The sequence below is a fragment of the Oncorhynchus tshawytscha genome, unplaced genomic scaffold (genome assembly GCF_018296145.1).
Source record: "Oncorhynchus tshawytscha isolate Ot180627B unplaced genomic scaffold, Otsh_v2.0 Un_contig_7502_pilon_pilon, whole genome shotgun sequence".
Lineage (NCBI taxonomy): Eukaryota > Metazoa > Chordata > Actinopteri > Salmoniformes > Salmonidae > Oncorhynchus > Oncorhynchus tshawytscha.
The window spans coordinates 1-62,500 of NW_024609483.1; the positions used below are offsets into that span (position 1 = coordinate 1).

General features: G+C 47.7%; 1 protein-coding gene across 1 annotated transcript; it reads left to right on the top strand.

The window, feature by feature from the left end:
* Positions 1 to 6,185: 6,185 nt before the first annotated feature.
* On the top strand, positions 6,186 to 42,549 carry LOC112241271 (CD82 antigen; the record flags this gene model as incomplete). The annotated part of the gene is given in 8 exon segments (XM_042315495.1): positions 6,186 to 6,255; positions 8,439 to 8,511; positions 23,076 to 23,200; positions 27,839 to 27,913; positions 33,629 to 33,727; positions 35,890 to 36,066; positions 36,809 to 36,892; positions 40,718 to 42,549. Coding segments are annotated over 8 exon segments (774 nt in total). The 3' UTR covers positions 40,796 to 42,549.
* Positions 42,550 to 62,500: the final 19,951 nt, after the last annotated feature.

Sequence of the window (62,500 nt, forward strand, 5' to 3'; positions counted from 1 at the left end):
CAGTCTGATGGAGGTTGTTTGTTGTGTGTTGCTGGTTGTACAGTCTGATGGAGGTTGTGTTGCTGGTTGTGCAGTGTGATGGTTGTTGGTTGTGTGTTGCTGGTTGTACAGTCTGATGCAGGTAGTGTTGCTGGTTGTACAGTCTGATGGAGGTTGTTTGTTGTGTGTTGCTGGTTGTACAGTCTGATGGAGGTTGTGTTGCTGGTTGTGCAGTGTGATGGTTGTTGGTTGTGTGTTGCTGGTTGTACAGTCTGATGCAGGTAGTGTTGCTGGTTGTACAGTCTGATGGAGGTTGTTTGTTGTGTGTTGCTGGTTGCTGGTTGTACAGTCTGATGGAGGTTGTTGGTTGTGTGTTGCTGGTTGTACAGTCTGATGGAGGTTGTGTTGCTGGTTGTACAGTCTGATGGAGGTTGTGTTGCTGGTTGTACTCTCTGATGGAGGTTGTTGGGGGTTGTGTTGCTGGTTGTACAGTCTGATGGAGGTTGTGTGTTGCTGGTTGTACAGTCTGATGGAGGTTGTTGGGGTTGTGTGTTGCTGGTTGTACAGTCTGATGGTGGTTGTGTTGCTGGTTGTACAGTGTGATACAGGTTGTGTTGCTGGTTGTACAGTCTGATGGAGGTTGTGTTGCTGGTTGTACAGTCTGATGGTGGTTGTGTTGCTGGTTGTACAGTGTGATACAGGTTGTGTTGCTGGTTGTACAGTCTGATGGAGGTTGCGTTGCTGGTTGCAGTGGTGTAAAGTACTTAGTAGTTTTGGATGTATCTGTACTTGACTATTTATATTTTTTGGCAACTTTTATTTCGCTGTATTCCTAAATAATGTACTTCTTTACTCCAAACATTTTTCCGTGACACCCAAAAAGTAGTCGTTACATTTGGACAGGAAAATGGTCCAATTCCCACACTTATCAAGAGAACATCCCTACTGCCTCTGATCTGGAGGACTCACTAAACAGAGAACATCCCTGGTCATCCCTACTGCCTCTGATCTGGTGGACTCACTAAACAGAGAACATCCCTGGTCATCCCTACTGCCTCTGATCTGGAGAACTCACTTAACAGAGAACATCCCTGGTCATCCATACTGCCTCTGATCTGGAGGACTCACTAAACAGAGAACATCCCTGGTCATCACTACTGCCTCTGATCTGGAGGACTCACTAAACAGAGAACATCCCTGATCATCCCTACTGCCTCTGATCTGGAGGACCCACTAAACAGAGAACATCCCTGGTCATCCCTACTGCCTCTGATCTGGTGGACTCACTAAACAGAGAACATCCCTGGTCATCCCTACTGCCTCTGATCTGGTGGACTCACTTAACAGAGAACATCCCTGGTCATCCCTACTGCCTCTGATCTGGAGGACTCACTAAACAGAGAACATCCCTGGTCATCCCTACTGCCTCTGATCTGGTGGACTCACTTAACAGAGAACATCCCTGGTCATCCCTACTGCCTCTGATCTGGTGGACTCACTAAACAGAGAACATCCCTGGTCATCCCTACTGCCTCTGATCTGGTGGACTCACTAAACAGAGAACATCCCTGGTCATCCCTACTGCCTCTGATCTGGAGGACTCACTAAACAGAGAACATCCCTGGTCATCCCTACTGCCTCTGATCTGGAGGACTCACTAAACAGAGAACATCCCTGGTCATCCCTACTAGCCTCTGATCTGGTGGACTCACTAAACAGAGAACATCCCTGGTCATCCATACTGCCTCTGATCTGGAAGACTCACTAAACAGAGAACATCCCTGGTCATCCCTACTGCCTCTGATCTGGAGGACTCACTAAACAGAGAACATCCCTGGTCATCCCTACTGCCTCTGATCTGGAGGACCCACTAAACAGAGAACATCCCTGGTCATCCCTACTGCCTCTGATCTGGTGGACTCACTAAACAGAGAACATCCCTGGTCATCCCTACTGCCTCTGATCTGGAGGACTCACTAAACAGAGAACATCCCTGGTCATCCCTACTGCCTCTGATCTGGAGGACTCACTAAACAGAGAACATCCCTGGTCATCCCTACTGCCTCTGATCTGGTGGACTCACTAAACAGAGAACATCCCTGGTCATCCCTACTGCCTCTGATCTGGAGGACTCACTAAACAGAGAACATCCCTGGTCATCCCTACTGCCTCTGATCTGGTGGACTCACTAAACAGAGAACATCCCTGGTCATCCCTACTGCCTCTGATCTGGTGGACTCACTAAACAGAGAACATCCCTGGTCATCCCTACTGCCTCTGATCTGGTGGACTCACTAAACAGAGAACATCCCTGGTCATCCCTACTGCCTCTGATCTGGTGGACTCACTAAACAGAGAACATCCCTGGTCATCCCTACTGCCTCTGATCTGGTGGACTCACTAAACAGAGAACACCCCTGGTCATCCCTACTGCCTCTGATCTGGAGGACTCACTAAACAGAGAACATCCCTGGTCATCCCTACTGCCTCTGATCTGGAGGACTCACTAAACAGAGAACATCCTGGTCATCCCTACTGCCTCTGATCTCAGGTGGACTCCTCAGCAGAAGAGCGCCTGTGGTCATCCCTTCTAGCCTCTGGAGGACTCACTAAACAGAGAACATCCCTGGTCATCCCTTCTAGCCTCTGATCTGGTGGACTCACTAAACAGAGAACATCCCTGGTCATCCCTACTGCCTCTGATCTGGTGGACTCACTAAACAGAGAACATCCCTGGTCATCCCTACTGCCTCTTATCTGGAGGACTCATTAAACAGAACATCCCTGGTCATCCCTACTAGCCTCTGATCTGGAGGACTCATTAAACAGAGAACATCCCTGGTCATCCCTACTGCCTCTGATCTGGAGGACTCACTAAACAGAGAACATCCCTGGTCATCCCTACTGCCTCTGATCTGGAGGACTCACTAAACAGAGAACATCCCTGGTCATCCCTACTGCCTCTGATCTGGAGGACTCACTAAACAGAGAACATCCCTGGTCATCCCTACTGCCTCTGATCTGGAGGACCCACTAAACAGAGAACATCCCTGGTCATCCCTACTGCCTCTGATCTGGAGGACTCACTAAACAGAGAACATCCCTGGTCATCCCTACTGCCTCTGATCTGGAGGACCCACTAAACAGAGAACATCCCTGGTCATCCCTACTGCCTCTGATCTGGTGGACTCACTAAACAGAGAACATCCCTGGTCATCCCTACTGCCTCTGATCTGGAGGACTCACTAAACAGAGAACATCCCTACTGCCTCTGATCTGGAGGACTCACTAAACAGAGAACATCCCTGGTCATCCCTACTGCCTCTGATCTGGAGGACTCACTAAACAGAGAACATCCCTACTGCCTCTGATCTGGTGGACTCACTAAACAGAGAACATCCCTGGTCATCCCTACTGCCTCTGATCTGGAGGACTCACTAAACAGAGAACATCCCTGGTCATCACTACAGCCTCTGATCTGGAGGACTCACTAAACAGAGAACATCCCCGGTCATCCTACTGCCTCTGATCTGGTGGACTCACTAAACAGAGAACATCCCTGGTCATCCCTACTGCCTCTGATCTGGAGGACTCACTAAACAGAGAACATCCCCTGGTCATCCCTACTGCCTCTGATCTGGAGGACTCACTAAACAGAGAACATCCCTGGTCATCCCTACTGCCTCTGATCTGGAGGACTCACTAAACAGAGAACATCCCTGGTCATCCCTACTGCCTCTGATCTGGAGGACTCACTAAACAGAGAACATCCCTGGTCATCTCTTCTGCCTCTGATCTGGAGGACTCACTAAACAGAGAACATCCCTGGTCATCCCTACTGCCTCTGATCTGGAGGACTCACTAAACAGAGAACATCCCTGGTCATCCCTACTGCCTCTGATCTGGAGGACTCACTAAACAGAAGAGAACATCCCTACTGCCTCTGATCTGGAGGACTCACTAAACAGAGAACATCCCTACTGCCTCTGATCTGGAGGACTCACTAAACAGAGAACATCCCTACTGCCTCTGATCTGGAGGACTCACTAAACAGAGAACATCCCTACTGCCTCTGATCTGGAGGACTCACTAAACAGAGAACATCCCTACTGCCTCTGATCTGGAGGACTCACTAAACAGAGAACATCATTGGTCATCCCTACTGCCTCTGATCTGGAGGACTCACTAAACAGAGAACATCCCTGGTCATCCCTACTGCCTCTGATCTGGAGGACTCACTAAACAGAGAACATCCCTGGTCATCCCTACTGCCTCTGATCTGGAGGACTCACTAAACAGAGAACATCCCTGGTCATCCCTACTAGCCTCTGATCTGGTGGACTCACTAAACAGAGAACATCCCTACTGCCTCTGATCTGGTGGACTCACTAAACAGAGAACATCCCTACTGCCTCTGATCTGGAGGACTCACTAAACAGAGAACATCCCTGGTCATCCCTTCTAGCCTCTGATCTGGAGGACTCACTAAACAGAGAACATCCTGGTCATCCCTACTGCCTCTGATCTGGAGGACTCACTAAACAGAGAACATCCCTGGTCATCCCTACTGCCTCTGATCTGGAGGACTCACTAAACAGAGAACATCCCTGGTCATCCCTACTGCCTCTGATCTGGAGGACTCACTAAACAGAGAACATCCTGGTCATCCCTACTGCCTCTGATCTGGAGGACTCACTAAACAGAGAACATCCCTGGTCATCCCTACTGCCTCTGATCTGGAGGACTCACTAAACAGAGAACATCCCTGGTCATCCCTACTGCCTCTGATCTGGTGGACTCACTAAACACAACTAAACATCGGTTTTATTTGTAAATTATGTTGGAGTCAGGAGCCCCTGACTGTCTGTACATTGTTTGTTTTTACTACAACAACATACGAATTTGAAATGATTTATACTTAAGTATATTTAAAACCAAATACTTTTCAGACTTTTACTCAAGTAGTATTTTACTGGGTGACTTTTACATTTTCTATTAAGGTATCTTTACTTTTACTCAAGTATGATACTTGGGTACTTTTTTTCCACCAATGGATGGTTGTCTATCGGTAATCCTATAGATCCAGGTCTCTATCATCTCAGCAGCTTAGCTGTCAGGTCAGGCATCTGTCTCCTATAGATCCAGGTCTCTATCATCTCAGCAGCTTAGCCAGCAGGTCAGGGGGTTCCAGGCATCTGTCTCCTATAGATCCAGGTCCCTATCATCTCAGCAGCTTAGCCAGCAGGTCAGGTCAGGCATCTGTCTCCTATAGATCCAGGTCTCTATCATCTCAGCAGCTTAGCCAGCAGGTCAGGTCAGGCATCTGTCTCCTATAGATCCAGGTCTCTATCATCTCAGCAGCTTAGCCAACAGGTCAGGTCAGGCATCTGTCTCCTAGAGATCCAGGTCTCTATCATCTCAGCAGCTTAGCCAACAGGTCAGGTCAGGCATCTGTCTCCTAGAGATCCAGGTCTCTATCATCTCAGCAGCTTAGCCAGCAGGTCAGGTCAGGCATCTGTCTCCTATAGATCCAGGTCTCTATCATCTCAGCAGCTTAGCCAGCAGGTCAGGTCAGGCATCTGTCTCCTAGAGGTCCAGGTCTCTATCCTCTCAGCAGCTTAGCCAGCAGGTCAGGTCAGGCATCTGTCTCCTATAGATCCAGGTCTCTATCATCTCAGCAGTTTAGCCAGCAGGTCAGGTCAGGCATCTGTCTCCTAGAGATCCAGATCTCTATCATCTCAGCAGCTTAGCCAACAGGTCAGGTCAGGCATCTGTCTCCTAGAGATCCAGATCTCTATCATCTCAGCAGCTTAACCAGCAGGTCAGGTCAGGCATCTGTCTCCTATAGATCCAGGTCCCTATCATCTCAGCAGCTTAGCCAGCAGGTCAGGGGTTTCCAGGCATCTGTCTCCTATAGATCCAGGTCCCTATCATCTCAGCAGCTTAGCCAGCAGGTCAGGGGGTTCCAGGCGTCTGTCACCACTTATACTGTAGGCCTCTCACACCAGCAAATCCAGACACACACACACACTATGTGGATCATGTCCCCTCTGTACTTTGATGGCATCGTGTTAAACTCTTCAGTCGACCACAGGGATGTCTGACCCGACCTGTGATTTTTATATTCATGATCGTATCATATTCATGCTTAAGTACTCTTCAAATAAAGTATGACTAAATATTTTGTATTCTGTTGTTCACAGAGTGATCACAATGGGGAAAGGCTGCATGAAGGCAATCAAGTACTTCCTGTTCCTCTTCAATGTCCTCTTCTTCGTAAGTATCTTCTTTCCCAGACACAGATCACATGCCTATACAGTGCAGGACCTCAGCCTCTCCTCTGAGTGGATGAAACCGTGACAATAACCGTCTGATCGATATGACATGACCGCCACGGCTCTATTACCCTGTTGGACCGGTTTGAGGTCGAGTCGGTGGGAGGGAATGTGAACTCATCAAACACACACCAACTACTCTGTCATCCTTTGTCCTCTGTTTCACTCTCTCATTCTCTGACATCATTCATTCTCTCATTCTCTGACATCATTCACTCTGCCCTCATTCTCTCTCACATCATTCACTCTCTGCATGCCCTCGCTCTCTTAGCTCTCTCTGTCATGCCCTCTATCTCTCTCTCTCATGCTCTCTCTCTGTCATGCCCCGCTCTCTGTCATGCCCTCGCTCTCTGTCATGCCCTCGCTCTCTGTCATGCCCTCATGCTCTCTGTCATGCGCTCTCTGTCATGCCCTCGCTCTCTGTCATGCCCTCGCTCTCTGTCATGCCCTCGCTCTCTGTCATGCCCTCGCTCTCTGTCATGCCCTCGCTCTCTGTCATGCCCTCGCTCTCTGTCATGCCCTCGCTCTCTGTCATGCCCTCTCTCTCTCTCTCTCTGTCATGCCCTCTCTCTCTCTCTCTCTCATGCTCTCTCTCTCTCTCATGCTCCCTCTCTCTCTCATGCCCCCTCTCTCCCTGGTTTCTTCATTAGAGAGCAGATTAAGTGATTGTGGCCTGGTTACCACGGAGATACTCATCCGCTCAGTCCCTGGCTCCCACAGCCCCCCCCCTCTCTCTACCATCCATCATTCCCATCTCTGAACAGAGTAAATTAAGTGTGATCCAGAGCTTAAGGCTTTTAAGTTACACTGTGAATGTATGGTGTGATCTCACTATTAACATGTAGAGACATGTAGAGAAACTAGAATGGAACAGGACTGATGTAGAGAAACTAGAATGTAACATCACTAACAGGACCGATGTAGAGAAACTAGAATGGAACAGGACTGATGTAGAGAAACTAGAATGGAACATCACTAACAGGACTGATGTAGAGAAACTAGAACGTAACATCACTACTAACAGGACTGATGTAGAGAAACTAGAATGGAACAGGACTGATGTAGAGGAACTAGAATGGAACAGGACCGATGTAGAGAAACTAGAATGGAACATCACTAACAGGACTGATGTAGAGAAACTAGAATGGAACAGGACTGATTTAGAGAAACTAGAATGGAACAGGACTGATGTAGAGAAACTAGAATGGAACAGGACTGATGTAGAGAAACCAGAATGGAACAGGACTGATGTAGAGAAACCAGGACTGATGTAGAGAAACTAGAATGGAACAGGACTGATGTAGAGAAACTAGAATGGAACAGGACTGATGTAGAGAAACTAGAATGGAACAGGACTGATTAGAGAAACTAGAATGGAACAGGACTGATGTAGAGAAACTAGAATGGAACAGGACTGATGTAGAGAAACTAGAATGGAACAGGACTGATGTAGAGAAACTAGAATGGAACAGGACTGATGTAGAGAAACTAGAATGGAACAGGACTGATGTAGAGAAACTAGAATGGAACATCACTAACAGGACTGATGTAGAGAAACTAGAACGCAACATCACTACTAACAGGACTGATGTAGAGAAACTAGAATGGAACAGGACTGATGTAGAGAAACTAGAATGGAACAGGACCGATGTAGAGAAACTAGAATGGAACAGGACTGATGTAGAGGAACTAGAATGTAACATCACTACTAACAGGACTGATGTAGAGAAACTAGAATGGAACAGGACTGATGTAGAGAAACTAGAATGGAACAGGACTGATGTAGAGAAACTAGAATGGAACAGGACTGATGTAGAGAAACTAGAATGGAACAGGACTGATTAGAGAAACTAGAATGGAACAGGACTGATTTAGAGAAACTAGAATGGAACAGGACTGATTTAGAGAAACTAGAATGGAACAGGACTGATTTAGAGAAACTAGAATGGAACAGGACTGATGTAGAGAAACTAGAATGGAACAGGACTGATTTAGAGAAACTAGAATGGAACAGGACTGATGTAGAGAAACATCACTACTAACAGGACTGATGTAGAGGAGTTTAGTCTTATTTACCATTGTGTATTGACTCTGTCTCTCTCACCCCACCCCCCCTCTCTGCAGCTGTTTGGCGCCCTCATCATGGGGTTCGGACTGTGGGTCCTTCTGGACAAGGAGAGCTTCATGGTCATCCTGCGTAAGTTTATCAAACTATACATACTAATGTGGCAGTCATTTCACCAGAGGAATGGTAGAATGACAGGTAATGTAGAGAAACTAGAATGGCAGGAGTCATTTCACCAGAGGAATGGTAGAAAGACAGTAAGGAGTCATTTCACCAGAGGAATGGTAGAAAGACGGTAATGTGGCAGTCATTTCACCAGAGGAATGGTAGAAAGACTGGTAATGTGGCAGTCATTTCACCAGAGGAATGGTAGAAAGACGGTAATGTGGCAGTCATTTCACCAGAGGAATGGTAGAAAGACGGTAATGTGGCAGTCATTTCACCAGAGGAATGGTAGAAAGACGGTAATGTGGCAGTCATTTCACCAGAGGAATGGTAGAAAGACTGTAATGTGGCAGTCATTTCACCAGAGGAATGGTAGAAAGACTGTAATGTGGCAGTCATTTCACCAGAGGAATGGTAGAAAGACAGTAATGTGGCAGTCATTTCACCAGAGGAATGGTAGAAAGACAGTAATGTGGCAGTCATTTCACCAGAGGAATGGTAGAAAGACGGTAATGTGGCAGTCATTTCACCAGAGGAATGGTAGAAAGACGGTAATGTGGCAGTCATTTCACCAGAGGAATGGTAGAAAGACGGTAATGTGGCAGTCATTTCACCAGAGGAATGGTAGAAAGATGGTAATGTGGCAGTCATTTCACCAGAGGAATGGTAGAAAGACGGTAATGTGGCAGTCATTTCACCAGAGGAATGGTAGAAAGACAGTAATGTGGCAGTCATTTCACCAGAGGAATGACAGTAATGTGGCAGTCATTTCACCAGAGGAATGACAGTAATGTGGCAGTCATTTCACCAGAGGAATCATACTAATGTTGCAGGCATTTCACCAGAGGAATGATAATGATAGCAATAGTTGATGCCCATCTATTCCTCTCTGTTTTATATTATAATGCAGCCGTGATGGCGAGCGGGGATGCAGACCCTGATGAGTCTTCTGTTACTTCTGTTACATTGTTTACTTTGCCTGCACTGCTCCATTGTTGATACAATGTATCATTTCATCTGTTATAACAAAGAGCACAGACCAGTCTGAGTTGACTTTATGTTGATACAATGTATCATCTGTTATAACCAAGAGCACAGACCAGTCTGAGTTGACTTTGCAAGTTCTTTATTATGAAGCCTAGATCAATGGGCCGGCAGGGTAGCCTAGTGGTTAGAGCGTTGGACTAGAAACCAGAAGGTTGCAAGTTCAACTCCCCGAGCTGACAAGGTACAGGCAGTTAACCCACTGTTCCTAGGCCGTCATTGTAAATAAGAATTTGTTCTTAACTGACTTGCCTAGTTAAATAAAGGTAAAATATATATATATTTTTACCTTTTATTTTATTTGATTTAATATATATATATAGGAAACTTAGGCAGGAAATGCCAACAACGAACAGTGAGCAATTGTATTCATGCATTAAAAAAAATTAAAAAATGAAAGAAAAGCATTTCAAGTTGGTGTGTCAAGTTAGTGTGGCAGAGTTGGAACAATTGTTGTTAACGAACAATAATGACAAACCTCCTGGCATCGACAACTTAGATGGAAAGCTACTGAGCATGGTAGCTGACTCTACAGCCACTCCTATCTGTCATATTTTTAATCTGAGCCTAAGAGGAAAGTCTTTGTCCTCAGGCCTGGAGGGAAGCCAAAGTCATTCCACTACCCAAGAGTGGTAAAGCCGCCTTTACTGGTTCTAACAGCAGACCTATAAGCTTGCTGCCAGCTCTTAACAAACTGTTGGAAAAAATGGTGTTTGATCAAGTACAATGCTATTTCTCTGTAAATAAATTAACAGAAGACTTTCAGCATGCTTATAGAGAAGGGCACTCAAGATGTACTGCACTGACACACAACATGACTGATGATTGGTTGAAAGAAATGGATAATTGGAAGATTGTGGGAGCTGCATTGTTTGATTTCAGTGCAGCTTTTGATATTATTGACCATAACCTGTTGTTGAATTACCGTGGATTCAGGGCTATCTATCTAGTAGAACTCAGGGGGTTTCTTTTAGTGGAAGCTTCTCTAATGTCAAACATTTTAAAGTTTGGTGTACCGCAGGGCGGCTCTCTAGGCCCTCTACCCTTTTTTTCTATATGACCCATATTACCAGAAGTAACCTTTTATTTCTTTCTACTGGGATTCGTGCGCATTTGATAAAATTTCACAAAACCATGTCGGGTCATTTTAAACTAATCCCGGGTTGCTAATTATTGGTTTGCAACCAAACAACGTCATGTTACCTAGCTAGCTAACAACCTGGTAACTTCACACTAGGTTTAGGCACATCTGATTGGTCCAGGAAGAAAGGAAAAGGGTTTGCTCCTCGTGAGATGTGATTCCAAGGTAGGATTCATATTGGCCTAATGGGAGACTAAACTATATAGGATTCATGTAGGCCTAATGGGAGACTAAACTATATAGGATTCATGTAGGCCTAATGGGAGACTAAACTATATAGGATTCATGTAGGCCTAATGGGAGACTAAACTATATAGGATTCATGTAGGCCTAATGGGAGACTAAACTATATAGGATTCATGTAGGCCTAATGGGAGACTGAACAGTGAAGAAGGTTTCATGCAGTGTTGTCCCCTGACTGACGCAATGACATACAGACTATTATGCATGTGTATTCCTTCCTGCCATTCCTCCAGACCAATCACAGCTCGGCCTTTGCAAATATGAGCCAATCAACCAATCTATGCAGCCTCATCATGGGGTTCGGACTGTGGGTCCTTCTGGACAAGGAGAGCTTCATGGTCATCCTGCGTAAGTTTATCAAACTACACATACTAATGTGGCAGTCATTTCACCAGAGGAATGACAGTAATGTGGCAGTCATTTCACTAGAGGAATGACAGTAATGTGGCAGTCATTTCACCAGAGGAATGATAAAGGCAGTAATGTGGCAGTCATTTCACCAGAGGAATGATAGTAATGTGGCAGTCATTTCACCAGAGGAATGATAGTAATGTGGCAGTCATTTCACCAGAGAAATGATAGTAATGTGGCAGTCATTTCACCAGAGGAATGATAGTAATGTGGCAGTCATTTCACCAGAGGAATGATAGTAATGTGGCAGTCATTTCACCAGAGGAATGATAGTAATGTGGCAGTCATTTCACCAGAGGAATGATAGTAATGTGGCAGTCATTTCACCAGAGGAATGATAGTAATGTGGCAGTCATTTCACCAGAGGAATGATAGTAATGTGGCAGTCATTTCACCAGAGGAATGATAGTAATGTGGCAGTCATTTCACCAGAGGAATGACAGTAATGTGGCAGTCATTTCACCAGAGGAATGACAGTAATGTGGCAGTCATTTCACCAGAGGAATGACAGTAATGTGGCAGTCATTTCACCAGAGGAATGATGGTAATGTGGCAGTCATTTCACCAGAGGAACAGGTAATGTGGCAGTCATTTCACCAGAGGAATGATAGTAATGGGCAGTCATTTCACCAGAGGAATGACAGTAATGGGGACCAGAGGAATGACAGTAATGTGGATCATTTCAGGGGGACGGGGGCGAACAGGATGCGAACAGGACGGGGGGGCGAACAGGATGCGGGGGGACGGGGCGGTAACAGGATGCGGGGACGGGGGCGAACAGGATGCGGGGGACAGGATGCGGGGGACGGGGCGAACAGGATGCGGGGACGGGGGGCGAACAGGATGCGGGGACGGGGGCGAACAGGATGCGGGGACGGGGGGACAGGGGGGGAACAGGATGCGGGGGATGCGGGGGGGGCGAACAGGATGCGGGGACGGGGGCGAAGCAGGATGCGGGGGGACGGGGCGAACAGGATGCGGGGACGGGGGCGAACAGGATGCGGGGACGGGGGCGAACAGGATGCGGGGCGGGGGACAGGATGCGGGGGGACGGGGCGGAACAGGATGCGGGGACGGGGGGCGAACAGGATGCGGGGACGGGGCGGAACAGGATGCGGGGACGGGGGGCGAACAGGATGCGGGGGACGGGGCGGGGAGCAGGATGCGGGGACGGGGGGACGGGGGGGCGGAACAGGATGCGGGGACGGGGGGCGAACAGGATGCGGGGACGCGGGGGCGAACAGGATGCGGGGACGGGGGGCGAACAGGATGCGGGGACGGGGGCGAACAGGATGCGGGGACGCGGGGCGGAACAGGATGCGGGGACGCGGGGGCGAACAGGATGCGGGGGACAAACAGGATGCGGGGACGGGGCGAACAGGATGCGGGGACGGGGCGAACAGGATGCGGGGACGGGGCGAACAGGATGCAAGGCCACGGATTTTTTTTTCTCCTTCCGTCGATATCGCGTACGAATTGGTATCGTGAGACTTGGCCTGGTCGTATATATTGTTTGTAAAATGTTGTTATCGTGACATCACTAGTGTGAGCTGTAGTAAGGGTCTATATGAAGGTCTTTATAGTGGCCTGTAGTGGTTTGAGCTGTAGTAAGGGTTTATACCAAGGTCTTTATAGTAGCATGTAGTGGTGTGAGCTGTAGTAAGGGTTTATACCAAGGTCTTTATAGTAGCATGTAGTGGTGTGAGCTGTAGTAAGGGTTTATACCAAGGTCTTTATAGTAGCATGTAGTGGTGTGAGCTGTAGTAAGGGTTTATACCAAGGTCTTTATAGTAGCATGTAGTGGTGTGAGCTGTAGTAAGGGTTTATACCTAAGTCTTTAGTGGCCTGAATCAGGAATTATGTGAGGATGAGTTGAAACAAAGCCCAACCAGCCTAACGATCATTCCAGAGCTGGTTGTCCCAAGTGGCACCCTATTCCCAACATATAGTGCACTACATTTGACTAAGTAGTTCCACTCCCTCCTCCCACCACCGTTCCCTCCTCCCACCACCGTGCCCTCCTCCCACCACCGTGCCCTCCTCCCACACCCTCCTCCCACCACCGTTCTCCCACCACCGTTCCCTCCTCCCACCACCGTTCCCTCCTCCCACCACCGTTCCCTCCCTCCCACCACCGTTCCCTCCTCCCACCACCGTTCCCTCCTCCCACCACCGTTCCCTCCTCCCACCACCGTGCCCTCCTCCCACCACCGTGCCCTCCCCCCACCGTGCCCTCCTCCCACCACCGTGCCCTCCTCCCACCACCGTGCCCCCCTCCCACCACCGTCCCACGCCCTCCTCCCACCCCGCCCTCCTCCCACCACCGTTCTCCCCTCCCACCCCGTTCTCCCCCACGCCCTCCTCCCACCACCGTTCCCTCCTCCCACCACCGTTCTCCCTCCCTTCTCCCACGCCCTCCTCCCACCACCGTTCCCCTCCTCCCACCACCGTTCCCTCCTCCCACCACCGTTCCCTCCTCCCACCACCGTGCCCTCCTCCCCGTTCCCTTCTCCCACCACCGTTCTCCCCTTCTCCCACGCCCTCCTCCCACCACCGTGCCCTCCTCCCACCACCGTGCCCTCCTCCCACCACCGTGCCCTCCTCCCACCACCGTGCCCTCCTCCCACGCCCTCCCTCCTCCCACCACCGTTCCCTCCTCCCACCACCGTCCCCTCCTCCCACCACCGTGCCCTCCTCCCACCACCGTTCTCCCACGCCCTCCTCCCACCACCGTGCCCTCCTCCCACCACCGTGCCCTCCTCCCACCACCGTGCCCTCCTCCCACCACCGTGCCCTCCTCCCACCACCGTGCCCTCCTCCCACCACCGTGCCCTCCTCCCACCACCGTGCCCTCCTCCCACCACCGTGCCCTCCTCCCACCACCGTGCCCTCCTCCCACCACCGTTCCCTCCTCCCACCACCGTTCCCTCCTCCCACCACCGTCCCACGCCCTCCTCCCACCACCGTGCCCTCCTCCCACGCCCTCCTCCCACCACCGTGCCCTCCTCCCACCACCGTGCCCTCCTCCCACCCCTCCTCCCCACGCCCTCCTCCCACCACCGTGCCCTCCTCCCCGCCCTCCCTCCCACCACCGCCCTCCTCCCACGCCCTCCTCCCACCACCGTGCCCTCCTCCCACGCCCTCCTCCCACCACCGTGCCCTCCTCCCACGCCCTCCCCACCACCGCCCTCCTCCCACCCCTCCTCCCACGCCCTCCTCCCACCACCGTCCCTCTCCCCCACGCCCTCCTCCCACCACCGTTCTCCCACCGTGCCCTCTTCTCCCACCGCCCTCCTCCCACCACCGTGCCCTCCTCCCACGCCCTCCTCCCACCACCGTGCCCTCCTCCCACGCCCTCCTCCCACCACCCCCTGCCCTCCCACCACCGTGCCCTCCTCCCACCACCGTGCCCTCCTCCCACCACCGTGCCCTCCTCCCACCCGTGCCCTCCTCCCACCACCGTGCCCTCCTCCCACCACCGTGCCCTCCTCCCACCACCGTGCCCTCCTCCCACCACCGTGCCCTCCTCCCACCACCGTGCCCTCCTCCCTCCCACCACCGTGCCCTCCTCCCACCACCGTTCCCTCCTCCCACCACCGTGCCCTCCTCCCACCACTGTTCTCCCACGCCCTCCTCCCACCACCGTGCCCTCCTCCCACCACCGTGCCCTCCTCCCACGCCCCCTCCCACCACCGTGCCCTCCTCCCACCACCGTTCTCCCACGCCCTCCTCCCACCACCGTTCCCTCTCCCACGCCCTCCTCCCACCACCGTTCCCTCCTCCCACCACCGTCCCTCCTCCCACCACCCCTCCCACTCCCACCACCGTGCCCTCCTCCCACCACCGTTCTCCCACCCTCCTCCCACCACCGTGCCCTCCTCCCACCACCGCCCTCCTCCCACGCCCTCCTCCCACCACCGTGCCCCTCCTCCCACCACCTTGCCCTCCTCCCACGCCCTCCTCCCACCACCGTGCCCTCCTCCCACCACCGTTCTCCCACGCCCTCCTCCCACCACCGTGCCCTCCTCCCACCCCTCCTCCCTCCTCCCCCACGCCCTCCTCCCACCACCGTGCCCCTCCTCCCACGCCCTCCTCCCACCACCGTGCCCTCCTCCCACGCCCTCCTCCCACCACCGTGCCCTCCTCCCACGCCCTCCTCCCACCACCGTGCCCTCCTCCCACGCCCTCCTCCCACCACCGTTCTCCCACGCCCTCCTCCCACCACCATTCTCCCACGCCCTCCTCCCACCCACGCCCCCGTCCCACCCCTCCTCCCACGCCCTCCTCCCACCACCGTTCCCTCCTCCCACCACCGTGCCCTCCTCCCACCACCGTTCTCCCACGCCCTCCTCCCACCACCGTGCCCTCCTCCCACCACCGTTCCCTCCTCCCACCACGTAAACCTATGATTTCTTTATTTTTGGGGATCCAGCTGCAGGCGTCGTACCCATCTCTCCCTCCACTCTCCCCGGGTTCTATCCCAGAGGCTGCTTGCCACTCCCTCCACCCACCACTACCCCCGGGTTCTATCCCAGACGCTGCTTGCCACTCCCTCCACCCACACTACCCCGGGTTCTATCCCAGACGCTGCTTGCCACTCCCTCCACCCACCACTCCCCCGGGTTCTATCCCAGAGGCTGCTTGCCACTCCCTCCACCCACCACTCCCCCGGGTTCTATCCCAGACGCTGCTTGCCACTCCCTCCACCCACCACTCCCCCCGGGTTCTATCCCAGAGGCTGCTTGCCACTCCCTCCACCCACCACTCCCCCCGGGTTCTATCCCAGGGGTGCTATCCTAGCCGTTCCAACGTTAGAGGAGAGGGATCTGTTCTCTAGATGTTCCAACGTTAGAGGAGAGGGATCTGTTCTCTAGATGTTCCAACGTTAGAAGAGAGGGATCTGTTCTCTAGATGTTCCAACGTTAGAGTAACGGTAATGAGGAGAGGGATCTGTTCTCTAGATGTTCCAACGTTAGAGTAACGGTAATGAGGAGAGGGATCTGTTCTCTAGATGTTCCAACGTTAGAGGAGAGGGATCTGTTCTCTAGCCGTCCCAACGTTAGAGGAGAGGGATCTGTTCTCTAGATGTTCCAACGTTAGAGGAGAGGGATCTGTTCTCTAGATGTTCCAACGTTAGAGGAGAGGGATCTGTTCTCTAGATGTTCCAACGTTAGAGTAACGGTAATGAGGAGAGGGATCTGTTCTCTAGATGTTCCAACGTTAGAGTAACGGTAATGAGGAGAGGGATCTGTTCTCTAGATGTTCCAACGTTAGAGTAACGGTAATGAGGAGAGGGATCTGTTCTCTAGATGTTCCAACGTTAGAGGAGAGGGATCTGTTCTCTAGCTGTTCCAACGTTAGAGTAACGGTAATGAGGAGAGGGATCTGTTCTCTAGATGTTCCAACGTTAGAGTAACGGTAATGAGGAGAGGGATCTGTTCTCTAGATGTTCCAACGTTAGGAGAGGGACTAGATGTTCCAATGAGGAGAGGGATCTGTTCTCTAGATGTTCCAACGTTATGAGGAGAGGGATCTGTTCTCTAGATGTTCCAACGTTAGAGTAACGGTAATGAGGAGAGGGATCTGTTCTCTAGATGTTCCAACGTTAGAGTAACGGTAATGAGGAGAGGGATCTGTTCTCTAGATGTTCCCAACGTAATGAGGAGAGGGATCTGTTCTCTAGATGTTCCAACGTTAGAGGAGAGGGATCTGTTCTCTAGATGTTCCAACGTTAGAGGAGAGGGATCTGTTCTCTAGATGTTCCAACGTTAGAGTAACGGTAATGAGGAGAGGGATCTGTTCTCTAGATGTTCCAACGTTAGAGTAACGGTAATGAGGAGAGGGATCTGTTCTCTAGATGTTCCAACGTTGAGGAGAGGGATCTGTTCTCTAGATGTTCCAAAGGGATCTGTTCTCTAGATGTTCCAAGAGTAACGGTAATGAGGAGAGGGATCTGTTCTCTAGCTGTTCCAACGTTAGAGGAGAGGGATCTGTTCTCTAGCCAGGAGAGGGATCTGTTCTCTAGATGTTCCAACGTTAGAGGAGAGAGATCTGTTCTCTAGCTGTTCCAACATTAGAGGAGAGGGATCTGTTCTCTAGATGTTCCAACGTTAGAGAGAGGGATCTGTTCTCTAGATGTTCCAAATGAGGAGAGAGGGATCTGTTCTCTAGCTGTTCCAACATTAGAGGAGAGGGATCTGTTCTCTAGCTGTTCCAACGTTAGAGTAGACTAGGTTCCAAATTGAGGAGAGGGATCTGTTCTCTAGATGTTCCAACGTTAGAGGAGAGGGATCTGTTCTCTAGATGTTCCAACGTTAGAGGAGAGGGATCTGTTCTCTAGCTGTTCCAACGTTAGAGGAGAGGGATCTGCTCTAGATGTTCCAACGTTAGAGGAGAGGGATCTGTTCTCTAGATGTTCCAACGTTAGAGGAGAGGGATCTGTTCTCTAGATGTTCCAACTGTTAGATGTTCCAACGGAGGAGAGGGATCTGTTCTCTAGATGTTCCAACGTTAGAGGAGAGGGATCTGTTCTCTAGATGTTCCAACGTTAGAGGAGAGGGATCTGTTCTCTAGATGTTCCAACGTTAGAGGAGAGGGATCTGTTCTCTAGATGTTCCAACGTTAGAGGAGAGGGATCTGTTAGCTGTTCCAACGTTAGAGTAACGGTAATGAGGAGAGGGATCTGTTCTCTAGCTGTTCCAACGTTAGAGGAGAGGGATCTGTTCTCTAGATGTTCCAACGTTAGAGGAGAGGGATCTGTTCTCTAGCTGTTCCAACATTAGAGTAACGGTAATGAGGAGAGGGATCTGTTCTCTAGCTGTTCCAACGTTAGAGGAGAGGGATCTGTTCTCTAGATGTTCCAACGTTAGAGGAGAGGGATCTGTTCTCTAGATGTTCCAACGTTAGAGGAGAGGGATCTGTTCTCTAGATGTTCCAACGTTAGAGGAGAGGGATCTGTTCTCTAGATGTTCCAACGTTAGAGGAGAGGGATCTGTTCTCTAGCCAGGAGAGGGATCTGTTCTCTAGATGTTCCAACGTTAGAGTAACGGTAATGAGGAGAGGGATCTGTGATGTGCTGCAGGGTCTGTCTCTAATAATCAGAGACATGTCTGGTTAAACTGCTTTTGCTGGGAATGAGGGTTCCCATCCAGCGGTTGACATATTCCTTCAGTAATATTGCCACAGTCATCCCGCTTAGAAGAAGAAGAAATCAGCCAGCATGGCATTATTGAACTTCCTGTATTCCGCATTGGTCACACGCTAGAGTATAGCGCCAACCAACCACAGCTATTTCATCACGGTATTAAATAGGATACTGTTTTTTCTGTGTATTTAGTTCGCTTTGTCTCTATGACCTGTATACATTTGGCCATGTTTCACATCTTGCATAAGCATTTCACTGACACTGCGCTGGCACTGCGCTGACACTGCGCTGACAAAACAACACTTTGATTTGCACGACGTGCCAGATGTTTCTGCCAGTATAGTGAAAACCTCTGGGGAGCTCGTCTCTGTCTCCAAGGATGACGTCTCCTAAACTAAATACTTGAGATGAGGTTGAACTGTCCGTTCTCTCTGTGTCTCAGTGGTTTCTGGGCTTGGGCCTCCGTGATGGCACACTTCTGGTTCCAGACCTCCGGAGTGGTCCACAGAAACATGCTTCTCTCTTTCCTTTGAAAGCCTCAGAATGTTTGGCAGTGACACACACACACACACACACACACACACACACACACACACACACACACACACAACACACACACACACACACACACACACACACACACACACACACACACACACACACACACACACACTGAGAACAGTGTCCTCAGAGTAACATATATCATTACTCCTGTTGCCAGACAAAATCTATGTCCCAAATTGCACCCTGTTCCCTACATAGTGCACAATATTTTACGTTTTTTAAGTGAACTTTTTTGGTCCAAAGTAGTGCACTACATAGGGAAAAGGGTGCCATTTTGAAATGAAGACCTAATCTCTCTCTGGCTCCAGTGGACTTTTATTTTTATAGAAGCCAAAATTCCCCGAACTGTTTCCATGACCAGATTTGCTGGTTTGAGATCAGGTCTCCTTTTGGTTTTGTGGGAATGAGTTGCCTTATAGGAAGATGTCTTATATTCTACTGTCTGTTCACCTGATTTAGAATTCCTCACAATCAAATGTCGACCGCATTATCTACCAAGAGAGTTCTCTTCGATTATAATCACAGCCGTATAAATCCCCCCCCCCCAAGCAGACACATCGATGGCTCTGAACAAACTTTATTTGACTCTTTGCAAACTGGAATCTATACATCCTGAGGCTGCATTCATTGTAGCTGGAGATTTTAACAAGGCTAATCTGAAAACAAGACTCCCTAAATTGTATCAGCATATCGATTGCGCAACCAGGGCTGAAAAAACCTTGGATCATTGTTACTCTAACTTCCACGACGCATATAAGGCCCTGCCCCGCCCCCCCTTTCGGAAAAGCTGACCACGACTCCATTTTGCTGATCCCTACCTACAGACAGAAACTAAAACAAGAAGCTCCCACGCTGAGGTCTGTCCAACGCTGGTCCGACCAAGCTGATTCCACACTCCAAGACTGCTTCCATCACGTGGACTGGGATATGTTTCGTATTGCATCAGACAGCAACATTGACGAATACGCTGATTCGGTGTGCGAGTTCATTAGAACGTGCGTTGAAGATGTCGTTCCCATAGCAACGATTAAAACATTCCCTAACCAGAAACCGTGGATTGATGGCAGTATTCGCATGAAACTGAAGGCACGAACCACTGCTTTTAATCAGGGCAAGGTGACTGGTAACATGACCGAATACAAACAGTGCAGCTATTCCCTCCGCAAGGCTATCAAACAAGCTAAGCGTCAGTATAGAGACAAAGTAGAATCTCAATTCAACGGCTCAGACGCAAGAGGTATGTGGCAGGGTCTACAGTCAATCACGGACTACAAGAAGAAAACCAGCCCAGTCACGGACCAGGATGTCTTGCTCCCAGGCAGACTAAATAACTTTTTTACCCGCTTTGAGGACAATACAGTGCCACTGACACGGCCTGCAACGAAAACATGCGGCCTCTCCTTCACTGCAGCTGAGGTGAATCAAACATTTAAACGTGTTAACCCTCGCGAGGCTGCAGGCCCAGACGGCATCCCCAGCCGTGCCCTCAGAGGATGCGCAGACCAGCTGGCCGGTGTGTTCACGGACATATTCAATCAATCCCTATACCAGTCTGCTGTTCCCACATGCTTCAAGAGGGCCACCATTGTTCCTGTTCCCAAGAAAGCTAAGGTAACTGAGCTAAACGACTACCGCCCCGTAGCACTCACTTCCGTCATCATGAAGTGCTTTGAGAGACTAGTCAAGGACCATATCACCTCCACCCTACCTGACACCCTAGACCCACTCCAATTTGCTTACCGCCCAAATAGGTCCACAGACGATGCAATCTCAACCACACTGCACACTGCCCTAACCCATCTGGACAAGAGGAATACCTATGTGAGAATGCTGTTCATCGACTACAGCTCGGCATTCAACACCATAGTACCCTCCAAGCTCGTCATCAAGCTCGAGACCCTGGGTCTCGACCCCGCCCTGTGCAACTGGGTACTGGACTTCCTGACGGGCCGCCCCCAGGTGGTGAGGGTAGGCAACAACATCTCCACCCCGCTGATCCTCAACACTGGGGCCCCACAAGGGTGCGTTCTGAGCCCTCTCCTGTACTCCCTGTTCACCCACGACTGCGTGGCCACGCACGCCTCCAACTCAATCATCAAGTTTGCGACACAACAGTGGTAGGCTTGATTACCAACAACGACGAGACGGCCTACAGGGAGGAGGTGAGGGCCCTCGGAGTGTGGTGTCAGGAAAATAACCTCACACTCAACGTCAACAAAACTAAGGAGATGATTGTGGACTTCAGGAAACAGCAGAGGGAACACCCCTATCCACATCGATGGAACAGTAGTGGAGAGGGTAGCAAGTGTTAAGTTCCTCGGCATACACATCACAGACAAACTGAATTGGTCCACTCACACAGACAGCATCGTGAAGAAGGCGCAGCAGCGCCTCTTCAACCTCAGGAGGCTGAAGAAATTCGGCTTGTCACCAAAAGCACTCACAAACTTCTACAGATGCACAATCGAGAGCATTCTGGCGGGCTGTATCACCGCCTGGTATGGCAACTGCACCGCCCTCAACCGTAAGGCTCTCCAGAGGGTAGTGAGGTCTGCACAACGCATCACTGGGGGCAAACTACCTGCCCTCCAGGACACCTACACCACCCGATGTTACAGGAAGGCCATAAAGATCATCAAGGACAACAACCACCCGAGCCACTGCCTGTTCACCCCGCTATCATCCAGAAGGCGAGGTCAGTGCAGGTGCATCAAAGCTGGGACCGAGAGACTGAAAAACAGCTTCTATCTCAAGGACATCAGACTGTTAAACAGCCACCACTAACATTGAGTGGCTGCTGCCAACACACTGACTCAACTCCAGCCACTTTAATTATGGGAATTGATGGGAAATTATGTAAAATATATCACTAGCCACTTTAAGCAATGCTACCTAATATAATGTTTACATACCCTACATTATTCATCTCATATGTATACGTATATACTGTACTCTATCATCTACTGCATCCTTATGTAATACATGTATCACTAGCCACTTTAACTATGCCACTTTGTTTACATACTCATCTCATATGTATATACTGTACTCGATACCATCTACTGTATCTTGCCTAAGCTGCTCTGTACCATCACTCATTCATATATCTTTATGTACATATTCTTTATCCCCTTACACTGTGTATAAGACAGTAGTTTGTTTTGTTGGAATTGTTAGTTAGATTACTTGTTGGATTATTACTGCAATTGTCGGAACTAGAAGCACAAGCATTTCACTACACTCGCATTAATATCTGCTAACCATGTGTATGTGACAAATACAATTTTATTTGATTTGTCTACCTGTCAGACGTGAGGCAGAACACTGTGTCTGCTAAGGGATGAATGGGTTAGGGTTAGGGTAAAATGCCTGTCACTGTGTAGTAGGTGTGCTAACATGCTAGCCTATATATGGTTTTTACCATAGCGATGCTAAAATGCTAGCCTGTGTTTAACACGGTGTCTGCTAAGGGATGTTAGGGTTAGGGTAAAATGCCTGTCACTGTGTAGTAGGTGTGCTAACATGCTAGCCTATATATGGTTTTTACCATAGCGATACTAAAATGCTAGCCTGTGTATAGCCTACATCAGACTGCTTAAATACAAGCCTGCACAGTAGCCGATTGCTAAACTGCTAACCTATATGTGTTAACAGCAGATATGCTCACGAGTCTGCTTGTTCCCACCTCTACAGAGGAGTCCCCCATAGTGTACTGTAGGTATGCTAAAATGCTAGCCTCTATATGGTTTTTACCATAGCGATGCTAACATGCTAGCCTGTGCATAGCCTACATCAGACTGCTTAAATACTGCTAACCTATATGTGTTTACAGCAGATATGCTAACGAGTCTGCTTGTTCCCACCTCTACAGAGGAGTCCCCCATGGTGTACTGTAGGTATGCTAAAATGGTAGCCTATATATGGTTTTTACCATAGCGATGCTAATGTGCTAACCTGAGAGTGTTGCTTTGTTTCTCTCTACAGAAGAGTCCTCCACAGTGCTGAAGATAGCTTCCTACATCCTGATAGGTGTCGGTGGTCTCTCCATGTTGATGGGCTTCCTGGGTTGCCTGGGGGCTATCTATGAGATCCGCTGTCTGCTGGGCCTGGTGAGCACAGGCACACACACACAGGCACAGGCACACACACAGACACACACAGACACACACAGACACACACAGGCCTGCCTGGTCTGACTCGCAATCAGTGGTGCATGAAGCTAAAGTCAAAACCATCTTTAAAACATTGCTGGCATCTCCAAAATCTACACTGAGTGTACAAAACATTAGGAACACCTGCTCCTTCCATGACATGGACTGACCAGGTGAATCCAGGTTAAAGCTATGATCCCTTATTGATGTCACTTGTTACATCCACTTCAAATCAGTGTAGATGAAGGGGAGGAGACAGTTTAAGGAAGGATTTTTAAGCCTTGAGACAATTGAGACATGGACTGTGTATGTGTGCCATTCAGAGGGTGAAAGGGCAAGACAAAAGATTGAAGTGCCTTTGAACAGGAAGTGGTAGTAGGTGCCAAGCGCACCAGTTTGAGTGTGTCAAGAACTGCAACGATGCTGGGTTTTTCACACTCAACAGTTTCCTGTGTGTATCAAGAATGGTCCACCACCCGAAGGACATCCAGCCAATTTAACACAACTGTGGGAAGCATTGGAGTCAACATGAACCAGCATCCCTGTGGAACACTTTCGACACCTTGTAGAGTCCACGCCCCGATGAATTGAGGCTGTTATGAGGACAAAAAGGGGCCGCAACTCAATATTAGGAAGGTGTTCTTAATGTTTTGTCCACTCAGTGTATGCTAGTGTGAATGCATTACAAACTACTGCTACTCTACAGGGAGGAGTCGCTCACAAAAGCCCAGTGGCTGTTCCAGTTGGATATTGTAGCAACACAAAGCCCCGTGGCTGTTCCAGTTGGATATTATAGCAACACAAAGCCCTGTGGCTGTTCCAGTTGGATATTGTAGCAACACAAAGCCCCGTGGCTGTTCCAGTTGGATATTATAGCAACACAAAGCCCTGTGGCTGTTCCAGTTGGATATTGTAGCAACACAAAGCCCCGTGGCTGTTCCAGTTGAATACTATAGCAACACAAAGCCCTGTGGCTGTTCCAGTTGGATATTGTAGCAACACAAAGCCCCGTGGCTGTTCCAGTTGGATATTATAGCAACACAAAGCCCTGTGGCTGTTCCAGTTGGATATTGTAGCAACACAAAGCCCCGTGGCTGTTCCAGTTGGATATTGTAGCAACACAAAGCCCCGTGGCTGTTCCAGTTGGATATTATAGCAACACAAAGCCCCGTGGCTGTTCCAGTTGGATATTGTAGCAACACAAAGCCCCGTGGCTGTTCCAGTTGGATATTGTAGCAACACAAAGCCCCGTGGCTGTTCCAGTTGGATATTATAGCAACACAAAGCCCCGTGGCTGTTCCAGTTGGATATTGTAGCAACACAAAGCCCCGTGGCTGTTCCAGTTGGATATTGTAGCAACCCAAAGCCCCGTGGCTGTTCCAGTTGGATATTATAGCAACCCAAAGCCCCGTGGCTGTTCCAGTTGGATATTGTAGCAACAGAAAGCCTTGTGGCTGTTCCAGTGGATATTGTAGCAACAGAAAGCCCCGTGGCTGTTCCAGTTGGATATTGTAGCAACACAAAGCCCCGTGGCTGTTCCAGTTGGATATTATAGCAACACAAAGCCCTGTGGCTGTTCCAGTTGGATATTGTAGCGACACAAAGCCCCGTGGCTGTTCCAGTTGGATATTATAGCAACACAAAGCCCTGTGGCTGTTCCAGTTGGATATTGTTGCAACACAAAGCCCCGTGGCTGTTCCAGTTGGATATTGTAGCAACACAAGGCCCTGTGGCTGTTCCAGTTGGATATTGTAGCGACACAAAGCCCCGTGGCTGTTCCAGTTGGATATTATAGCAACACAAAGCCCTGTGGCTGTTCCAGTTGGATATTGTTGCAACACAAAGCCCCGTGGCTGTTCCTGTTGGATATTGTAGCAACACAAAGCCCTGTGGCTGTTCCAGTTGGATATTGTAGCAACAGAAAGCCCCGTGGCTGTTCCAGTTGGATATTGTAGCAACACAAAGCCCTGTGGCTGTTCCAGTTGGATATTGTAGCAACAGAAAGCCCCGTGGCTGTTCCAGTGGATATTGTAGCAACAGAAAGCCCCGTGGCTGTTCCAGTGGATATTGTAGCAACCCAAAGCCCCGTGGCTGTTCCAGTTGGATATTGTAGCAACAGAAAGCCCCGTGGCTGTTCCAGTGGATATTGTAGCAACACAAAGCCCTGTGGCTGTTCCAGTTGGATATTGTAGCAACACAAAGCCCCGTGGCTGTTCCAGTTGGATATTGTAGCAACACAAAGCTCTGTGGCTGTTCCAGTTGGATATTGTAGCAACACAAAGCCCTGTGGCTGTTCCAGTTGGATATTGTTGCAACAGAAAGCCCCGTGGCTGTTCCTGTTGGATATTGTAGCAACACAAAGCCCTGTGGCTGTTCCAGTTGGATATTGTAGCAACAGAAAGCCCCGTGGCTGTTCCAGTTGGATATTGTAGCAACACAAGGCCCTGTGGCTGTTCCAGTTGGATATTGTAGCAACAGAAAGCCCCGTGGCTGTTCCAGTGGATATTGTAGCAACAGAAAGCCCCGTGGCTGTTCCAGTGGATATTGTAGCAACACAAAGCCCTGTGGCTGTTCCAGTTGGATATTGTAGCAACACAAAGCCCCGTGGCTGTTCCAGTTGGATATTGTAGCAACACAAAGCTCTGTGGCTGTTCCAGTTGGATATTGTAGCAACACAAAGCCCCGTGGCTGTTCCAGTTGGATATTGTAGCAACACAAAGCTCTGTGGCTGTTCGTTGGATATTGTAGCAACACAAAGCCCTGTGGCTGTTCCAGTTGGATATTGTAGCAACAGAAAGCCCCGTGGCTGTTCCAGTGGATATTGTAGCAACCCAAAGCCCCGTGGCTGTTCCAGTTGGATATTGTAGCAACAGAAAGCCCCGTGGCTGTTCCAGTGGATATTGTAGCAACACAAAGCCCTGTGGCTGTTCCAGTTGGATATTGTAGCAACACAAAGCCCCGTGGCTGTTCCAGTTGGATATTGTAGCAACACAAAGCCCCGTGGCTGTTCCAGTTGGATATTGTAGCAACACAAAGCCCTGTGGCTGTTCCAGTTGGATATTGTAGCAACACAAAGCCCCGTGGCTGTTCCAGTTGGATATTGTAGCAACACAAAGCCCCGTGGCTGTTCCAGTGGATATTGTAGCAACACAAAGCCCTGTGGCTGTTCCAGTTGGATATTGTAGCAACACAAAGCCCCGTGGCTGTTCCAGTTGGATATTGTAGCAACACAAAGCTCTGTGGCTGTTCCAGTTGGATATTGTAGCAACACAAAGCCCCGTGGCTGTTCCAGTTGGATATTGTAGCAACACAAAGCTCTGTGGCTGTTCCAGTTGGATATTGTAGCAACACAAAGCTCTGTGGCTGTTCCAGTTGGATATTGTAGCAACACAAAGCCCTGTGGCTGTTCCAGTTGGATATTGTAGCAACAGAAAGCCCCGTGGCTGTTCCAGTGGATATTGTAGCAACACAAAGCCCTGTGGCTGTTCCAGTTGGATATTGTAGCAACACAAAGCCCCGTGGCTGTTCCAGTTGGATATTGTAGCAACACAAAGCCCCGTGGCTGTTCCAGTTGGATGTTGTAGCATCACAAAGCTCCGTGGCTGTTCCAGTTGGATATTGTAGCAACACAAAGCTCTGTGGCTGTTCCAGTTGGATATTGTAGCAACACAAAGCCCCGTGGCTGTTCCAGTTGGATATTGTAGCAACACAAAGCCCCGTGGCTGTTCCAGTTGGATATTGTAGCAACACAAAGCCCCGTGGCTGTTCCAGTTGGATATTGTAGCAACACAAAGCCCCGTGGCTGTTCCAGTTGGATATTGTAGCAACACAAAGCCCCGTGGCTGTTCCAGTGGATATTGTAGCAACACAAAGCCCCGTGGCTGTTCCAGTTGGATATTGTAGCAACACAAAGCCCCGTGGCTGTTCCAGTTGAATACTGTAGCAACACAAAGCCCCGTGGCTGTTCCAGTTGGATATTGTAGCAACAGAAAGCCCCGTGGCTGTTCCAGTGGATATTGTAGCAACACAAAGCCCCGTGGCTGTTCCAGTGGATATTGTAGCAACACAAAGCCCCGTGGCTGTTCCAGTGGATATTGTAGCAACACAAAGCCCTGTGGCTGTTCCAGTTGGATATTGTAGCAACACAAAGCCCCGTGGCTGTTCCAGTTGGATATTGTAGCAACACAAAGCTCTGTGGCTGTTCCAGTTGGATATTGTAGCAACACAAAGCCCCGTGGCTGTTCGTTGGATATTGTAGCAACACAAAGCCCCGTGGCTGTTCCAGTTGGATATTGTAGCAACACAAAGCCCTGTGGCTGTTCGTTGGATATTGTAGCAACACAAAGCCCCGTGGCTGTTCCAGTTGGATATTGTAGCAGTGTCTAGGAGATGATGTGGAAGTTCACATCCTAGTCAATTATTTACATACATAGTTGAATACATAATGCATTTCTATTTGAAGGCATGTTGATGTCTGAACGATGCTGCAGGGGATGATGTCTGGTGATTGGGTGGATGTGTTTATGCATTGTTATTATGGACTGTTGCCACGGTGATGTCATCTCATATATCCCATGATCCTCTCTTCCTCCCCAGTACTTCACCTGCCTGCTGCTGATTCTGATTGGTCAGGTGGCAGCCGGTGTACTCATCTACTTCCAGAAGGACCTGGTGAGTGATGTCACTTCCTGTTTACACCTGTTGTTGGTCGAGTTCAGGAAAGAGAAATGTCAGAAAAGTATGTCATTTTGTAATTTAGCAGACACACTTAACCCTAATTGCTCCTGTAAGTCACAGTGGATAAGTGCCTTGCTCAAGGGCACATCGAAATATTTTTTTTAACTAGTCAGCTCGGGGATTCGAACCAGCAATATTTTGGTTACTGGCCCAAAGCTCTTAACTGCCGCTGCTCTGAACCACTAGACTACATGTCTGTTCTACACGGTGTGTCTGTGTCCCTGAACATTCCAGAATGTTGAACCCACCTGAACACACCCTGTTCTGTAGAAAATGACTCACTACACCCTTGAGACAACACCTTGTTCTGAGACTGATTACACCTTGTAACTTTCAGTCAGAACACGCTACCAAAAGCTGTGTTAATGCATTCTATAGGACCAGAATAACATATACATTCTATAGGACCAGAATAACATGTACATTCTATAGGACCAGAATAACACATACATTCTATAGGACCAGAATAACACATACATTCTATAGGACCAGAATAACACATACATTCTATAGGACCAGAATAACACATACATTCTATAGGGCCAGAATAACATATACATTCTATAGGACCAGAACAACATATACATTCTATAGGGCCAGAATAACATATACATTCTATAGGACCAGAACAACATTCTATAGGACCAGAACGAACAACATTCTATAGGACCAGAACAACATATACATTCTATAGGACCAGAACAACATATACATTCTACTGGACCAGAACAACATTCTATAGGACCAGAACGAACAACATTCTATAGGACCAGAACAACGTTCTATAGGACCAGAACAACATGTACATTCTACTGGACCAGAACAATGTTCTACTGGACCAGAACAACATTCTATAGGACCAGAACAACATATACATTCTATAGGACCAGAACAACATATACATTCTATAGGACCAGAACAACATAGACCTGTAGAATAATAGGGAAGACATCCACATGAAATAACACATGGAACTAGGCACTAGTGTAGTGGTGGTGATTATTGTTTTAGGAGGCCTTGGCCCCAGAGGCCCCGGAGGACCAGAGGACAGCCTGGCCAGGTGTGTGTCTGTCAGTGAGAGGAAGTAAGCAGAGGGGTCAGAGAGGGAGAGAGGTGTGTATGTCGGTGAGCAGAGGGGTCAGAGAGAGAGGTGTGTGTGTGTCGGTGAGCAGAGGGGTCAGAGAGAGAGGTGTGTGTCGGTGAGGAGAGGGGTCAGAGAGAGAGCGAGGGGTCAGAGAGAGGGTGACTGCTGCTCGTAGGAACACACTCACACCAGCTGGAGAGATGTGTGAACACAGATGTGGATAATTGGAGAAACATGCACACACACACTCACACACACACCTTCTATAACTTTCTAGCTGGTTTGGAATGACCTTGCAGATTGTAGCAGAAGATATAGACTTGTAATGGAACAGAATCCATCCTGGCTGGATAGGATAGTTTGACTTGGTTCAGCCACCTCAACACACACACACACACACACACACACACACACACACACACACACTGCCTGTCTCTCCCAGTGGACCTGAAGGGAAACATCTGACTAGGAAACGCCGTAAAGCTGAAATCCACCTCTCAGACTCAAATATTGTTTGAGTCCCAAATGGCACCCTCTTCCCTCTATAGTGCACTACATAGGGAGGAGGATGCCATTTGGGACAGCCATAGATAATATCCCTGATGTATCCCTGAAGTAGTACACTATATAGGGAAGAGTGTGCTGTTTGGGACAGCCATAGATATTATCCCTGAAGTAGTACACTATATAGGGAAGAGTGTGCTGTTTGGGACAGCCATAGATATTATCCCTGAAGTAGTACACTATATAGGGAAGAGGGTGCTGTTTGGGACAGCCATAGATATTATCCCTGAAGTAGTACACTATATAGGGAGGAGGATGCCATTTGGGACAGCCATAGATATTATCCCTGAAGTAGTACACTATATAGGGAGGAGGATGCCATTTGGGACAGCCATAGATATTATCCCTGAAGTAGTACACTATATAGGGAGGAGGATGCCATTTGGGACAGCCATAGATATTATCCCTGAAGTAGTACACTATATAGGGAGGAGGATGCCATTTGGGACAGCCATAGATATTATCCCTGAAGTATCCCTGAAGTAGTACACTATATAGGGAAGAGTGTGCTGTTTGGGACAGCCATATATATTATCCCTGAAGCTTCCTGCTTTTTGGATCTGAAATAGAACCAAGTCTGGATCTAACATTTAACATTCATTTTTTAAATTTGATTTCACCTTTATTTAACCAGGTAGACCAGGTCACCTTTATTTAACCAGGTAGACCAGGTCACCTTTATTTAACCAGGTCACCTTTATTTAACCAGGTAGACCAGGTCACCTTTATTTAACCAGGTAGACCAGATTACCTTTATTTAACCAGGTAGACCAGATTACCTTTATTTAACCAGGTAGACCAGATTACCTTTATTTAACCAGGTAGGCCAGATCACCTTTATTTAACCAGGTAGACCAGATCACCTTTATTTAACCAGGTAGGCCAGTTGAGAACAAGTTCTCATTTACAACTGCGACCTGGCCAAGATAAAGCAAAGCAGTTCGCCACATCCAACAACACAGAGTTACACATGGGATAAACAAAAATACAGTAGAAAAAGTCTATATACAGTGTGTGTAAATGAGGTAAGATAAGGGAGGTAAGGCAATAAATAGGCCGTAGTGGGGAAATAATTACAATTTAGCAATTAAACACGGGAGTGATAGATGTGCAGAAGATGAATGTTCAAGTAGAGACACTGGGGTGCAAAGGAGCAAAAATAAATGTATATAATAACAGTATGGGGATGAGGTAGTTGGGTAGGCTGTTTACAGATGGGCTGTGTACAGGTACAGTGATCTGTGAGCTGCTCTGACAGCCGATGCTTAAAGTTAGTGAGGGAGATGTGCGTCTCCAGCTTCAGTGATTTAGGTAGGTAGGAAGGGAGATCTGATCCTCCCCTACCACCACACTGAGGCCTCTCCCTACCACCACATTGAGGCCTCTCCCTACCACCACACTGAGGCCTCTCCCTACCACCACATTGAGGCCTCTCCCTACCACCACATTGAGGCCTCTCCCTACCACCACATTGAGGCCTCTCCCTACCACCACATTGAGGCCTCTCCCTACCACCACACTGAGGCCTCTCCCTACCACCACACTGAGGCCTCTCCCTACCACCACACTGAGGCCTCTCCCTACCACCACACTGAGGCCTCTCCCTACCACCACACTGAGGCCTCTCCCTACCACCACACTGAGGCCTCTCCCTACCACCACACTGAGGCCTCTCCCTACCACCACACTGAGGCCTCTCCCTACCACCACACTGAGGCCTCTCCCTACCACCACACTGAGGCCTCTCCCTACCACCACACTGAGGCCTCTCCCTACCACCACACTGAGGCCTCTCCCTACCACCACACTGAGGCCTCTCCCTACCACCACACTGAGGCCTCTCCCTACCACCACACTGAGGCCTCTCCAGATGTGCGTCTCCAGCTTCAGTTATTTTTCAGCATCAGCCGGCGGCTGCAGCCTCTCTGCCAGATGGGCAAGACTGGACATGTTGCTGCTTCAGTACTTTAAACAATATCTGATTTCTCAGTAATACTCTGTTCACTATAACGAAGCATTTCAACACAACAGACATGTTCCAAATCATGTAGCTAACCACGCTGGGCCTGTCGCTGGGCCTGCCGCTGGGCCCTGGGCCTGCCGCTGGGCCTGTCGCTGGGCCTGTCGCCGGGCCTACGGTTGAGAAGGAGGTGAGGATATAGGAAGTGAGGAGATGGGAAGCGAGGAATGTTGTTAAGGCTCATTGAGAGAGCACATGTCTCACCACAGGAAGACATGCCAGGTCTCCCTTCTGACGTCAATGAGACTTCCTGGTTCAATAAAGGTTCAAAACAAAACGCGTTTCAACGACCATCGAACTTCCTGTCGTTCTGCTCTTTAACAACACACACCTGAAAGAGCCCTATTCCCTATATAGTGGTACTACTATAGACCAGAGCCCTATTCCCTATATAGTGGTACTACTATAGACCAGAGCCCTATTCCCTATATAGTGGTACTACTATAGACCAGAGCCCTATTCCCTATATAGTGGTACTACTATAGACCAGAGCCCTATTCCCTATATAGTGGTACTACTATAGACCAGAGCCCTATTCCCTATATAGTGGTACTACTATAGGCCAGAGCCCTATTCCCTATATAGTGGTACTACTATAGACCAGAGCCCTATTCCCTATATAGTGGTACTACTATAGACCAGAGTCCTATTCCCTATATAGTGGTACTACTATAGACCAGAGCCCTATTCCCTATATAGTGTACTACTATAGACCAGAGCCATATTCCCTATATAGTGTACTACTATAGACCAGAGCCCTATTCCCTATATAGTGTACTACTATAGACCAGAGCCCTATTCCCTATATAGTGGTACTACTATAGACCAGAGCCCTATTCCCTATATAGTGGTACTACTATAGACCAGAGTCCTATTCCCTATATAGTGGTACTACTATAGACCAGAGTCCTATTCCCTATTTAGTACACTACTATAGACCAGAGCCCTATTCCCTATATAGTGGTACTACTATAGACCAGAGCCCTATTCCCTATATAGTGTACTACTATAGACCAGAGCCCTATTCCCTATATAGTGCACTACTTTTGACTGGAGCCCTATACACCCTTGTTAAAAGTAGTGCACTATAAAGGGAATAGGGTGCCATTTGGGAGAGAGAGCCTCTATTTGCCCTGATTCAACAGAGAAGGAAAGGGGAGGGGTCAGAGACGAGTGGGAGGGGTCAGAGACGAGTGGGAGGGGTCAGAGACGAGTGGGGGGGGGTCAGAGTGGGGACGAGTGGGAGGGGGTCAGAGACGAGTGGGGAGGGGTCAGAGACGAGTGGGAGGGGTCAGAGACGAGTGGGAGGGGTCAGATCTACACATTCCAAACAATGCTAGTTTTCAATAGTCAGGGATATTGGTCGACAGGAATTTACTCAGATTTATTCAACTGATTTGTATCTCTAGTTCTGGGCATTGTATTTTCTCTCCAGGTTTTGTGTTTGTGTTTAGAAACCAACACTGGCTGTCTGATTTGACTCATTGAATGACTGGTTTACTGACTGGTTTCCCCCCATCTCTCTTTCTCGTCTGTGTCTGTCTCTGTGTCTGTCTCTGTGTCTGTCTCTGTGTCTGTCTCTGTGTCTGTCTCTGTGTCTGTCTCTGTGTCTGTCTCTGTGTCTGTCTCTGTGTCTGTCTCTGTGTCTGTCTCTGTCTCTGTCTCTGTGTCTGTCTCTGTGTCTGTCTCTGTCTCTGTGTCTGTGTCTATCTCTGTCTCTGTGTCTGTGTCTGTCTCTGTCTCTGTCTCTGTCTCTGTGTCTGTGTCTGTGTCTGTCTCTGTGTCTGTGTCTGTGTCTATCTCTGTCTCTGTCTCTGTGTCTGTCTCTGTGTCTGTCTCTGTGTCTGTGTCTGTGTCTATCTCTGTCTCTGTCTCTGTGTCTGTCTCTGTGTCTGTCTCTGTGTCTGTGTCTCTGTGTCTGTGTCTCTGTGTCTGTGTCTCTGTGTCTGTGTCTGTGTCTGTCTCTGTGTCTCTGTCTCAGCTAAATAAGGAGATGTCCAACATCGTGACCCAGATCCTGAGCAACTACCCTGGGAAGAACAGCACCACCGAGCAGGCCTGGGATTACATACAGAGGACGGTGAGAGGAGAGCACAGATCTAGGATCATCTTCCCTTAACTCTAACCATTTTGAACTACGAGGGGGGGGGGTTATTTTGACTTGCAACGGAGGTCAATTCCAACCAGTTCAAAAGTCACCAAACCCGTCGACCAAAAGAGGTTTAACAGGACCTGTAGTTTTTACGGTAAAGTGGCAAGTGTTGTAAAATGTATTAAAATACAATAAATCTTAACCATGCAATTGAAAATAATTGTCAGTTAGTGAAGTGAAACAAACCGTCTGATGTAAGGAGTCTAGGGTGTGAGTCTAGGGTGTGAGTCTAGGGTGTGAGTCTAGGGTGTGAGTCTAGGGTGTGAGTCTAGGGTGTGAGTCTAGGGTGTGAGTCTAGGGTGTGAGGCTGTTCAGTGGAGCCAAACCACAGCTGTTAGAAATGGATTGTTCAGTGGAGCCAAACCACAGCTGTTAGAAATGGATTGTTCAGTGGAGCCAAACCACAGCCGTTAGAAATAGACACGAAGGCCTTTACGCTGTTAAAGCTCCGTCCGTCTGGAAAAGTGATTTCAAATAAAGGGAAGTAGAGAACTCCACCTCTCAGCTCCTTGTAAACGCCTTCAGCAGCTTCAACATTGTCCTAAGTTCATTGTAAAACAATACTTACAGTATAGGGTTGCTAGTCAGCGTTGATCTATCTGAAAACGACTGGACTTCTTGGGGTTCCCCGCTCATTCTCTCTCTGGACATGTTTCTTCTCTATTATTGTCTACCTTTAATGACTCCTCTCCCTCCCCCACTTTCTCTCTTTCTCCCTCTCTCTCTACCTCTCCCTACCCCTCTCTCTCTCTTTCTCCCTCTCTCTACCTCTCCCTTCCCCTCTCTCGCTCCCTTCCCCTCTCTCGCTCTCATCACTCTCTCTTTGTCTGTCTCCCCTTTTGCTCTCTCTCTCCCTCCCCCTTCTCTCTCTCATCCCCTCTCCTTCCCTCCGTCCATCCCCCTCTCTCTCTCTCCTTCCCTCTGTCCATCCCCCCTCTCTCTTTTCCCTTCCTCTGTCCATCCCCCTCTCTCTTTCCTTCCCTCTGTCCATCCCCTCTCTCTTTCCTTCCCTCTGTCCATCCCCCTCTCTCTTTCCTTCCCTCCGTCCATCCCCCTCTCTCTCTCCTTCCCTCCGTCCATCCCCCTCTCTCTCTCCTTCCCTCCGTCCATCCCTCTCTCTCTCCTTCCCTCCGTCCATCCCCTCTCTCTCTCTCCTTCCCTCCGTCCATCCCCCTCTCTCTCTCTCCTTCCCTCCGTCCATCCCTCTCTCTCCGTCCATCCCCCTCTCTCCTTCCCTCCGTCCATCCCCCTTCCCTCCGTCCATCCCTCTCTCTCTCTCTCCTTCCCTCCGTCCATCCCTCTCTCTCTCTCTCTCCTTCCGTCCATCCCTCTCTCTCTCTCTCTCCTTCCCTCCGTCCATCCCCCTCTCTCTCTCCTTCCCTCCGTCCATCCCCCTCTCTCTCTCCTTCCCTCCGTCCATCCCCTCTCTCTCTCCTTCCCTCCGTCCATCCCCCTCTCTCTCTCCTTCCCTCCGTCCATCCCCCTCTCTCTCTCTCCTTCCCTCCGTCCATCCCCCTCTCTCTCTCCGTCCATCCCTCTCTCTCCGTCCATCCCTCTCTCCGTCCATCCCTCTCTCTCCGTCCATCCCTCTCTCTCCGTCCATCCCCCTCTCTCCTTCCCTCCGTCCATCCCCCTTCCCTCCGTCCATCCCTCTGTCCATCCCCCCTCTCTCTCTCTCCTTCCCTCTGTCCATCCCCCCTCTCTCTCTCTCCTTCCCTCTGTCCATCCCCCCCTCTCTCTCTCCTTCCCTCTGTCCATCCCCCTCTCTCTCTCTCCTTCCCTCCGTCCATCCCCCTTCCCTCCCTCTCTCCTTCCCTCCGTCCATCCCCTTCCCTCCCTCTCTCCTTCCCTCCGTCCATCCCCCTCTCTCTCTCCTTCCCTCCGTCCATCCCCCTCTCTCTCTCCTTCCCTCCGTCCACCCCCCTCTCTCTCTCTCCTTCCCTCCGTCCATCCCCCTTCCCTCCCTCCCTCCTCCTTCCCTCCCTCTCTCCTTCCCTCTGTACATCCCCCTCTCTCTCTCTCTCTCTCTCCTTCCTTCCCTCCGTCCATCCCCCTCTCTCCTTCCCTCCGTCCATCCCCTCTCTCTCCAGATGGAGTGTTGTGGATGGAGTGGTCATATGGACTGGCATGGTAATGCTGTCGTAGTGAACAGTTCCCAGCTGCTGTTCCCGTGTTCCTGTCAGAACGTGTCTCTGGTTGAGGGTAACTCCCCCTCCGACAGTGGTTTCTGTGAGGCACAGTCACTTGATTGGCCCGTCTACAACAGGGTAAGAACTCTTCATATATTAGTTGACTGATTGGTTGATTGATTGAGAGAACACTCCTACATTAGAGGCTTGTCATTGTGCTACACATGCATCAGTACTCCATGGAAGTATGTTCCATTGAAATATGGTCACAGTGTTTGACTCCATCACTGAGATACTTACAACATGAACATCACTCAACACCACCCTCATCTGTTAATATATTGGACTGTGTTTAATATACGTCTCTGTCTGTGTCGCTGTCTGTGTCGCTGTCTGTGTCGCTGTCTGTGTCGCTGTCTGTGTCTCTGTCTGTGTCTCTGTCTGTGTCGCTGTCTGTGTCGCTGTCTCTGTCTGTGTCGCTGTCTGTGTCGCTGTCTGTGTCGCTGTCTGTGTCGCTGTCTGTGTCGCTGTCTGTGTCCCTGTCTGTGGCTGTCTGTCTGTGTGGCTGTCTGTCTGTGTCGCTGTCTGTCTGTGTCGCTGTCTGTCTGTGTCGCTGTCTGTCTGTGTCGCTGTCTGTCTGTGTCGCTGTCTGTCTGTGTCGCTGTCTGTCTGTGTCTGTCTGTGTCGCTGTCTGTCTGTGTCGCTGTCTGTCTGTGTCGCTGTCTGTCTGTGTCGCTGTCTGTCTGTGTCGCTGTCTGTCTGTGTCGCTGTCTGTCTGTGTCGGTGTCTCTGTCTGTGTCTCTGTCTGTGTCTCTGTCTCTGTCTGTGTCTCTGTCTGTGTCTCTGTCTCTCTTTGTCTGTCTGTCCTTCTGTCCCTTAGGGCTGTAACTCCAGTGTAGAGAGCTGGCTGTTTGCCAACGTTGGAGTGATCCTGGGTGTCTGCCTGGGAGTGGCTGTCATCGAGGTAAAGAACAACATGTACATTCTACTGGACCAGAACAACATGTACATTCTATAGAACCAGAACAACATTCTATATGACCAGAACAACATTCTATATGACCAGAACAACATTCTATAGGACCAGAACAACATTCTATAGGACCAGAACAACATATACATTCTATAGGACCAGAACTAATACATTCTATAGGACCAGAACTAAAACATTCTATAGGACCAGAACAACATTCTATAGGACCAGAACAACATGTACATTCTATAGGACCAGAACAACATGTGCATTCTATAGGACCAGAACAACATATACATTCTACTGGACCAGAACAACATATACATTCTATAGGACCAGAACAACATTCTATAGGACTAGAACAACTAATACATTCTATAGGACCAGAACAACATGTACATTCTATAGGACCAGAACCACATTCTATAGGACCAGAACAACATATACATTCTACAGGACCAGAACAACATGTACATTCTATAGAACCAGAACAACATTCTATATGACCAGAACAACATTCTATATGACCAGAACAACATTCTATATGACCAGAACAACATTCTATAGGACCAGAACAACATATACATTCTATAGGACCAGAACAACATGTGCATTCTATAGGACCAGAACAACATGTGCATTCTATAGGACCAGAACAACCATATACATTCTACTGGACCAGAACAACATATACATTCTATAGAACCAGAACAACATTCTATAGAACCAGAACAACATTCTATAGGACCAGAACAGCATGTACATTCTATAGGACCAGAACAACATGTGCATTCTATAGGACCAGAACAACATATACATTCTATAGGACCAGAACAACATTCTATAGGACCAGAACTAATACATTCTACTGGACCAGAACAACATGTACATTCTATAGGACCAGAACAACATTCTATAGGACCAGAACAACATATACATTCTACTGGACCAGAACAACATATACATTCTACAGGACTAGAACAACATATACATTCTACTGGACCAGAACAACATTCTATAGGACCAGAACAACATGTACATTCTATAGGACCAGAACAACTAATACATTCTACTGGACCAGAACAACATATACATTCTACTGGACCAGAACAACATATACATTCTATAGGACCAGAACAACATATACATTCTATAGGACCAGAACAACATATACATTCTACTGGACCAGAACAACATATACATTCTACTGGACCAGAACAACATATACATTCTATAGGACCAGAATAACATATACATTCTACTGGACCAGAACAACATATACATTCTATAGGACCAGAACAACATTCTATAGGACCAGAACAACATATACATTCTACAGGACCAGAACAACATTCTATAGGACCAGAACAACATATACATTCTACTGGACCGACACAACATATACATTCTATAGGACCAGAACAACATATACATTATATAGGACCAGAATAACATATACATTCTACTGGACCAGAACAACATATAAATTCTACTGGACCAGAACAACATTCTATAGGACCAGAACAACATATACATTCTACAGGACCAGAACAACATGTACATTCTACTCGACCAGAACAACATATACATTCTATAGGACCAGAACAACATGTACATTCTACTGGACCAGAACAACATTCTATAGGACCAGAACAACATATAAATTCTACAGGACCAGAACAACATGTACATTCTACTCGACCAGAACAACATATACATTCTATAGGACCAGAACAACATGTACATTCTACTGGACCAGAACAACATTCTATAGGACCAGAACAACATTCTATAGGACCAGAACAACATATACATTCTACTGAACCAGAACAACATTCTATAGAACCAGAACAACATTCTACAGGACCAGAACAGCATGTACATTCTATAGGACCAGAACAACATGTGCATTCTATAGGACCAGAACAACATATACATTCTATAGGACCAGAACAACATTCTATAGGACCAGAACAACTAATACATTCTATAGGACCAGAACAACATTCTATAGGACCAGAACAACATATACATTCTACTGGACCAGAACAACATATACATTCTATAGAACCAGAACAACATTCTATAGAACCAGAACAACATTCTATAGGACCAGAACAGCATGTACATTCTATAGGACTAGAACAACTAATACATTCTACTGGACCAGAACAACATATACATTCTACTGGACCAGAACAACATATACATTCTATAGGACCAGAATAACATTCTATAGGACCAGAACAACATATACATTCTACTGGACCAGAACATCATATACATTCTACTGGACCAGAACAACATATACATTCTATAGGACCAGAATAACATATACATTCTACTGGACCAGAACAACATTCTATAGGACCAGAATAACATTCTATAGGACCAGAACAACATATACATTCTACTGGACCAGAACAACATTCTATAGGACCAGAACAACATATACATTCTACTGGACCGACACAACATATACATTCTATAGGACCAGAACAACATATACATTATATAGGACCAGAATAACATATACATTCTACTGGACCAGAACAACATATAAATTCTACTGGACCAGAACAACATTCTATAGGACCAGAACAACATATACATTCTACTGGACCAAAACAACATATACATTCTACTCGACCAGAACAACATATACATTCTATAGGACCAGAACAACATGTACATTCTACTGGACCAGAACAACATTCTATAGGACCAGAACAACATATAAATTCTACAGGACCAGAACAACATGTACATTCTACTCGACCAGAACAACATATACATTCTACAGGACCAGAACAACATGTACATTCTACTCGACCAGAACAACATTCTATAGGACCAGAATAACATTCTATAGGACCAGAACAACATATACATTCTACTGGACCGAAACAACATATACATTCTATAGGACCAGAACAACATTCTATAGGACCAGAATAACATTCTATAGGACCAGAACAACATATACATTCTACTGGACCAGAACAACATATACATTATACAGGACCAGAACAACATATACATTATATAGGACCAGAATAACATATACATTCTACTGGACCAGAACAACATATACATTCTATAGGACCAGAACAACATTCTATAGGACCAGAACAACATATACATTCTACAGGACCAGAACAACATGTACATTCTACAGGACCAGAACAACATATACATTCTATAGGACCAGAACAACATGTACATTCTACTGGACCAGAACAACATTCTATAGGACCAGAATAACATTCTATAGGACCAGAACAACATATAAATTCTACTGGACCAGAACAACATTCTATAGGACCAGAACAACATATACATTCTACTGGACCAAAACAACATATACATTCTATAGGACCAGAACGACATTCTATAGGACCAGAACAACATATACATTCTATAGGACCAGAATAACATATACATTCTACTGGACCAGAACAACATATACATTCTACTGGACCAGAACAACATGTACATTCTACTGGACCAGAACAACATTCTATAGGACCAGAACAACATGTACATTCTATAGAATCTGTCAGGCAGGTCTCTCAGCCAGACAGATGTTTATCATTAAGAGGAATAAATGCCCGTCAGAAACAGCTTCTGACCTCTGACTTAATCCACGTGACTTCCAAGACAGCAGCTCTTGCTTTTCAATATATGTAGACACTTCCTGCTACAGGAGCGTACATTGATCACAGCTATTGAGAGAACCCTCCTGAGAGGCTTTAGATGTAGTGATACTGTTAACCTGACCTCTAACCTCTGACCTCTACCCTCTGCTTTCCACAGCTCCTGGGTATGATCCTGTCCATAGGGCTGTGTAAGAGCATACACACTGAGGATTACACCAAAGTGCCAAAGTACTGAAGATGATGACTGGGGACGCTATGACACACACACACACACACACACACACACACACACACACACACACACACACACACACGTACGGTGCAGATGTTTATTTGATTTCATTTTTTTTGTTTAATTTCTTTTTTGTTTGTATTTTTTGGGGGGGAGGCACATGTCTTTTCTCTCAGTCCAGTTTCCATCTGAGCACTTTAGAGACTGTAGTTATGGATTAGAGAGGAAGACGAGAGCAGACCGGGTCACAGAGACAAACAGGAAAGAGAGATGTGAAGAAAGTGAGGACAGGAAGCGTGAAGAGAGGACAGAGAAGACGAGGATGTAGAAAGAGATGGAGGGTCGTCTCCTACCCTCGGCAGATGCAGTCTACCACATCCTTGACTTCTGGGGAAAGATCCATTTTATCATCAGGAATCAATCATGATCGGCATTGTTTGTCAGCTCTCATAGGGTCCAATCCTAACTTCAGATATGCATGGGTAACTTTCACGTTTTGAAAATGTAAAAATGTGAGATTTTCAATTGGAGAATTTAATGAGGAGATTTGTGAAAATGTGAGTTACGTTCACCGATCTCAAGTTCGGTTAACGGTTGTTATTGAGTTGACCTGACTAGAAGAGGAAGAGTTCGGGTTATTGGACTCCTGGAAAATAAACAACGTTTCTGTTTTTATTTTCTGTTCTTCAGTGTTTTGAGGAGTTATGCATTTTGTTTGTTATAGTACCTTGTATATAATTTAGTTTGGTATTTCGTGAGCCTCTGAATCTGCGTTTTTTTTGTTGTGAAGATGGTTTTTTTTTCATTGCACAGGGGATATTATTTGCTGCCCTACGTTTTCTGAGCTAGATATATATATATGTAAATCTGTTCTATGGTATTCCCACGCGTAACAGAGGGATATATGTGACTGTATGCAAATCTAAACCAGCTTTGAAATTATTAAGTTTAAGATAAATATTATATCTTTTTGCTCTTCTTGAGGTCAATTTTCAGTCTACAAATGATTTGTGTTCCGGCTCCTTGACCATCCGCTCAAGAAACAAATCATCCCTCTGCTGAATCTAGTGAATGACTGCTTTTAACGGGGCTGCGCTCTTAATTATCCCCCTCCCACAGTGGCAAAGAAAGTCTCAGTTTACAAGGATCTTTTGATGACAAACAGAATACTTTTGTTATGAATTTTATGTTGATTGTGGCATCTTTTCGGGTTGTGAGTTACTCTGAACCTTTTCATCTTTTTTTTGTGATGACGGCTTTCACGTAAATATCTCATTTTCCTTCAGAAGACAAACATACGTGTTTCGTTAAGAAATGAACCATTTTGTTTTAACCCTGATCAACAAAAAAAATTGTTACGTGACCTTTTTCTGTGAGTGAAGAGCAAATTTAAATAACAGAAGCTGGGTTCTGTTTTTTGTTTTGTTTTTTTCAAGAGGAAAAACGTCCGTTTTGTTCTTGAGAAAAGATCCATTTTGGACCAGAAATTCTTTATGTACAGTAAGTCATTCAGAATTAAATTCATGTATATTTTTTAAACTTTGAATTAAGGTTTTTGTTTTATATTTAGGCTTTTCTTCTTTTGTTTTGTTGTCTGATTTGATAACCTTTGACCTTGGAGTTTTTTTTTTTTTTTTTAGTGGTAGGACTATTAATTCAGAACTTGATGAACTTCTGTCTACTAGCTTGATCAGTCGACGTATACTCACCCCATTGACTCTGTTTTGATTTGGTCAATAAACATTGAATAAAACTGACTTATGTGTGTCTGTCGATTTCTCCAGAGAATCAAATCTGAGAAACATGTAGCACGCTATTCCCCCTGAAAAAAGAGCATATACCATGTGGTGGTCGCCAAAAGAAGTGGCGGTTCAGAATATAGGTACAACTATCCAGTTAGAGAGAACCAGTAAGAGACAGGGATACAATTCACATGTTATCACCACACACACACAAACAGGAAGAGGAGACTAGTGGAAGTCCCCAGTGTTTTAATGGTTAATGATGTGCTGAACACCAGTCAGAGAGAGTCCAGAAGAAGAAGTGTCCATGTTGGAAAGATGTGCTGAACACCAGTCAGAGAGAGTCCATGTTGGAAAGATGCTGAACACCAGTCAGAGAGAGTCCAGAAGGAGTGTCCATGTTGGAAAGATGCTGAACACCAGTCAGAGAGAGTCCAGAAAGATGGAACACCAGTGTCCATGTTGGAAAGATGCTGAACACCAGTCAGTCCATGTTGGAAAGAGCTGAACACCCAGTCAGAAGAAGTGTCCATGTTGGAAAGATGCTGAACACCAGTCCATGTTGGAAAGAGTGAACACCCAGAAGAAGAAGTGTCCATGTTGGAAAGATGCTGAACACCAGTCAGAGAGAGTCCAGAAGGAGTGTCCATGTTGGAAAGATGCTGAACACCAGTCAGAGATGTTGGAAAGATGTGAGTCAGAGAGAGTCCAGAAGAATGTTGGCTGAACACCAGTCAGAGAGTCCAGAAGAAGTGTCCATGTTGGAAAGAGTCAGAAGTGTCCATGTTGGAAAGATGCTGAACACCAGTCAGAGAGAGTCCAGAAGAAGAAGTGTCCATGTTGGAAAGATGCTGAACACCAGTCAGAGAGAGTCCAGAAGAAGTGTCCATGTTGGAAAGATGTGCTGAACACCAGTCAGTCCAGAAGAGTCCAGAAGGAGTGTCCATGTTGGAAAGATGTGCTGAACACCAGTCAGAGAGAGTCCAGAAGAAGAAGTGTCCATGTTGGAAAGGGTCCAGATGAGGACAGGAGTTTCTACAGGTTGTCTCAACATGCCCTCCTGGAGGCACTTCACGGGCAGACTGGGGATCTCCAACCCCCCCCAGGTTAGGTATTTCCCTTTCCCCATTCAGACTTACCTTTAGACAGGTGTCATGGGATTTGCAGGTGTGTGGGTTCCCTTGTGCATACCGAATACATTTCATTTAACCTCTGAAAACCCTCCCATTTGCTGGCCAACAGAAGGGGGTTGGGTTAAAAGTGGAAGACTCATTTCAGTTCAATGCCTTCAACTTAAATGTGTCTTCCTCATTTAACCCAACCCGTCTGAATCAGAGAGGTGTGGGGGGGGGCTGCCTTAATCGACGTCCACGTCTTTATCGCCCAGGGAACAGTTGGCTTACTGCATTGCTCAGAACGATCCAGCAGCCTCTCAGTTCCTGGCCCAACGCCCCTGTAGACGTTGTGTAGACGTTGTGCCAGCTCATGGTGATGTTCTCCTTCCCAGCTGTTAGTGTTCATCCAGTAGGGGGAGCTATAGGACTCTGATCACAAACTGGCTGATAGTCTTCATTCCAGCATTCCTCCATGATCTATGGTCAGTTGGAGCATGTTGCCCCTTGATGATGGTCAGTTGGAGCATGTTGCCCCTTGATGATGGTCAGTTGGAGGACGTTGCCCCTTGATGATGTTCTATGGTCAGTTGGAGGACGTTGCCCCTTGATGATGTTCTATGGTCAGTTGGAGGACGTTGCCCCTTTGATGATCTATGGTCAGTTGGAGGACGTTGCCCCTTGACGATGATCTATGGTCAGTTGGAGGACGTTGACCCTTGACGATGATCTATGGTCAGTTGGAGGACGTTGCTCCTTGATGATGATCAGTTGGAGGACGTTGCCCCTTGACGATGATCTATGGTCAGTTGGAGGACGTTGCCCCTTGACGATGATCTATGGTCAGTTGGAGGCGTTGCCCCTTGATGATAACGATGATCTATGGTCAGTTGGAGGACATTGCCCCTTGATGATGATCAGTTGGAGGATGTTGCTCCTTGATGATGATCAGTTGGAGGACGTTGCCCCTTGTCTGTCAGTTGGAGCCTTGTGCATGTACACTGTGTGTTGGAGGGATAGCACATGCTTGTGTTCTATGATAGTATATAGCAGTATATGTATTGTATGGTATACTGTATGTGTTGGGGCTTTCAATCAGTTCATTCCAATAGTAGTATAAAGTCAGTATATGTCTTGTGTGGTATACTGTATGTGTTGGGGCTGTCAATCAGTTCATTCCACTAGTAGTATATAGTAGTATATGTCTTGTGTGGTATACTGTATGTGTTGGGGCTGTCAATCAGTTCATTCCACTAGTAGTATATAGCAGTATATGTTGTGTGGTATACTGTATGTGTTGGGGCTGTCAATCAGTCAATCAGTTCATTCCACTAGTAGTATATAGCAGTATATGTCTTGTATGGTATACTGTATGTGTTGGGGCTGTCAATCAGTTCATTCCACTAGTAGTATATAGCAGTATATGTCTTGTGTGGTATACTGTATGTGTTGGGGCTGTCAATCAGTCAATCAGTTCATTCCACTAGTAGTATATAGCAGTATATGTCTTGTGTGGTATACTGTATGTGTTGGGGCTGTCAATCAGTTCATTCCACTAGTAGTATATAGCAGTATATGTATTGTGTGGTATACTGTATGTGTTGGGGCTGTCAATCAGTCAATCAGTTCATTCCACTAGTAGCATATAGCAGTATATGTATTGTGGGTATACTGTATGTGTTGGGGCTGTCAATCAGTCAATCAGTTCATTCCACTAGTAGTATATAGCAGTATATGTCTTGTGTGGTATACTGTATGTGTTGGGGCTGTCAATCAGTTCATTCCACTAGTAGTATATAGCAGTATATGTATTGTGTGGTATACTGTATGTGTTGGGGCTGTCAATCAGTCAATCAGTTCATTCCACTAGTAGCATATAGCAGTATATGTATTGTGTGGTATACTATATGTGTTGGGGCTGTCAATCAGTCAATCAGTTCATTCCACTAGTAGTATATGTATATGTGTGGTATACTGTATGTGTTGGGGCTGTCAATCAGTTCATTCCACTAGTAGTATATAGCAGTATATGTATTCATTCCATGGTATACTGTATGTGTTGGGGCAGTCAATCAGTCAATCAGTTCATTCCACTAGTAGTATATAGCAGTATATGTCTTGTGTGGTATACTGTATGTGTTGGGGCTGTCAATCAGTTCAGTTCATTCCACTAGTAGTATATAGCAGTATATGTATTGTATGGTATACTGTATGTGTTGGGGCTGTCAATCAGTTCATTCCACTAGTAGTATATAGCAGTATATGTATTGTATGGTATACTGTATGTGTTGGGGCTGTCAATCAGTCAATCAGTTCATTCCACTAGTAGTATATAGCAGTATTGTGTGGTATACTGTATGTGTTGGGGCTGTCAATCAGTTCATTCCACTAGTAGTATATAGCAGTATATGTATTGTGTGGTATACTGTATGTGTTGGGGCAGTCAATCAGTCAATCAGTTCATTCCACTAGTAGTATATAGCAGTATATGTCTTGTATGGTATACTGTATGTGTTGGGGCTGTCAATCAGTTCATTCCACTAGTAGTATATAGCAGTATATGTATTGTATGGTATACTGTATGTGTTGGGGCTGTCAATCAGTTCATTCCACTAGTAGTATATAGCAGTATATGTATTGTGTGGTATACTGTATGTGTTGGGGCTGTCAATCAGTCAATCAGTTCATTCCACTAGTAGTATATAGTAGTATATGTATTGTATGGTATACTGTATGTGTTGGGGCAGTCAGAGAATCAGTTCACTTTTTTGTTAAAAAAAATTCTCAATCAAAATAAACTGTAAACATCCTAAATACATAAATAATAGATCTATACAGCTGAAAACAGCAACGCGATGTTACAACAAGTTGACATTGAGGTTATAGAAGAGATTCTCTGGTACATTTGAATACTTTTTTAAAAAAGATGGTGAAAGTAGTGGCTCACGAGCCAAAATGTGGTCCCCGAAAATTGCGTACTGGGTCTCAAAATGTGTTCAGATTTGTGCACCGCGTCATCGCTCTGTCTCTCGCTCTGCTGCGGGATGCATCGTATGCTTACTACTAGCTGTCACTCATACGGCGAGAGGATGAAGCTCATTGGTTGAACTCTTAATTGCTGGGCGGCTGGCCCACGTGGGAGAAAATGTCAGGGAGACGATCACTTTCAAACTAGGGATTTTATGGCTAATTGAGGTAATTCTGGCTCATAGATTATTATAATTTTAAAATATTATTATTTAACCTTTATTTAACTTGGCAAGTCAGTTAAGAACACATTCTTATTTACAATGACGGCCTACCCCGGGCCAAACCCTAAACTGGACGACGCTGGGCCAATTGTGCGCCTCCCTACGGGACTCTCAATCACGTCAATTGACATCACTATCAACTAAACAAGTCCTACAGTTCTCTAGTTTGATCCCACCTGGACTCCTGTCCAGTCATATGGTCGAGTGTTGCAAAATAGAACAAGGGCGAATTCCAGTTGGCCCAGAACAGAGCAGCACAGCTGGGCCCTTAGATGTACTCAGAGAGCTAACATCAATAACATGCATGTCAATCTCTCCTGGCTCAAAGTAGAGGAGAGATTCACTGCATTGACTACTTGTCTTTGTGAGAGGTATTGACGTGAGTCTGTCCATTCAAACAGCTGAACACAAAGCTGGGCCACCCATTGCATACCCCACAGGGATTTGAACTTGCAACCCACCAGGGGGGGGTCTCTTCTTCACAGTCCCCAGATCCAGAACAGACTCTGGGAGGTGCACAGTACTACATAGAGCCATGACTACATGGAACTCTATTCCACATCAGGTAACTGATGCAAGAAGTAGAATTATTTAGAAAACAGATCAAAAAATATACACCTTATGTACACCTTTACCTATAGCAGATAAAACACACATAAAACACACAGGGGCGGCAGTGTAGCCTAGTGGTTAGAGCATTGGACTAGTAACCGGAAGGTTGCAAGTTCAAATCCCCGAGCTGACAAGGTACAAATCTGTCGTTCTGCCCCTGAACAGGCAGTTAACCCAATGTTCCTAGGCCAGTTAACCCACTGTTCCTAGACCAGTTAACCCACTGTTCCTAGACCAGTTAACCCACTGTTCCTAGACCAGTTAACCCACTGTTCCTAGGCCAGTTAACCCACTGTTCCTAGGCCAGTTAACCCACTGTTCCTAGACCAGTTAACCCACTGTTCCTAGGCCAGTTAACCCACTGTTCCTAGACCAGTTAACCCACTGTTCCTAGACCAGTTTACCCACTGTTCCTAGACCAGTTAACCCACTGTTCCTAGGCCAGTTAACCCACTGTTCCTAGGCCAGTTAACCCACTGTTCCTAGGCCAGTTAACCCACTGTTCCTAGGCCAGTTAACCCACTGTTCCTAGGCCAGTTAACCCACTGTTCCTAGACCAGTTAACCCACTGTTCCTAGGCCAGTTAACCCACTGTTCCTAGACCAGTTAACCCACTGTTCCTAGACCAGTTAACCCACTGTTCCTAGCCAGTTAACCCACTGTTCCTAGGCCAGTTAACCCACTGTTCCTAGACCAGTTAACCCACTGTTCCTAGGCAAGTTAACCCACTGTTCCTAGGCCAGTTAACCCACTGTTCCTAGACCAGTTAACCCACTGTTCCTAGACCAGTTAACCCACTGTTCCTAGACCAGTTACCCACTGTTCCTAGGCCAGTTAACCCACTGTTCCTAGGCCAGTTAACCCACTGTTCCTAGGCCAGTTAACCCACTGTTCCTAGACCAGGTGTTCTAGGCAAGTTAACACTGTTCCTAGGCCAGTTAACCCACTGTTCCTAGACCAGTTAACCCACTGTTCCTAGACCAGTTAACCCACTGTTCCTAGACCAGTTAACCCACTGTTCCTAGACCAGTTAACCCACTGTTCCTAGGAGTTAACCCACTGTTCCTAGGCCAGTTAACCCACTGAGACAGTTAACCCACTGTTCCTAGGCAAGTTAACCCACTGTTCCTAGGCCAGTTGTGTTCCTAGACCAGTTAACCCACTGTTCCTAGGCCAGTTAACCCACTGTTCCTAGGCCAGTTAACCCACTGTTCCTAGACCAGTTAACCCACTGTTCCCAGACCAGTTAACCCACTGTTCCTAGATCAGTTAACCCACTGTTCCCAGACCAGTTAACCCACTGTTCCTAGGCCGTCATTGAAAATAAGAATTCGTTCTTTACTGACTTGCCGAGGTAAATAAAAAATAAAAACATACAGTACACACAGAGAACACATGTTACAGAGAACACATGTTACAGCTACACACAGAGAACACATGTTACAGCTACATACACACAGAGAACACATGTTACAGCTACACACAGAGAACACATGTTACAGCTACACACAGAGAACACATGTTACAGCTACACACAGAGAACACATGTTACAGCTACACACACAGAGAACACATGTTACAGCTACACACACAGAGAACACATGTTACAGCTACACACAGAGAACACATGTTACAGAGAACACAGTAGTGGTGTGTGACTGAGACAACAGAGTAGATTGGTTGAGTAGTGGTGTGTGACTGAGACAACAGAGTAGATTGGTTGAGTAGTGGTGTGTGACTGAGACAGCAGAGTAGATTGGTTGAGTAGTGGTGTGTGACTGAGACAACAGAGTAGATTGGTTGAGTAGTGGTGTGTGACTGAGACAACAGAGTAGATTGGTTGAGTAGTGGTGTGTGACTGAGACAGCAGAGTAGATTGGTTGAGTAGTGGTGTGTGACTGAGACAGCAGAGTAGATTGGTTGAGTAGTGGTGTGTGACTGAGACAGCAGAGTAGATTGGTTGAGTAGTGGTGTGTGACTGAGACAGCAGAGTAGATTGGTTGAGTAGTGGTGTGTGACTGAGACAACAGAGTAGATTGGTTGAGTAGTGGTGTGTGACTGAGACAGCAGAGTAGATTGGTTGAGTAGTGGTGTGTGACTGAGACAACAGAGTAGGTTGTGTTGAGTAGTGGTGTAGTGACTGAGACAGCAGAGTAGATTGGTTGAGTAGTGGTGTGTGACTGAGACAGAGTAGATTGGTTGAGTAGTGGTGTGTGACTGAGACAACAGAGTAGATTGGTTGAGTAGTGGTGTGTGACTGAGACAGAGTAGATTGGTTGAGTAGTGGTGTGTGACTGAGACAGCAGAGTAGATTGGTTGAGTAGTGGTGTGTGACTGAGACAACAGAGTAGATTGGTTGAGTAGTGGTGTGTGACTGAGACAACAGAGTAGATTGGTTGAGTAGTGGTGTGTGACTGAGACAACAGAGTAGATTGGTTGAGTAGTGGTGTGTGTCTGAGACAACAGAGTAGATTGGTTGAGTAGTGGTATGTGACTGAGATAGCAGAGTAGATTGGTTGAGTAGTGGTGTGTGACTGAGACAACAGAGTAGATTGGTTGAGTAGTGGTGTGTGTCTGAGACAACAGAGTAGATTGGTTGAGTAGTGGTGTGTGTCTGAGACAGCGGAGTAGATTGGTTGAGTAGTGGTGTGTGACTGAGACAGCGGACTAGATTGGTTGAGTAGTGGTGTGTGTCTGAGACAGTGGAGTAGATTGGTTGAGTAGTGGTGTGTGTCTGAGACAGTGGAGTGACACTGACACAGATTAGATTGGTAAAGTAGTCTATGTCTGAGACTTACAGAGATATAGATTGGTTGAGTAGTGGTGTGTGACTGAGACAGCGGAGTAGATTGGTTGAGTAATGGTGTGTGACTGAGACATGTTCATCATACATGAGATCATGGCAGTTCTCTGTGTGAGGAACAACAGCAGACAGGAAACAGCGAGCATCCTGTGTACATGCATATCTATATATATATAAATCTGTGTGTGTGTGTCTAGAGGGGATAGTATCTCTCCTGAAAGACGAGCTCTGTATCTTGCATGTTCAACAGCTCACACATCACACACACACACACACACACACACACACACACACACACACACACACACACACACACACACACACACTCAGAGTAATGTAATTTCACCTCACTATGAGGGGTAATGAGGACACAGACAGGAAGTCATTCAGTACTATTAACAGGACAGGGCCTGATGGGGATGTATTCATTCACAAAGAGGACAGTGGGGTGGAGGAGGGAGCTAGGGTACAATCCCAGTCAACATCTCCATTAATCACATCCTGATTGGAAATAAACAAAGTCTATTGTCTTATGGGGGATCTAGAGCCTGTACTGTTGCTGCCTGTCTATAGGAGACTCCAGCACCAAGCCAGCCAACTCAATGACACTGACACAGACTACTGTTGAGAGAAGAGTCTCTACTGCTGCTTGTCTATAGGAGACTCCACCACCAAGCCAACCAACTCAATGACACTGACACAGGCTACTGTTGAGACAAGAGTCTTGAAGACCCTGACTCATACATTCACCCTGGGTCTAAGGCATGTCCACTTCCTCTCCTCACCCTCTCCAGCTGCATCCTATCCTACATGCATATCTCACACTCAACATAAATCTTGTTCCCCGTCTCATTTTCCTCCTCCTATCCCTTTTCGTGTTGTGTCTCAAAGCTCAACATCTGCCCCTTCGCTCACTGTCTTCAGTCTGGAGAGAACTCACAACTCCATCCTGAGTCAAGGTAAACTACTCACTTCCTCCCCAAGGGCTGAATCTATGAGGTCCAAATGAGTGGTCCAAAGTAGTGGTCCAGGGTAGTGGTCCAAAGTAGTGGTCCAGGGTAGTGGTCTATAGTAGTGGTCCAGGGTAGTAGTCCAAAGTAGTGGTCCAGGGTAGTGGTCCAAAGTAGTGGTCCATAGTAGTGGTCCAAAGGAGTGGTCTAAAGGAGTGGTCTATAGTAGTGGTCTATAGTAGTGATCTATAGTAGTGGTCTAGGGTAGTGGTCTATAGTAGTGGTCTATAGTAGTGGTCTATAGTAGTGGTCCAGCGTAGTGGTCCAGCGTAGTGGTCTAAAGGAGTGGTCTAAAGTAGTGGTCTATAGTAGTGGTCTATAGTAATGGTCTAGGGTAGTGGTCTAGGGTAGTGGTCTAGGGTAGTGGTCTATAGTAGTGGTCTAGGGTAGTGGTCTAGGGTAGTGGTCTGGGGTAGTGGTCTATAGTAGTGGTCTATAGTAGTGGTCTATAGTAGTGGTCTATGGTGGTAGTGGTCTAGGTAGTGGTAGGGTAGTGGTCTATAGTAGTGGTCTATAGTAGTGGTCTATAGTAGTGGTCTAGTGGTCTAGTAGTGGTCTATAGTAGTGGTCTATAGTAGTGGTCTATAGTAGTGGTCTAGGGTAGTGGTCTATAGTAGTGGTCTAGGGTAGTGGTCTAGGGTAGTGGTCTAAAGTAGTGGTCTAGGGTAGTGGTCTATGGTAGTGGTCTAGGGTAGTAGTGGTCTAGGGTAGTGGTCTAAAGTAGTGGTCTAGTGGGTAGTGGTCTAGGGTAGTGGTCTAGGGTAGTGGTAGTGGTAGTGGTGTAGTGGTCTAGGGTAGTGGGTAGTGGTCTAGTGGTCTAGTGGTAGTGGTCTAGTGGGTAGTGGTCTATAGTAGTGGTCTATGGTAGTGGTCTAGGGTAGTGGTCTAAAGTAGTGGTCTAGGGTAGTGGTCTATGGTAGTGGTCTATAGTAGTGGTCTAGGGTAGTGGTCTATAGTAGTGGTCTAGTGGTAGTGGTCTAGGGTAGTGGTCTAGGTAGTGGTAGTGGGTAGTGGTCTAGTGGTCTAGTGGTCTGGTCTATAGTAGTGGGTAGTGGTCTATAGTAGTGGTCTAGTGGTAGTGGTCTATAGTAGTGGTCTATAGTAGTGGTCTAGGGTAGTGGTCTAGGGTAGTGGTCTAGGGTAGTGGTCTAGAGTAGTGGTCTAGGGTAGTGGTCTATAGTAGTGGTCTATAGTAGTGGTCTATAGTAGTGGTCTAGGGTAGTGGTCTAAAGTAGTGGTCTATAGTAGTGGTCTATAGTAGTGCTCTAGGGTAGTGGTCTAGGGTAGTGGTCTATAGTAGTGGTGCGTGCGGAGAAGAGAGAGAGGTGGTTGGTGGATGTCTGCAGAGAATTTAATACAACACTGAACAAATAAAATATAGAGTAACCTTGTACCACCACCACCATCTAGTAACCCTGTACCACCACCACCATCTAGTAACCCTGTACCACCACCACCATCTAGTAACCCTGTACCACCACCATCTAGTAACCCTGTACCACCACCACCACCATCTAGTAACCCTGTACCACCACCACCATCTAGTAACCCTGTACCCACCACCATCTAGTAACCCCACCACCATCTAGTAACCCTGTACCACCACCATCTAGTAACCCTGTAACCACCACCACCACCATCTAGTAACCCTGTACCACCACCACCATCTAGTAACCCTGTACCACCACCATCTAGTAACCCTGTACCACCACCACCACCATCTAGTAACCCTGTACCACCACCACCACCATCTAGTAACCCTGTACCACCACCACCACCACCATCTAGTAACCCTGTACCACCACCACCACCACCATCTAGTAACCCTGTACCACCACCACCATCTAGTAACCCTGTACCACCACCACCATCTAGTAACCCTGTACCACCACCACCACCATCTAGTAACCCTGTACCACCACCACCATCTAGTAACCCTGTACCACCACCATCTAGTAACCCTGTACCACCACCACCACCATCTAGTAACCACCACCACCACCATCTAGTAACCCTGTACCACCACCATCTAGTAACCCTGTACCACCACCACCACCATCTAGTAACCCTGTACCACCACCATCTAGTAACCCTGTACCACCACCACCATCTAGTAACCCTGTACCTCCACCACCATCTAGTAACCCTGTACCACCACCATCTAGTAACCCTGTACCACCACCATCTAGTAACCCTGTACCACCACCATCTAGTAACCCTGTACCACCACCACCACCATCTAGTAACCCTGTACCACCACCACCATCTAGTAACCCTGTACCACCACCATCTAGTAACCCTGTACCACCACCACCATCTAGTAACCCTGTACCACCACCACCATCTAGTAACCCTGTACCACCACCACCATCTAGTAACCCTGTACCACCAGCACCATCTAGTAACCCTGTACCACCACCATCTAGTAACCCTGTACCACCACCATCTAGTAACCCTGTACCACCACCACCACCATCTAGTAACCCTGTACCACCACCACCACCATCTAGTAACCCTGTACCACCACCACCACCATCTAGTAACCCTGTACCACCACCACCATCTAGTAACCCTGTACCACCACCACCATCTAGTAACCCTAGTAACCCTGTAACCCACCACCACCACCATCTAGTAACCCTGTACCACCACCACCATCTAGTAACCCTGTACCACCACCACCACCATCTAGTAACCCTGTACCACCACCACCACCATCTAGTAACCCTGTACCACCACCACCACCATCTAGTAACCCTGTACCACCACCACCATCTAGTAACCCTGTACCACCACCATCTAGTAACCCTGTACCACCACCATCTAGTAACCCTGTACCACCACCACCATCTAGTAACCCTGTACCACCACCACCATCTAGTAACCCTGTACCACCACCACCACCATCTAGTAACCCTGTACCACCACCACCATCTAGTAACCCTGTACCACCACCACCACCATCTAGTAACCCTGTACCACCACCACCATCTAGTAACCCTGTACCACCACCACCATCTAGTAACCCTGTACCACCACCATCTAGTAACCCTGTACCACCACCACCACCATCTAGTAACCCTGTACCACCACCACCACCATCTAGTAACCCTGTACCACCACCATCTAGTAACCCTGTACCACCACACCATCAGTCTGTACCACACCACCATCTAGTAACCCCACCACCACCATCTAGTAACCCTGTACCACCACCACCACCATCTAGTAACCCTGTACCACCACCACCACCATCTAGTAACCCTGTACCACCACCACCATCTAGTAACCCTGTACCACCAGCACCATCTAGTAACCCTGTACCACCACCATCTAGTAACCCTGTACCACCACCACCACCACCATCTAGTAACCCTGTACCACCACCACCACCATCTAGTAACCCTGTACCACCACCACCATCTAGTAACCCTGTACCACCACCACCACCATCTAGTAACCCTGTACCACCACCACCACCATCTAGTAACCCTGTACCACCACCACCATCTAGTAACCCTGTACCACCACCACCACCATCTAGTAACCCTGTACCACCACCACCATCTAGTAACCCTGTACCACCACCACCACCATCTAGTAACCCTGTACCACCACCACCATCTAGTAACCCTGTACCACCACCATCTAGTAACCCTGTACCACCACCACCACCATCTAGTAACCCTGTACCACCACCACCACCATCTAGTAACCCTGTACCACCACCATCCACCACCATCTAGTAACCCTGTACCACCACCACCATCTAGTAACCCTGTACCACCACCACCATCTAGTAACCCTGTACCACCACCACCATCTAGTAACCCTGTACCACCACCACCATCTAGTAACCCTGTACCACCACCACCACCACCATCTAGTAACCCTGTACCACCACCACCATCTAGTAACCCTGTACCACCACCACCATCTAGTAACCCTGTACCACCACCACCACCATCTAGTAACCCTGTACCACCACCACCATCTAGTAACCCTGTACCACCACCATCTAGTAACCCTGTACCACCACCACCACCATCTAGTAACCCTGTACCACCACCACCACCACCATCTAGTAACCCTGTACCACCACCACCATCTAGTAACCCTGTACCACCACCACCACCATCTAGTAACCCTGTACCACCACCACCACCATCTAGTAACCCTGTACCACCACCATCTAGTAACCCTGTACCACCACCACCACCATCTAGTAACCCTGTACCACCACCACCATCTAGTAACCCTGTACCACCACCACCACCATCTGTAACCACCATCTAGTAACCCTGTACCACCACCACCATCTAGTAACCCTGTACCACCACCATCTAGTAACCCTGTACCACCACCACCACCATCTAGTAACCCTGTACCACCACCATCTAGTAACCCTGTACCACCACCACCACCATCTAGTAACCCTGTACCACCAACACCACCATCTAGTAACCCTGTACCACCACCACCATCTAGTAACCCTGTACCACCTCCACCTGCATCAGTGTAAGTGAATCTCCTCACATCCCCTCCTCCCTGTTCTTGTCCAACACCCGGTGGGCCACCTTCCTTCCCTCTCACAGACTCCTTCTTGCCTCTACTTCCTCCTCCGGTGGGCCACCTTCCTTCCCTCTCACAGACTCCTTCTTGCCTCTACTTCCTCCTCCGGTGGGCCACCTTCCTTCCCTCTCACAGACTTCTTCTTGCCTCCACTTCCTCCTCCGGTGGGCCACCTTCCTTCCCTCTCACAGACTTCTCCTTGCCTCTACTTCCTCCTCCGGTGGGCCGGGCTGTCAGGGCTGATCCATCACACAGCTGCAGGTTGGGTATGTGGTATGTATGTGGTATGTATTGGTGTGTGTGTGGAGGGAGAAATGGCAGGGCTGTCACTACTGACAGGGGAGCAGTATGTGAGTTAATTGACAGAGACAGGTTATCCACTACATGGGCACGCACCCCTCGTCTCGGGCTTTTCCCTATACAGTGCATTTGGAAAGTATTCAGACCCCTTGACTTTTTACACATTAAAAGTGATTTTTGTCACGTTACAGCCTTATTCTGAAATGGTTTCAATAGTTTTTCCCCTCATCAATCTACACAAAATACCCCACAGTGACAAAGAAAAATCAGATTTTTAGACATTTTTGTAAAAGTATTAAAAAAATATATATCTAATTTACATATGTTTTCAGACCCTTTACTCAGTACTTTGACGAAGCACCTTTGGCAGCGATTACAGCCTTGAGTTTTCTGCGGTATGATGCTACAAGCTTGGCACACCTGTATTTGGGGAGTTTCTCCCATTCATCTCTGCAGATCTTCTCAAGCTCTGTCAGGTTGGATGTGTAGCATCGCTGCACAGCTATTTTCAGGTCTCTCCAGAGATGCTAGATCGGGTTCAAGTACAGGCTCTGGCTGGGTCAGTCAAGGACATTCAGAGACTTGTCCTGAAGCCACTCCTGCGTTGTCTAGGCTGTGTGCTTAGGGTCGTTGTCCTGTTGGAAGGTGAACCTTCATCCCAGTCTGAGGTCCTGAGCGCTCTGGAGCAGGTTTTCATCAAGGATCTCTCTGTACTTTGCTCCGTTCATCTTTCTCTCGATCCTAACTAGTCTCCCAGTCCCTGCCACTGAAAAACATCCCCACAGCCTGAGGCTGCCACCACCATGCTTCACCGTAGGGATGGTGCCAGGCTTCCTCCAGACATGACAGCAAGTTCAATCTTGGTTTCATCAGACCAGAGAATCTTGTTTCTCATGGTCAGAGTCTTTAGGTGCCTTTTGGCAAACTCCAAGCGGGCTGTCATGTGCCTTTTACTGAGGAGTGGCTTCTGTCTGACCACTCTACCGTAAAGGCCTGATTGGTGGAGTGTTGCAGAGATAGTTGTCCTTCTGGAAGGTTCTCCCATCTCCACAGAGGAACTCTGGAGCTCTGTCATAGTGACCATCAGTTTCTTGATCACCTCCCTGACCAAGGCCCTTCTCTCCGATTGCTTAGTTTGTCCGGGCGGCCAGCTCTAGGAAGAGTCTTGGTGGTTCTAAACTTCTTCCATTTAACAATGCTGGAGGCCATTGTGTTCTTGGGGACCTTCAATGTTGCAGACCTTTTTTGGTATCCTTCCCCAAATCTGTGCCTCGACACAATCCTGTCTCTGAGCTCTACTGGACATTTCCTTCGACCTCATGGCTTGGTTTTTGCTCTGACATTCACTGTCAACTGTGGGACCTTATATAGACAGGTCAACTGTGGGACCTTATATAGACAGGTGTGCCTTTCCAAATCATGTCCAATCAATTGAATTTACCACAGTTGGACTTCAATCAAGTTGTAGAAACATCTCAACGATGATCAATGGAAACAGGAGCTCAATTTCGATTTTCAAACTGTGTAATACAAAAATGCAAAAATGTTTAAAAACCCAGCTGTTTTTGCTTTGTCATTATGTGTGCAGATTGCTGAGGATTTTTAAAAATGTATTTATCAATTTTAGAATAAAGCTGTAACGTAACTTAATGTTAAAAAAAAGTCAAATGGTCTGAATACATTTGTCCCGGGGGCCCACCGGGGAACACGTAGTGGAACACGGAACACGTAGTGGAACACGGAACACGTAGCGGAACACGTAGTGGAACACGGAACACGTAGTGGAACACGGAACACGTAGTGGAACACGGAACACGGAGCGGAACACGTAGTGGAACACGGAACACGTAGTGGAACACGTAACACGTAGTGGAACACGGAACACGGAACACGAGTGGAAACACGGAACACGTAGTGGAACACGGAACACGTAGTGGAACACGGAACACGTAGTGGAACACGGAACACGTAGTGGAACACGGAACACGTAGTGGAACACGTAACACGTAGTGGAACACGGAACACGTAGTGGAACACGTAGGAACACGTAGTGGAACACGGAACACGTAGTGGAACACGTAACACGTAGTGGAACACGGAACACGTAGTGGAACACGGAACACGTAGTGGAACACGGAACACGTAGTGGAACACGTGGAACACGTAGTGGAACACGGAACACGTAGTGGAACACGGAACATGTAGTGGAACACGGAACATGTTGTGGAACACGGAACACGTAGTGGAACACATAGTGGAACACGTAGTGGAACACGGAACACGTAGTGGAACATGTAGTGGAACACGGAACACGTAGTGGAACACGGAACACGTATTGGAACACGGTTCCCTTTGGAACATTTGGAGATGGAATCCTGGCAGGACCGTTGGTGAAACGAGCCAAAACAAAACAGTCATTTGTATTCAGAGATGATTTAGATCTTTTCCTTCCAGCTTGGTCTGACACTGGGTTCTTCTTTTCAACGTTACTCTCTGTTTGCTCTCATCAACAGTTAGACAACATACACCGTCCTCTGTATACACTCAGAATAAAAAGGTGCTATCTAGAACCTAAAAAGGGCTCTTACCCAGAGAAGAACCCTTTGAAGAAAACCTTTTGGTTCCAGGTAGAACCCTAGGAATCTAAAACGGTTCTACCTGAAACCAAAAAGGGGGAAAATAAATAAAACGTTTTGGAACCTTTTGTTTGTTGCTAAGAGTGTATCTGAAACACCTTTTCAATCCACCTGAAATAGGTTTCCCCATTTCCCTGCACCTTCTGGTTCTGATGTACCACCACCACCATCATAAGAGCCTAATAAAATCACACAACAGAGAGGGGGAGACAGGGGAGAGAGAGAGAGACAGGGAGATACAGGGAGAGAGAGAGAGACAGGGAAGAAGAGAGATAGAGACAGGGAAGAAGAGAGATGGAGAGAAACTGGAAGGGAGAGGGAGAGAGACAGACAGGGAGAGCGAGACAGGGAGAGACAGAGAAAGAGACAGGGAGAGACAGGGAGAGAGAGAGAGAGAGAGGGAAGAAGAGAGATAGAGACAGGGAGGGAGAGAAACTGGAAGGGAGAGGGAGAGAGACAGGGAGGGAGAGAGAAATAGACAGGGAGGGAGAGAGGGAGAGAGAGAGAGAGAACATTCAAACTACAGAAATGGAGAATCTCTAACTGGAAAACACCAAAGGGAGACATTTAGAAACCACAGATGGACTAACCAACTCACCTGCTTCTTTTGATTAAACCCCAATAACTGCATCCTTTACCCACCAAGGCCATTTCTTCCCAACAAAGCTCCTTTGAGACTGTGAGGAATCTACACTAAACACAAATATAAACTCAACAATGTGAAGTGTTGGTCCCATGTTACATCAGCAGAAATAAAAGATCCCAGAAATGTTCCATACTCACTAAAATCTTACATTTTGTACACAAGTTTGTTTACATCCCTGTTAGTGAGCATTTATCCGTTGCAAAGATAATCCATCCACCTGACAGGTGTGGCATATCAAGAAGCTGATTAAACAGCATGATCATTACACAGGTGCACCTTGTGCTGGGGACAATAGAAGGCCATTTTTACAATGAGCAGTTTTGTCACACAACACAAAGCCACAGATGTCTCAAGTTGAGGGAGAATGCAATTGGCATGCTGACTGCAGGAATGTCCACCAGAGCTGTTGCCAAAAAATGTAATGTTAATTTCTCTACCATAAGCCGCTTCAAACGTCATTTTAGAGAATTTGGCAGTACGCCCAACTGGCCTCACAACCGCAGACCACACGTAACCACGCCAACCCATTTTGGACTCTGGCCTGATGAGTTGAGGTAACGGTGGGTGATCTTTTATGTCTTCCCTTCTGTGATCTGTCTCCCAGCCCAACAGAAGGCCTGGGAGGAGGCTAGGAGGACTGGTCTGTCTCCTGGACCAACAGAAGGCCTGGGAGGAGGCTAGGAGGACTGGTCTGTCTCCTGGACCAACAGAAGGCCTGGGAGGAGGCTAGGAGGACTGGTCTGTCTCCTGGACCCACAGAAGGCCTGGGAGGAGGCCTGGGAGGAGGCTAGGAAGACTGATCTGTCTCCCGGCCCAACAGAAGGCCTGGGAGGAGGCCTGGGAGGACTGGTCTGTCTCCCGGCCCAACAGAAGGCCTGGAAGGAGGCTAGGAGGACTGGTCTGTCTCCTGGACCAACAGAAGGCCTGGGAGGAGGCTAGGAGGACTGGTCTGTCTCCTGGACCAACAGAAGGCCTGGGAGGAGGCTAGGAAGACTGGTCTGTCTCCTGGACCAATAGAAGGCATGGGAGGAGGATAGGAAGACTGGTCAGTCTCCTGGACCAACAGAAGGCCTGGGAGGAGGCTAGGAGGACTGGTCTGTCTCCTGGACCAACAGAAGGCCTGGGAGGAGGCTAGGAAGACTGGTCTGTCTCCTGGACCAACAGAAGGCATGGGAGGAGGATAGGAAGACTGGTCAGTCTCCTGGACCAACAGAAGGCCTGGGAGGAGGCTAGGAGGACTGGTCTGTCTCCCGGCCCAACAGAAGGCCTGGGAGGAGGCTAGGAGGACTGGTCTGTCTCCTGGACCAACAGAAGGCCTGGGAGGAGGCTAGGAAGACTGATCTGTCTCCTGGACCAACAGAAGGCCTGGGAGGAGGCTAAGAAGACTGATCTGTCTCCTGGACCAACAGAAGGCCTGGAAGGAGGCTATGAAGACTGGTCTGTCTCCTGGACCAACAGAAGGCTGTCTCTATTAAGACTGGTCTGTCTCCTGTCTCAACAGAAGGCTGTCTCAACAGAAGGCTGTCTCAACAGAAGGCTGTCTCTAGGAAGACTGATCTGTCTCCTGGACCAACAGAAGGCTGTCTCTAGGAAGACTGGTCTGTCTCCTGGACCAACAGAAGGCCTGGGAGGAGGCTAAGAAGACTGGTCTGTCTCCTGTCTCAACAGAAGGCTGTCTCAACAGAAGGCTGTCTCTAGGAAGACTGGTCTGTCTCCTGGACCAACAGAAGGCTGTCTCTAGGAAGACTGGTCTGTCTCCTGGACCAACAGAAGGCCTGGGAGGAGGCTAAGAAGACTGGTCTGTCTCCTGTCTCAACAGAAGGCTGTCTCAACAGAAGGCTGTCTCTAGGAAGACTGGTCTGTCTCCTGGACCAACAGAAGGCCTGGGAGGAGGCTAGGAAGACTGATCTGTCTCCTGGACCAACAGAAGGCCTGGGAGGAGGCTAGGAAGACTGGTCTGTCTCCTGTCTCAACAGAAGGCTGTCTCAACAGAAGGCTGTCTCTAGGAAGACTGATCTGTCTCCTGGACCAACAGAAGGCTGTCTCTAGGAAGACTTGTCTGTCTCCCAGGCCAACAGAAGGGGGGAGGAGGAAGACTTCTGCATTATTTAATAACACCAGCCAGTAGCAAGCAGGGAGGGAGGGAGGGTGGGTGTGTGTGTGTGTGTGTGTGTGTGTGTGTGTGTGTGTGTGTGTGTGTGTGTGTGTGTGTGTGTGTGTGTGTGTGTGTGTGTGTGTGTGTGTGTGTGTGTGTGTGTGTTCGTGCGCGTTCTGTGCCGTGTTGTGCTGCAGGTCACCTCTCTATCTCTGCAGAGTAGATAGTTTATCAGGAATAAAATAAGGAAAAGAGATGATTGAATCCAAGGGTGAGTCATGCTGCACCTTATAAAGACTAATTTAGGAAGAAGAGGAGAGGAGAGAGAGAGGGAGAGAGGAGAGGAGAGGAGAGAGAGAGAGAGGAGAGGAGAGGAGAGGGAGAGGAGAGGAGAGGAGAGGAGAGGAGAGGCAGAGGAGAGGAGAGGAGAGGAGAGGAGAGGAGAGGAGAGGAGAGGAGAGGAGAGGAGAGGAGGAGAGGAGAGGAGAGGAGAGGAGAGGAGAGGAGAGGAGAGGAGAGGAGAGGAGAGGGAGAGGAGAGGAGAGGAGAGGAGAGGAGAGGAGAGGAGGAGGAGAGGCAGAGAAGAGAGGAGGAGGAGAGGCAGAGAGAAGAGGGGGTTGACTTAGGGGAATGAGGAAAGGAAGTGCCTCATATATAATAAACTACGGTCTGCAGTCAAGGATGATGTCAGGGGGGGTGGGGTATGATAAACATGGCCATGCATTGTTTTAGCAGCTGAACAACACCTTACTTCTTCATTATCAGTCCATATCCCTGTGTGGCTGACAGTTAAATAGAGTTGTACTTCTGGTGTGATCTGATGACAGTGGAGTTATTTTCTGATGAATGTGATGCACTGATGTATTTTATGTGAAGGAAAACTGTATAACTATATTATAACCGTATTACAACTACATTATAACTATATT